This window comes from Pelobates fuscus, chromosome 1 (genome assembly GCF_036172605.1).
Source record: "Pelobates fuscus isolate aPelFus1 chromosome 1, aPelFus1.pri, whole genome shotgun sequence".
Taxonomy (NCBI): Eukaryota; Metazoa; Chordata; class Amphibia; order Anura; family Pelobatidae; genus Pelobates; species Pelobates fuscus.
The window spans coordinates 444,034,926-444,107,014 of record NC_086317.1 but is presented as its reverse complement, the minus strand read 5'-3'; the positions used below and the strand labels follow the sequence as shown (position 1 = coordinate 444,107,014).

The 72,089-nt window shown below is 39.6% G+C and overlaps 1 protein-coding gene across 1 annotated transcript; it reads left to right on the top strand.

The window, feature by feature from the left end:
• Positions 1-25,511: 25,511 nt before the first annotated feature.
• ZC3H12C (zinc finger CCCH-type containing 12C) lies at positions 25,512-66,136 on the top strand. Its single transcript, XM_063444907.1, has 6 exons — positions 25,512-25,600; positions 55,070-55,827; positions 59,994-60,133; positions 61,727-61,961; positions 63,434-63,540; positions 64,584-66,136. Exons 1-6 carry the CDS (start codon positions 25,577-25,579, stop codon positions 65,978-65,980), a joined length of 2,661 nt encoding a protein of 886 aa, XP_063300977.1. The 5' UTR covers positions 25,512-25,576; the 3' UTR covers positions 65,981-66,136.
• Positions 66,137-72,089: the final 5,953 nt, after the last annotated feature.

Below are 72,089 nucleotides of genomic sequence, written 5' to 3'. Positions count from 1 at the left end.
CCATGTGCTCACATAACAAAGAATCACACACTTTATTTGGTGTACCGTATGAGTTACTGGAATACAGTAGTCTAGATATTCCAAATATACATTTTGTAGTTCATATGACTCACCAAGTCCACCCTCCTATTTAAACATGCCATCTGGCATGGACCCGTAGTGCTGGTCAATCTTCAGGGGAACAGCTAAATTACAGGCTCTCAAACTGTCCTGATTTTGTCAGGACAGTCCTGATTTCAGGGTCCTGTTCTACTGTCCTGATTTAGTTCCTGGCTGTCCTTCATCAGTGGACACCAGGGAACAGTCCTCCCACATCTCTAAAACCTTGCAGAGAACATTTCAGCAGCATTCTCACGTGTCACGTCACTGGCATCACTCCGTTGCAGTCTTGCCCAATTATTCGATCTACAAATGTTGGGAGGTATCAAATTATGATCATACCCTGTATATCCCCAATACACATTGCTGTAAGAATGTGTTCCTGCTTCTGATTCTTGACGCCTATTGAATAATTATTTAAAATATATTTTACACTTCGCATTCAATAAAATATCATATTGATCAGCATATTGATGCAGAGTATGTGTGTAGCAGATGCAGAGTGTGTGTAGTGGATGCAGTGTATATGTTTGTAGGGTTAGATTAGGGCTCTGGGAGGGGGTGGCCAGTTTTTAAAATTAAAAAAAAAAATGTATGCCGCTCTCCCTGACTCTTACCTGTGCCATGCAAGGGGAGTCACTAGATTCCCTGGTTGTCCGGTGGCATAGCAGGTAGTATAGTGAAGAGGGGTCCAGGAGTCTCTCTCTTCCACCTCTGACAGCCAGGCAGCAGGTCCTTTCCCTTTCTCACATGTGTGCCTTGCAGAGCATTGCCATGGTAGCGCATGGCAACGCTCTGACAGTCAGGCTTGTGAGAGGTGAAACTTGGAATTTCCTAGGCCCCCTCTTCACTACAGAAGCCAGCAGTAGTGTGTGTGTGTGTGTGTGTGTGTGTGTGTGTGTGTGTGTATATATATATTGACCTCTCTGCTGCATTTGCTCTCCTTCTCCAAACTCTTCAATCACTCGGTCTCTGTGACTTTGTCCTCTAGTGGATTTCCTCTTATCTCACCCAACGCTCCTTCAGCATCTCCTTTTCTAATGATACCTCCTCCCCTTGTCCTGTCTCGGTTGGAGTCCCCCACGGCTCTGTCGTTGTTCCCCTTCTATTTTCTCTTTATACTGCCTCTCTTGGCAAACTTATTACCTCTTTTGGATTCCACTACTACCTGTACGCTGATGACACCCAGATATATCTTTCCTCCCCGGACCTCTCCCTGCTGTCCTGCAACGTGTCATTGCTTGCCTTTCTTCCATCTCTGACTGGATGTCCTCCTGCTTTCTGAAACTCAATCTCTCTAAAACTGAACTCCTTGTCTTTCCTCCTCCTAATACTAACCCTACTCTTTCGCTCTCCCTTCAAATTAGTGATATCCACATAAGTCCATCCTTGCAAGCGCGCTGTCTTGGCGTCATACTTGCTTCTGGCCTCACCTTTGAGCCTAACATCCAGTATGTTGCCAAATCCTGTAGATTCCATCTTAAAAACATAGCCCGCATCTGCCCGTTTCTTACGCAAGATGCTACCAAGGAGCTTGTCCATGCTCTAGTAATTTCCTGCATGGATTATTGTAACCCTCTCCTAATTGGTCTTTCCAAAAGCCGTAGTGCCCCACTACAGTCTGTAATGAATGCTGCTGCCAGACTGATTTTCCTCTCTAGTCGGTCCTCTCACACCTCACCCCTCTGTCAGTCCTTACATTGGCTTCCTGTATCCTATAGGAGTCATTTCAAAGTGCTAACCCATACCTATAAAGCACTGACCAATTCTAGCCCCTCTTATATCTCTTCACAGATCCATAGGTATGCCCCTTCTCGGTCTCTCCGCTCTGCCCGTGACCTTCTCCTGTCCGCTGCTCACACCCGTACGGCCAACTCATTCTTGCAGGACTTCTCATGTGCTGCTCCCTTCCTATGGAATAGCCTGCCTACCGCCATCAGACTCTCCCCTAGTCTTCAGTCATTTAAGAAGGGCCTTAAAACCCATCCCTTTAGGAAAGCATACGGCCTCCCAGAGTAACCTCTACCTTACATACCTGTCTCTTGCATCACTCTACTCCCTTCTCCAGCTCTGCTTCATGCCCACCTAATGTGTTGTATACCCCACTTCCTATAGACTGTAAGCTCGTTTGAGCAGGGCACTCAACCTATCGTTCCTGTGAGTTTTCTTGTAATTGTCCTATTTATAGTTAAATCCCCCCTCTCATAATATTGTAAAGCGCTACGGTATCTGTTGGCACTATATAAATGGCAATGATAATATATATATATATATAAAATACACAAGATCCAGCGCATTCACTTATCCACTAAACAACAACTTCAATGTTGACAGTAGTTTGCTAACTGCCACTGAGTGACTGGTTTCCAACTCTGGTCCAGCTTTTTGACGACCGCTGTTAATCCTGCTTCTAAAACTTAAGAGCATACTTTAACCTGGTGCAAATATGTTAAATGGATACTATAGTCACCCAAAAACTTTAGCTTAATGACGCAGTAATGGTGTAAAGATCATAACCCTGCTGCCTCGCTGCACAGCATAGGCGTGCGCACGGGGTGTGCCGGGTGTGCCTGGGCACACCCTAATCCCCGCGGCACGCGCTATGTATTGAGACCGGCAGGGGAGATCTCAGGATCTCCCCTGCCGGCTCATGCAGAGCCGGCGCTCGGATAGCGCCGGCTCTGCTCTCAGCCTCCCCTCCCCGGCTCACATGCAGGGAGGGAGGCAGGAGAGGACCGGCGGAGCTCTTGCCAGCAGCTCCGCCGGGTTCCTCTCGCGAGATCTGAGCGTTGCCGCGGCAACGCTCAGATCTCGCGTGAGTGAACTCTAGCCCTGCGGGGCTAGAGTTCACTCTCCACTGGACCACCAGGGATGGATGGCAGCCGCAGGATCCCCCCTCCCAGGCATAAGGTAAGAAGGGAGGGGGGATAACTGATCTGCCCCCACCTCCACTGGACCACCAGGGAAAGCAGCAAGGAAAGATCCCCCCTCCCTACATAAAGTAAGAAGGGAGGGGGGATATTAAGTAATGTACCCCCACCTCCACCCCCCACAATCACCCACACACACACATATACACAGCACCAACACACATACAGCACACACACACATACACAGCACCCACAGACATACACAGCACACACACACATACACAGCACCCATAGACATACACAGCACCCATAGACATACACAGCACCCATAGACATACACAGCACCCATAGACATACACAGCACCCATAGACATACACAGCACCCACAGACATACACAGCACCCACAGACATACACAGCACCCACAGACATACACAGCACCCACAGACATACACAGCACCCACAGACATACACAGCACCCACACACATACACAGCACACACACACATACACAGCACCCATAGACATACACAGCACCCATAGACATACACAGCACCCACAGACATACACAGCACCCACAGACATACACAGCACCCACAGACATACACAGCACCCACATACATACACAGCACTCAGACATACACAGCACCCACACACATACAGCACCCACACACATACAGCACCCACACACATACACAGCACCCACACACATACACAGCACCTACACACATACACAGCACCTACACACATACACAGCACCTACACACATACACAGCACCTACACACATACAGCACCCACACACATACACAGCACCCACACACATACACAGCACCCACACACATACAGCACCTACACACATACAGCACCCACACACATACACAGCACCAACACACATACACAGCACCAACACACACAGCAGCCTCACAAACACAAAGCACTCTCACACTCATTACACAAACAGCACCCTCACAAACACAAACAGGACCCTAACAAACACACACACAGCACACTACCAGTACCCTCACACACAAACAGCACCCTCACACACAGTACATTTACAGCACCCTCACAAGTGCACACACACACACAAACAGCACCCTGACACACAGTACATTCACAGCACCCTCACAAGCACGCACACACAAACACCCTCACCCACATAGTACACTACCAGCACCCTCACACACACATTGCACTAACAGCACCCTCACACAGCACACACACAGCTTTGTGTGTGTGTGTGTGTGTGTGTGTATGTGTGTATATATATATATATATATATATATATATATATATACATACACGCCGCGTGTGCTTGTGCTTTAGGGTGCACACCCTAATGCAATGGGCTGCGCACGCCTATGCTGCACAGTCCTCTACCACTTTGTTTTTGCAGCCCAGGAAGTTAAAGGGAAACTCCAGTGCCAGGAAAACGATCAGTTTTCCTGGCACTGGAGGGTCCCTCTCCCTCCCACCCCCCAATCCCCAGTTGCTGAAGGGGTGAAAACCCCTTCAGTGACTTACCAGAGGCAGCGGCAGGTCCCACGTCGCTGCTTCCTCCTCCCCCGCTCCTCCTTCTGCTTACGTCGGCCGGTGGGCGAGACTGATCTCGCCCGCCGGCCGAGGAGACCTAATGCGCATGCGAGGCAATGCCGCGCATGCGCATTAGCGCACCCCATAGGAAAGCATTGAAAATGAATTTCAATGCTTCCCTATGGGGAATAGAGCGACGCTGGAGGTCCTCACACAGCGTGAGGACGTCCAGCGATGCTCTAGCACAGAAAACCTGTGCTAGGGACCAGGAAGTTCCCTCTAGTGGCTGTCTAATAGACAGCCACTAGGGGAGGACTTAACCCTGCAAGGTAATTATTGCAGTTTAAAGAAAACTGCAATAATTAAACTTGCAGGGTTAAGGGTAGTGGGAGTTGGCACCCAGACCACTCCAATGAGCAGAAGTGGTCTGGGTGCCTGGAGTGTCCCTTTAATGTATTGTACCTTAGACACAATGTCCAAGCAGTTGATATGGAGCAATGCTTCTTCCATGGACCACGCAACCACTGTGGAACTGGCCACTTCCCGGCCCCAAAGGCTGGCATCTGATTATAATATAAAATCTAGGTTTGGTCCAGAGATGGCTTGACCTTTCCATGCTTGCATATCCAAAGGATTCTGACGTGGTGGGGAAATGAATATGATGATATAACCTTATGAACATGATTACTTTTATTAACACGATCATGTGTTCACACTGCACTACTGTGCTCACATTGCACTTTACATACATGGTTGATATGACCGTGCTCTGCACCTTCATGCACATCGTGTGTCCATATTTTGTACTTTATATGCCTATGATTTTTTGCACATGATTTATGTGTTTAATTTCTTATATTGCACGTTTTTTATGTGCTTACATTTTTGCACTTACCATATCTGCCTTTTTTGCACTTTATGTATGTGGTTTAAGTGCTTATATTTTGCACTTTATGCATGTGGCCTTGGGCTTACATTAAGCACTTTTATGTCACATGATTAAGAATTGGGTATTTATTTGGTCTACTCTAGATTGTTTACTGAATGGCAGTTGGTGCACTTATTTTTTACTTAGATGGGGGTATAAATTGTGTGTTGGATTTTTATACAGTGGCACTATTATAATGTCAAGGTATTCTTAGGATTGAAATTGGTAGCAATGTAGTAGGATTGTATTATTATGTTTCAGGAAATTGTGGTATCAAGTATTACTGTAAAGCTTACACTGGAAGTACATCTTTTTTAAAATAGTATTTTAAATTAATGCTGCATAATTGTTCAGAGGCCAACTGTGTTTCATTGCCCTTGTTTGTACATGGTACGATGACAATAAAGTTTAATCTGAATCTTCAATATCCAAACATCCTTGGAAATATCTGCCTAATTCTACTTAAAAAATTCAGAGACAACTTGAAGTTTTACATTGAGAAGAACTGTTTACTCAGCTCTGCCATGTCCACAGGATCCCCATCTATAGTCCATTCCACGTTGTGGTTTGAACATTTGCCTAGAAGGCACCTCTTGGTAAAAGGATCATGGTTGCTTGGTACTGTGGCCTGCTTGCCAAAACAAGTTAGTGGCCACACTCCCTTGTCGACCAGGCCTTCCAAAAACACTTCTAAAAGGACCTTGAACACCTTTATGAGAGATGTTTATGAAGGAATATGAAATAGTTAACTTTTCTTGTTCATATGTATTTTATGCTTTTATAAGGTTTATAATCATTATTGCTGACTGAAAGGATATGAAACAGTTAAACTCAATGTACAACATAATTCTGCTAATTGTGGCAAAGACTTAAACAATAGGGTCTTCCTTCTATAGGATGTGCGACATTGCCAATTATGCTGACTGTGGCAGACTTATACAATTTAAGGTATTCCTTCTATAGGATGTGCGAGATTGCTAAATCTCAGGATGTCTTGCCCATTCCGATTTCAGGATATTCTTCCCCAGACTTATTCAAATGCTTATCTTTCTATTGTCAGAATAATATGTACTATAAGGAAGCAATAAATCTTACAGTCTGTACTGTATGGCATACCTCACGGCTAGCTATAAATGCTAGCTTCAAAGTAATACAGATTGAGAACTTGTCAAGCACCTTTTTCGTGTCTGTCTTTTATTTGCTGAGCAAGTTTCTCCCGTCAATTGATGTGGTGAACAGAGGATCGAGAACCGAGGGGAGTTAAGTCCAGGACAGCATTAACCCTTTCAGTTTATGCTTTATTCAGTGAGGTGGATTCACTTTCGTGCATGTGATTAGGGCTCCACCAAACAGCCTTGAGCTTGTGGGTCTAGCTCTTTAGAGCCCATATCATCCATCTTCGCATGTTCGCTATGTTTGCAATGCAATCTGAGAAAAAACAATATTGTGCCCCTTGCTGTACAGAATGCAAATCTAATGTTACGGCCTTAGGAAGGGTTTCAACTGATAAAACAAGTAATTGGGCTTGAGGATCAGTAACATTCAATAGTTTGTCTTGTACTTTTGAGCCCCGTTCAATGCCTTTATGGGGATCAGTCACTCCCGGCCATAAATGTAAGCATCATATGGTCAAATTCAAGCATCTGAGTGACCTTAACTGGCAGAAAGTGTCTCAAGGAGTCTATTTTTCACCTCCTTCACTAGAGGTTTTTGGAGCCAGAAATGCATAAATTGTGCCAAATGATCTAGTGGTGATCACTGTACAAAGCAGCAATTAGTGATGTTACAAGTATCGAACATCTTCTTACCTGATTAAGCAAAAAAAACTCTGACTCAGCAGGTAAAGCAGAAGTCTTGGAACCATCTGCTTGCCCAATATAGGACTCTCCAACAAAGGTTTCACATACAAAAGTTGATTCCAACTTTATTCCACGATCCCAAGGCTCATACTCAGAATCCGAGTGTGTTCTTACCACTCATTGACAACTTCAAAAACTGAAGAAGATCCTGGTCCACTTCATACAAAGAAGGCAGCAGCAAGCTTGGAAGCTTAGGAACTTGAGAACCCTTTCAAATTGCTAGGGACTCTATCTTCACCTTTCCATTGTCTTTTGGAAGGTCGAGGTCAGTCTCTAGAGGATGAATCTAAATCAGCTGAGTCAGCTGACGATTTAATGGGTTGTTTAGCGGTAGGAGTAGGCTCAGCTGGCAGTTGGGAAAAAAAGAATAAGAATTTAGAATGCCTTCTCTGCTGTATCAGCCACCACTGCATTAATCATATATTGGAAATTCGAATTGAGAGGCTGGGAATTGTCCGTGATTCTGGATTAGAGTAAATGTGCTTAGTGAAGTCGAAGTCCTGAATAAAATGAGATTGGGACCGACCGAGGCAGTCTCCCAACAATTAAAAGGACACTCCTGACCCCAAACGTGCTATTTCTTGCTAAAATGCTTTGTGTGAAGAGTGTGTCCTCTTTTTTTAAATTAATTTTACAAGTGCAGATTTCAATTGACATTGACACTTCTATAAATGAATCTTGTTACACCCCTCTGGCGGCTGCCATTCAAACAACTGGCCTCATTACTTCCTGGTTGTGTAGCTCACTGGAGCTGAACTCTAGAGGCAGGTAATTGCTCAGAGCATCTGCCTTGCAAAGACTTCTCATTGAACTGCATTGGGAAGTCTGTGATTGGACAACCAAAGAAAGTCTGGCTGGTGAAGAAAGGGTGTGCTTGCAAGGGCTAGCGTGTTCCTTTAACAAGCTCACACCAAGAAGTAATGCAATATTGTGTAGGCTAAGAGGCAAAATTATGGGGAGGCTCTCTTTGCTCTTCATGCTAAAATGGTGCAGAACTTTACTGATAAGTGTAAACACTGCATTAGTAATATAGCTTTCAGATATGATAGATGACTCAGATGAGCATTACCATAAGTGTTTTTATTCACACCTACTATCTAAGAAATTCAAGTGTATCTTGTGTCAGTAGTTAAGGTACAGGATTTAACCAAGTGACTGCCAGCAGAGTTACTACATACCTCATTTTTACCTGGATTTTTCAGAGGACAGCACAAGCTCACTTATACACTACAACCGAAAAAATACATAGTTTTACAGTGGTATGGCAAAGGCTTGGTTATTAAAAGCGTACAACTAGTTCCTTATGGGATACATAGACAGCTTTTTAAGAAGTTCTTCATTTGCTGGGTCTCTTTATGTAAAGCGCTTCCCAAACCATCTTCCAAAGCTAATTGGTTCTGGAGCAAGATTAGCACAGTCATACCTCACAAGTGAGCCTATTTTGAGCCCAAATCCCTCTGTTCCTCGTTTTTATCCTAAGGTCCTTCTTTTAGAGAAGATTCATTTTGTTGGGGTATACCAGCAATAATATTCACAGTAATGTGTCTTCAAACTACAATAAATGTCTTTAGAACTCAGTCTATGTAAATAAAACTGTGTTCTTGTTCTAAATTACTAGATTTTAGTTGCATTTATTGTATTTGAAAGTCAACTAAAAGTTCTCAGAACAGCTCCATCCCTGGTCACATGCCCACTCACACCACTAAAATGAAAATGACCCTCTTTTGTCAATTTGAAATATTGAGAGATATGCACAGGGATATCTCACTCTCTGTAGAGCCTGCATGGCAGTCCCTGAACCTGATAATGATGTGATCATAGTCTTTAGCTTAACCAATCCAATTCTTTATCTTGGAGCCAAAAAATCTGTCCCCTGTCTGAAGTGAGCTCCAGGTATTAATGGGTATCTGGATTAAACCCTGCTCGCACCAAACCTCAAGGACATTCCATGCATCCCAAGATCTATAAAGCCTACTATTTGTAGAACGTCATGGAATTATTAATATTATTATTATTATTACTGGTATTTATATAGCGCCAGTATATTCCATAGCGCTTTACTATATTATTAAAGGGGGAGCTTTAACAATAAATGAGACAAATACAAAAACTTACAGGAACAATAGGTTGAAGAGGGCCCTGCTCAAGCGAGTTTACAGTCTGTAGGAGGTGGAGCATTAAACACAACAGGACAGGAAGTAGCATTCAAACAAGGTGGAGTGAAGCAGAGCTGAAGGAGAGAGTAGAGTGCTGCCCTTTAGGAGAGAGCAAGGGACAGGTATGTGAGGTAGAGGTTACTCTGTGAGGCCATAAGCTTGATGGTCTGGGAGAGCTTGATGGTCGTAGGCAAGCTATTCCAAAGGATGTGAGCCACCCGCAAGAAGTCCTGCAAGAGTGAGTTGGCCATACTAGTGCTAGCAGCAGACAGGAGAAGGTCATGGGCAGAGCGGAGAGACCAAGAAGGGGCATACCTGCGGATCAGTGAAGAGATATAGGAGGGGCTAGAATTGGTCAGTGCTTTATAGGTGTGGATTATTACCTTGAATTGACTCCTATAGGATACAGGAAGCCAATGTAAGGACTGACAGAGGGGAGAGGTGTGAGAGGAGCGACAGAAAAATCAGTCTAGCTGCAGCATTCATTACAGACTGTAGCAGGGCAATACGACTTGTGGGACGACCTATTTGGAGAGAGTTACACTATCCATGCAAGAGATTACTAGAGTATGGACAAGCTCCTTAGAAGCATCTTGCGTAAGAAAGGGGTGGAAGCGGGCTATGTTTTTAAGGTGGAATCTACAGGATTTGATAACAGACTGGATGTGATGCTCAAATGTGAGGCCAGAATCGAGGATAATGCCAAGACAGCATGCTTGCAAGGATGAATGTGGGTACCACTAACTTGAAGGGAGAGTGAAGGAGGAAGATCAGTATTAGGAGGAGGAAAGACAAGGAGTTCAGTTTTAGAGAGATTGAGCAGAGGACATCCAGTCAGAGATGGAAGAAAGGCAAGCAGTGACACGTTGCAGGACAGCAGGGGAGAGGTCCGGGGAGGAGAGATAAATCTGAGTGTCATCAGCATACAGGTGGTATTGGAATCTAAATTAGGTAATAAGTTTGCCGCTGTGGATTAAACAGGATTTCAACAGGTTACAGGCAGAGGGGGGGCATGTCGAGCGATGTGAGCACGCACCGTGAGGAGGGGCTCGTCGGGGCTTGCGAGGCTGGGAGAAAGGTCACCACGCGGGAATGGCGCCTGGTTAGAATAGCCGGACTCGATCTGATCTGAACGCTGAATCTGAACGCCGAATTTTTACAGAGCAACAGCGCTTCTAATTGGAAGTTCCTTGTACTCGCGGCTGGTTTTTCGCACTGCAAGCATTCATAAAAGTCTGTGTGAATTATACTGGGACTCATACTTAAAGCTGAACTACATTGCTTTGGATGTAAAGTTTCTATACATCTGGATGGTCCTCGAAATGCAAATATCAATAAAACCTTGTCTGAATTATATCGGGGTATAAACTGGGATTATAACCCCCCCACCCCTCCCTCCAGAAGGGAATGTTTAGTACTTATGAATATTTTAGCTACATCCGTGGGTAAAAAATAGCCTATACAGAAACTGCAAAATTAAATCCTAAATATTCAGAAAGTATCTAAGAATAAATATGACCATTCGAATCTGGTGAATTAAAGGGGACGAGGTTTTTTTTTTGTTTTGTTTTTTTTTGTTACCATGATCTTGTGTAATGAGATTCTTTATGGTTTATAACGGAATAAGAAATATAAAATAACTATAAGAATCAGATATAATAAATGGCTGAAACAGCAAAGAAATAAAGCTACAAGGGGAAACTCAGAAAAAGGAAAAGAGAAAGGGGAAAGGAGAAGAAAGGCAAGACAAAAGATAATAGCGATAAGAAATATAAGTTGCTCTATTCCTAAGGTCCATTATCCATATTGGAGAGAGGGAGGAGGAAGAAGGAAAAAGGAGGGGGGAAAAAAAAGAAAAGAGATAGAAAAGAAGAAGAATGGCTATGCCAAGGATACCAAAAAAAAACTAAGGAGACCAAAAAAGATAAAGCAAACGAAAAATATCCAATTAATTTTTTTTATCCTCAAAACAAACAAGGAGGAGAACTGTCCTTTTCAGACGAATCTCTACCTGAAGATAAAATAAGCTCTATAACCAATTTTCAAGATTTTATAAAAATGAGTCTTGATAGCCAAACTGAAATATTTAAAAAGGAGTTGGAAAATAGTACGACCCAAATGACAAAAAGTATGGAAGGATTAATAAAAGGATAATTAAAGTAGAAGAAATCCAAGAACAAGTAGCCAACTATTGTAAATCAATTACAGAGGAACAAAATAAGATGAAATTGGAAATGGAGAAACTGGAAGAACGACTAAATATGATGGAAGAAAAAACCAGAGTTAAAAATATTAGGATAAAGAATATCCCAGAAACAATTACCCAGGATAAAATAAAAGCCTACTTAAAGGACCTGTTCCTAACATTGAACTTACAAGATCAAGATATGGTCTAAAGTATGGAAAACATATATAGAATCAAAAAACCCCAAGCAATTCAGAATGCTGCTCCTAGAGACACGATTGTCTCTTTTCATTCACTGATCTTCAAGCAGCAACTAATTCAAGCCATGAGAAACAAAAAAAAATTCAGAAGATGATCAATTCAAGGACATTCAAATTTATCAAGATCTTTCTAAAGCTGTAAGAATGGAGAGAGAGAATTATTTTGATGCGTTGAAATCACTTAAAGAAAGTGCTTACAGATGGGGCCCAGGCAAAGCCATTACAATAAATTGGAATTATATGAAAAAAGTATTTTTAAATCCAAAAAAATTACAAGAATGGACGATTCATTCCCTGAGATAAGAGTATAAGAAAAATGTTAAAACGTTTTCTTTTTTTTTTTTTTTTTTTTTCCCTCTCTCTCTGATTAGCGGAGAGGAGTAGCAAATTCAAAATGATGGTTAAATTGAAGAGGTACACCTTTCTGGTGGGCATTTGATGAATTGACTTACTATATGGTAGAAAAAATATGTTGTAACAAGAAATGTGAGATGTACGCGATAATTTTGAACACGGTGTAGTGGGAAGATAAGGTAAAAAAAGGAGGTAACTTAGAATAATGATAAATGTTGGTTAAAAGTAAGAAACTAATTTAGTACAATATTTTGGGGATAGTAATTTTGCTTAAATGTGAACTAATTTAATATAAGGTGGAGAGAACACACTGATTTAAAATATGTAGGATAATTTAACTTAGCTGTAGTTAGAACAAAATGCTAAACAATAGAAATTGTTTAGAACATTGGTGAATATTTATTTTTATAAAATTGTTTGTATTTTTTGAAAGTATGAGGGGATTGGAAAATGTAAGGTTGATATTGCACACCATATTTAAGAGAGAACACTGTGATCTAAAATGGTGGATACACAAGATAACTTTACTAAAGAGTATTAGGGAAGAATAAGAAATATAATTAGGTAAAATAGATAATCGATGAATAAAACATTTCTTCACTAAAATTAGGTAATAATATATATTATAATGTTTTTTTTTTTTTTTTTCTCCCCTTCTCCTCTTCCTAAACTTTCTTTCTCTTTTCTCCCCTTTTGGCTAATATATAATATATCTGGGGGACAAGGGGAGATGAAGAGGAAGGGGGGGGAGATTGGAAGAGGATGGTAAAGGGGAGGGAAAAGATAAATATAAATCTCAGTTTCGCAAGCCCCCCTTACGAGCTTCCACTTTAAGGTCTGGATCTGACCTTAGCCCTAGATATCTCATGAGAGATTCTCTAGGTTTACAGACTGAAGAGACGTTTTTTTATATACTGTCATTTCAGCATGTAAGACTGAGTGTTTATGGGTTTCTCTGTATTAGGAGAACTCAGATGTGTGTGAATGATGTGGGAGGGATGACAGCAGAGAATGGAGTTACTTGACATGTTAAAATATATGAAGTGTATTTCACTTAATGTACAGGGGCTCAATACCCCATATAAAAGAATTATGATGAAGGAACTACTTAAGAAAAAACAAATAGATCTAGCGATGTTGCAAGAGACACATTGGAATAAAGTAGATAGGAGGTGGACATATGAAGGATATGAGATAATTTCACAAGCGTCCCTGAATAAGAAAAAGAAAAGAGGAGTGGCTATAATTCTATCGAAAAAAATAAACAAAGAAATAATATATGAGGAAATAGATAAAGAAGGAAGATTTAAAATATTAATATGTAAGTTAGAAGAGAAGATATACACCCTGGTTAATATATATCTCCCGAATATACTACCAACCAAATATTTTTAAATGATAATGGGAAAAGTAGATAAGATTAAAATGGGGCTGTTAGTAGTTTTGGGAGATTTTAACTGTGTAATGGATCCAGTCCTAGATAAAAAAAAAACAAACAGAAATAACAAACCAATAACCAAGCATCTGATAAACCAAGCCAGGACATTGAGAAATATACTATTAGAATATAATTTACTAGAAATATGGAGGGTATATAATCCAGAAGAAGGAGAATACACACATATATCAAATGTACATTCCTTTCTTGCTAGAATAGACTTCATTCTGGGAGAAGCAAATCTTGTAAAACAAATAGTAAACATTTGCATAGAAGATAATATATGGTCAGACCATAGCTACATTATTTTTAATATAAAAACAGAAATTAAAAAAAGATCTAATACGACCTGGCGGCTAGATGATAATATATTGAACAATAAAATTGACCTAGTACAAATAAGACAACTGATTTCAATGCATTTTAGAGAGAATTGCTCAGAAGAACTCTCTATAGCTACAATATGGTGCGCCTTAAGCGGTCGTACGGGTATACTTGATTAAACTAAAAAAAAGATCCAGAGAGAAAAAGGTCAGACCAGGGAAAGACTATATATTGAATATTATCAACTAGCAAGAAAAAATACAAGCTTATTAAATATAGAGTCATCTAAACAACTATCAGAGCTCAGAATGAAGATAGAAGAAATAGAAATAGAAAGAATAGAAAAAAAATTAGAACGGATGAAAGCAAATTTCTATTATGAAAACAACAAGATCAATAAATGGCTAACTAGAAAACTGAAAAAAAACTGATGGAAAAAATAGGATTAATAATATCAGGAAGGCTACAATACTATTAAAGAAACCAGAAGACATAGCGAGGCTTTTCAGTTATATTATGAAAAACTGTATAATATACCCAATCAACCAAAAGATCAAATAAGAAATGAATATCTGAGGGAAGTAAATTTCCCCAGGATATCAGAAGAGCAAAAAGGAAAGCTTAACGCTCCCCTGCAAGAAATGGAATTTCGAGTAGCTATAAAAAAACTAGTGAGATATAAAACTCCAGATCCGGATGGACTGACTAATAGATTTTATAAATTATATGGTGATATTTTGGTGGAACACATGGCTAAAACATATAATGAAATATCAACGAAAGGTACGGGTCCTAAAGAGCTTTTACAAGCAAACATAATCCCAATTTATAAGAAGGATAAAGATCCCCAAGAACTAAAATACTATCGTCCCATTTCTCTTATCAATGTGGACTCTAAGTTATTTTCTTCTATACTGGCAGAAAGGTTGAAAGGTATAGTTAAAGAACTAGTACACAGCGATCAGATAGGATTTGTCCCCACTAGACAGGCGAGTACCAATATAAGAAGAATGATTGATGTCTTGGACTGGAGTGATGGTTCTGGGATTCCCCTCCTGACCCTGTCATTGGATGCAGAAAAGGCCTTTGACAGGGTCGGTGGGGATTTATGTTGGGGGTCTTGAAGGCAATGGGAATAGACGGTTGGATGTTCTCAGCAATTGGCTCTATTTATCAAAATCCGATGGCAAGAGTGGTGGGAATAGATATGTGTTCAGAGTGGTTTTATTTAAAAAATGGCACTCGTCAAGGGTGCTCTCTGTCCCCCATTCTATACATACTAACCATGGAAGCCTTGGCTATTAGAATAAGAAATAATCCCAATATTTGGGGGGTACCTTCCCCTGATAGAGACTTGAAAATCAGTATGTATGCCGACGATATTATTTTGACCCTTACAGATCCAGCTGAGTCAATTAAGAACTTGATGAAAGAAATAGAACAATATAGTAGTGTCTCAAACTATAAGATAAATATAGAGAAAACCATAGTGATGTTTAAAAACTGCAACAAAAAATGGATAAATTAATTTATTAAAACATATGGATTTTTGGATGCTAACGGCAGTTTTGAATATTTAGGCATACTTATATTGGACGATATTGATAAAATAGTGGAGATCAACTATAAGATGCTGTTGAAGTCCACTGGAATAACATTAAAAAAATGGAATTGTTTGTTTTTTAGTTGGATGGGAAGGATAAATATAATTAATTCGTATATAATCCCAAGATGGACCTACTTTTTTAGAATGGTCCCTGGTGTTAAAAATCCCCTCACCTTGGCTAGAGATAGTACAAAGGTTAATTAAGAATTTCATCTGGAAGGGGAAAAGACCTCGGATCAGCGTAGATCAATTAACGAATACTATAGGGCACGGAGGCGTAAATTTCCCAAATATAATAAGCCACTATTATATATCATATCCAGCTATTGACAAAAAAAAGAGTCCGAAAAATTGGGTTGGTTTGGATTAGAGACCCAAATATTAAATGGGATAAGACTAATTAAGTCTATATGGCAACCAAATAAGTATGGGGAGGTAATTGGCAATAAAATTCTTTCCCATTTACTGAATGAATGGTTCTTGATAAAAAAAAAATTACAAATTTTGGGAAACCTATATGGGTTTATGGAGATAGACCTTCTAGAGGTATTCGTACCCGATTTAAAAATAGACTCCTGGAGGGAAAGAAATATTCAAATACTAGAAGATATACTACTTAGAGATAAAATGAAAGATGTCTTAACTTTGTCGGAAGGATTTGGCCTTCCTCAAACGGAGATTTTTCGATATCTAAGAATAAAGTCCTCCCTAGGGAAGTGTCTTGCAACTAGCAATATTAATAGTAATAGTCTCATATTACAGATTTTCGGAAAGGAAAACCCAAATAAAAATATGGCTAAATGTTATGCCTTGATTAGATCGTCTCCTAAAAATATAACATCTAAACAGATAAAGAGTTGGGAAAAAGAATGCAATTTAAAAATAGATCTCTCAGAATGGGGCAACATGTTGACACCGGTAAAAAAAATATCCACAACACGATTCTGTTTGAGACACACTATAAAATCTGCTATCGTTGGTACTTAGTGCCTAGTAGATTAAACAGAATTGATCAAAGTGAGTCCAACTTGTGTTGGAGATGTGGAACTGAAGTTGGTAGTCTTATTCATATATGGTGGAACTGTAAAATAATTAAGAAAATTTGGGAGGAAGTTTTTAGAAAACTATATATCTGGGACAAAATCTGGATAGAACAATCCCCAATTACGGCTCTATTACATCTACACTTGCCTGATCTTTGTTTATATCAACAATTCTTAGTAAACCATGCTTTTATAGCGGTAAAAATATTGATAGCCAGAAGATGGAAAAATCCTATGGCAATTGAGTATAAAAACTGGGAAAATCAACTGGCTTTACAGCTTAAGAATGAAATAGCGTTATTTAGAACCAAGGAGAATATCCGAAAATATGAAATGACTAAAAAATGCTTACAATTGTTAGAAATGAATTAGTAGTTCCTATAGGCCACTGTTTGGGGCTTTATCATAATGAATTGTTAAATACTTGATTTATAACAAAAGTAATATATCTATGCTGTATCCTCATCCCACTATGTTTTTGTCCATGTCTTTGTGTGATGATTGAAAGTAGGTATAATAGGATTATGTATGTTATGTCAAAAGAATTACATTTCTATTTTTATACGAGATAATTGTTTGTTATATGTTAAAAATCAAATAAAGATTTAATTGGGAAAAAAAAAAATAATAAGTTTGCCAAGAGAGACAGGACAAAGGGAGGGGGCATCATTAGAAAAAGAGACCCTGAATGAGCATTGGGAGAAATAGAAGGAAAACCAAGAGAGGACAGTGTCACAGAGACCGAGTGATTGAAGAGTTTGGAGAAGGAGAACATGTTTAACAGTGTCAAAGGCAGCAGAGAGGTCAAGAAGAATTAGTATGAAGTAGTGCCCTTGTATTTAGCTGTGATTAGGTCGTTAGTGACTTTAATAAGAGCATGATCCAGGTGTGCATGAGAAATAGAGGGGTACGGTGGTGAGAATTCCTTCCTTACTGGTTCAATCTTGTCGGCAAAGTAGCATGCAAAGCTTTCAGCTGTAAGGTTAGTTTGGGGGGTGGCCACAGCAGGGCAAAGAAGGGAGTTAAAGGTACTAAAAAGACGCCTAGAATTGCAGGAGTATGAGTTAACGAGAGAGGAAAAGTATGACTGTATGGCCAGTGGTGTATCCTGGTTTTGTGCTGGCGCCCCAGGCGCCCCTCTCCCCCCTCCCCCCCCCCACGACATCAACACCCCCCCCACCCCACGACACCCCCACCCAAAGCTTTCCCCCCCGTCCCACCTTCTAAATAAACACACACACACACAAATTCACTGACAGATACGCATACATTAGCTAACAGACACACACACACACAGTCAGACACACACACTCACTAGCAGACACACACACTCACTAGCAGACAGACACACACACACACTCACTAGCAGACACACACACACTCACTAGCAGACACACACACTCACTAACAGACACACACCCTCACTAACAGACACACACACTCTCTGTCAGACACAGACACTCTCATATATATAATATATAATATAATATATAACATATAATATAATATATAATATATAACATATAATATAATATAATATATAACATATAATATAATAATATATAATATATAATATAATATATAATACATAATATAATATAATAATATATATAATATATATAATATATATAATATATAATAGAATATAATATATATAATATAATATCTATAATATATAATATATAATATAATAATATATAATTAATTTAACCTACCCCCCAGCCTCCTTACCTTTGGGAATGCTGGGGGGAGGTCTCCCTGGTGGTCCAGTGGCTGCCGGGCGTGCAGGCTGCTGTGCGCTGGCAGGTAGGCGGCTGGCGAGGGAGCTCTTCCTCTGAGCTCTCTGCTCAGCTCCCTCGCGCGCCACAGAGTGAGGCTGGGAGCCGGAAGATGACGTCATATTCCGGCTCCCAGCCTCACTCTGCGGCGCGCGAGGGAGCTGAGCAGAGCGCTCAGAGGAAGAGCTCCCTCGCCAGCCGCCCGCCCAGCCCATCAGCCCAACCGGCAGCCCAGTTAGCCGCAAGGCTAACAAGGCATTTGCCCTAGGCATTTGGGGGCGGCGTTTTTTGCCGCCCCCTGGAAAATGCCACCCAAGGCAAATGCCTTGTTTGCCTTGCGGCTAAAACGCCCCTGTGTATGGCAAGGGCAAGGGCTGTGCTGTATGAATGCAACATGAATTTGTAGTGGAGGTAGTCCGACTGGGACAGGCTTTAAGAGTGTAACGGTCCTACCCCAGCACACAAACTGGAGGCAGTAGATAAAAAAAAATAATAACATGCGTATTAATGGACCTTAGTGTCACCAGGCTTTATGTAACGAGCATAGAATATAGTTTTAATATACCGGAGACAGGTCAAGGAGAGGAGAAGCCATAAAAATCAAGTTCACAAACCAAGGTCAGGGAATCCAGTGGTAAGAATTGTTGAAATAACAGAGCCAAGTAAAACCAGAAAGACAAACTGAATACTATATTAGCACTCCCGGGTTACTAAGTCCATGACACGACAAGGAAGTGATGTCAGAGAAGGACTTAGCTTGGCAGAAGTGTGAGGTGATTGGTTGGAGAACAATTAGGACATTTCCTTTTCCAATTCCTTCCTTGCCAAAAAAATATATCTAAGTTGCCAGGAGCCAGTCTAGGAGGCAGAAAAATAGAAAAATGAAAAAAATACTTGACTGCACTCACGGCCTTGGAATACGAAAACCACTTTATTAAGACTACATAACATCCAAACAAAAGATCAACGTTTCAGACCCTATGTAGGACTTTCTTCAGGATCAGGATGATTGGATCAGGATCGGATCAGAGGGATTGTCTCTTATAACATATTATAATACCACATGCAACTGTCTAGTTATACAAGTAAGTGCTAATTTAATGATTTTATTAATCCAAATCTTTTTTTTTTTTTTTTTTTTTTACACTAATTTAGACAGAGGATGTGGTTGATTAATATTGACTTGCTGCCCCTCCCCCCTCCACTGTATTATCCTCACAGACAGTATACCGGTAATACTCTTAACATTATCTGATTCAAGTAATGGGGGCTGAATGTCACAGTGGGCACTGATTAGCTTTTTAGGATCGCTTCCTTTTATTTGCTGCGTGCAAAGAAGTTTAATCCAGTGCTAGAAATCAGAACACCTGCTGTGCACTTTGGTACATTTCCACAGCTATTGCGAGCCATTACAAATTCTAGAACTTTGTTTCTTTCTTTAAATAGAGATGTACTTTTTTTTTTCTAGACAGACTATGAAGAACAATGATGCACAGGGTAGCGTGTTGCTGAATAAAATAGTAAAACGGCTCAACTTAATTTATTTAAATTTATTAATCTGTTGAAACTATGTAACATTTTTTGTTGATTTTTTTTTTATACTGTATTAGTTTTCTGTTTTGAGCATCTACTTTTTCCTAAAATAAAATGCTTTTTGCTTGCTTATTTAGAAAACATGTCAAGAAGAATATATTGAGCTTGCTTTTGCAATGAAATATTTCCTGGGACACTGAAAAATGCATTATACCTACCACGTTAAATATTTAAACCATCACTGCCACTTAGCAGTTTTTGTTCTTAAATGTTCTTGTCCCTCGTTTTCTCCTTTTGGTTTTATTTTTTTGGGATTTCACTTTAGTGTTTTCATTATATTTCAGAAAAAGTAAGGACTTGAAACCTTATAATATTACTATTATTATTATTTTAAATTGTGCTACAAACAGCTACCACAGGTATGAAGTCCTAGTAAACAAAAATATGTCCCTATTTAAAGGGCACTATGCTGGAAACTATGCAGTCAATGTAGAGAGGGTTCCCAATGGCTTCACTCCAGCTCTCTCTCAGGAAAAAGTAGAAAAATGGAGACGGTGTGAATAGTGGTGTATTTAGGATTTGTGTTGCCCTAGGCAGGACGGTGCTCGGGCACTCCCTCCTAATTTACATTTTCCTCACCCCTTCCTGTCAAGGCCGCACTTTGACTGACAGACGCTCACTCACTGACAGATGCACACACTCACTGATAGATGCATACACTCAATGACAGACACACACTCTCATATACACTGGCAAACAATGACATACACACACTCACTGATTTGACACACTGACAGACTCACACACACTGACAGACTCACACACACTGACAGACTCACACACACTGACAGACTCACACACACTGACAGACTCACACACTGACAGACTCACACACACTGACAGACTCACACACACTGACAGACTCACACACACTGACAGACTCACACACACTGACAGACTCACACTCACTGACAGACTCACACTCACTGACAGACTCACACTCACTGACAGACTCACTGACAGACGCACACTCTCACTGACAGACTCATGCACTCACTGATCGACACATACACTCACTGATCGACACATACACTCACTGACGACACACACACACTCACTGACAGACACACACACTCACTGACAGACACACACACTCACTGACAGACACACACACTCACTGACAGACACACACACACTCACTGACAGACGCACACTCTCACTGACCAACACACACACATTTACTCACAGACACACACACATTTACTCACAGACACACACACATTTACTCACAGACACACACACATTTACTCACAGACACACACATTCCCTCACAGAGACATACACGATTACAGACACACACACATACACACTTACAGACACACACACACATTCACTCACATACACACACACACACACACATTTCCACCAACACTCACAAATTATTTTTTTAGTTTTATTTTAAATCCGCCCAGCCTACCTGGGAGAGCTGGAGTGGATTACTTACCTGTGGTCCAGTGGGGCTGCTGGACGGGCAGGCAGGGGGCGGACAGGCTGAGTAGGCGGAGAGAGAGCTCTAATCTTCCTGCTCAGCTCTCTCGCATGCCGCTTAGTGATGCCGGGAGCCGCTCTGACGTCACATTCCGGCTCCCGGCTTCATTAAGTGGCTCGCAAGGGAGATGAGCAGGAAGAGCACAGGTGAGCATGCTCCCTCGCTGCCCGCCTCGGGGGGGGGCTCAAAAGTGGCCAGCCGGCCAGCTCTTGAGCCCCCCCAGGACACGAGGCAAACAAGAGATCTGCCTGGGCGTTTGGGGCCGGCTTTTTTTGCCGCCCCCCGCAAAGTGCCGCCCAAGGCAGATGCCTTGTTTGATTCGCGGAAGATACATCCCTGGGTGTGAACCTCATTGTAGTAGTAGGAAAGGGAATATAAGAAAACTATTTCTAAAGGGGTGTAATTAATTAAACTTATGACTTCCAAAAATATCTTGCACTCAGGAGTAACCAAGCCTTAGATCACCGCTGCCCAAGATCCCCAGGCATCCTAACAACTTAATTCAAGTTATTATGGTGCCTGGAGTTAATTTAATTTGTTGTAATTTATATTTATGTATTGATTTCTGTATGTTTAAATCTTTATAGTATATAAATCTTTATAGACTGCTGTACCAGTACCCTTTCTTCTTAGACCTTCTTTCTCATGTTAGAGAGACTTTCTTACCAGTGTATGTACACATCACCGCCCCTAACAGCTCCGAGTGAACTGCTTTTCTTTCACAACCTGGCTGCAGACAGTCAGAGAAACTACAGACAAACATGGTGATATCTTTACTGTATATCTCCCTGGGTGGCCTCTCCTTTTAATGCAGGTTGCTTTGTAGTTCAGATCATTCAGTGCTGTCAGTGGCTGAGAGGTGTACATACATATGGTAAGGAAGTATTTTTCTGTAGTGAGGGGGCGTGGCTAAGGAGGCAGGCTTGTGTTGCTGCATTTAGCAAAACATTCTTTTTTTGTGTGTGTGTGTGTGCAAACACTATAAAGATTTGAGCATGCAAAAAAATATTAATCAAAAACCCATCAAATGCCTTAAAGTTTTAGTGATTTGACTGTGCCCTTTTAATTGTATCCACTTCTTATCCACCCTTTCCACATCCAGAGATTTATTCTACTCTGATTACAAAATGTTTCCTCAAACTCAATGCATATTTCCAGGTGGTTTAAATATTTATATTTCTTTCCAAACAATGAAATTCACAATATCTACAGTGAGAGTCACTAAATTCTATGTAAATTGTTAGAAAGAAAGGCAGTTAATTCTCAGTAGTCACTTATATCCTTTAAACAGTCATGCTTATGATCTTAAATCACTGCACATAAATACAAAAATGCCCAAATATAATGGAAAATATGTAGTTGCTCAGCTTAGTTTTATTTCCAATATGACTGCTTTTTCATCTATATTTTTTTGAATAATATGCCAGAAAACTTCACCTCAACTTTCTTATTTGTTTGGGGTTTTTTTTGCGACCGGGCCTGTCATTCCAGTGGCCAGGGCATCCATCGAGGGGGGGGACAACCCTTTTACTTGTAAGGGGTCGAGGCCACCAAGGGCCCTGTGAGCCCGGGCCCCTTACATGCACACAGAACCGGTCAGGGAGATCTGGTAGGATACAGGGTGAGGGAAAGTAAACTAAATAAACATTTTTTTTTTAAATGACATTAACAAAATAAATATAAAGAGAAAAAGATGCTCCCTTCTCAGCCCACGCAAACCTCTATCCTACCTAGCAAACACTCTCTCACACATACAATACATCCCTACATACACATACACACACTGCATCCCTAAAAAACTACACACAATGCATCCCTACACACACACACACACACACACACTGCATCCCTACACACATACCTGTGCACACACACAGACACAGACATTACTAACTTTACAGGGGAGAGAATGACACACATGGACAGGCTGGGATGGAGAAAATGACACACATGAAGGAGCTGGGATGGAGGGAATGACACACATGGGGAGGGCTGCGACAGAGGGAATGATACACGTGGAGTGGCTGGGGGGATGAGAAGCATGGAGGGGCTGGGGGGATGAGAAGCATGGAGGGGCTGGGGGGAGCATGAGATGCATGCAGGGGCTGGGAGATGAGATGCATGGAGAGGTTGGGGGAAGTATGAGACGCATGGAGGGGCTGGTGGGGTATGAAACGCCTGGAGGGACTTGGAGGAGTATGAGACACATGGAGGGGCTGAGGGGGTACGAGTTGCATGGAGGGGTTGGTGGGTAAGAGACACATGGGGGAGGGACAGGGACATTATCGCACCGGGGCCATTGCTGCTTACATTTTGTTGTTAGGATTTTATTTCACTAGAGTTAAAGGGACTCTCCAGTGCCAGGAAAACATACCCTGCAGTGCCCATCTCCCTCCCACTCCCATCCCATGTTGCAGAAGGGGTTAAAACCCCTTCAGTGACTTGCCTGAATCCAGCGCCGATGTCACCAGAATCAGCCGGCGGGGGAGACTTAATGCGCATGCGCGGCAATGGCCACGCGCGTGTTAAACCTCCCCATAGGAAAGCATTATTCAATGCTTTCCTATGGGGATACCGGCGACACTGGAGGTCCTCGTGCATAACGTGAGGACGTCCAGCGTCGTTTAAAACACTTTTCCTGTTCTAGGAACACAGAAGTCCCTCTAGTGGCTGTCTGATAGACATACACTAGAGGAGGACTTAACCCTGCAAGGTAATTATTGCAGTTTATAAAAACTACAATAATTACACTTGCAGGGCTAAGGGTGGTGGGAGTTGGCACCCAGACCACTCCAATGGGCAGAAGTGGTCTGGGTGCCTGGAGTGTCCCTTTAAGAGGTGAATGACTAAAGCCTCTTACTAAACAACCCTGAAAGTGTGTGTTCTTGACAGGCCTTTCATTGTGTTTCGGAGTGCTTTGACATAAACAGGGAGTCTTTCTGTCACCCACAAACGACATCCCTCCTCCGCTGCATTGATAACACGGAATTAAGACTTTCTGCCTGCTCCAGCTCTCTCAGCCAATCAGCGCTGTCCTGTACGGCGCAAAACACCTTAGACAATACAAACACTACATAGAAGTATAGTGCTGCTAATTGTATCCTTTTCAAATGCTCTGTGCAAATCACATTGTCTAAACCGCTCGTCTCTCGTGTTTATGCACGATACACGCCTTTTATAGTATTTTTTGGTGTTTTAATAAAAATATTAACATTTTATCCATCACTGGTATCTGTAACAGACTGCTTTTTTGCATTGTTTGTGCTGTTGTATCTACAATCCTCCTAAAAAGTTATTCAGTGAGTGATTCCATCAGCGTGAATATGGATTTTCTCTCAATTTTTTTAGCTTTTCACAAAATCTGATCATTTTCTCCAGTTTAGTAGCATACATAATGTACTGGTTTTTTTTTTGGGGGGGTTTTTTTATTGTTGTTGGTGTTTTTTTTGTTGTTGTTGGTGTTTTTTCTTTTTGTTGGTTATTTTCTCTTATGCAAATCTAAAGAACTTTAATTTGTAGATGCAGCACCTTGCTCCTCCCTCTTATTAGTCTTTGGATAACCCAACACTTTTCCCTTCTCCATTCAGAAAAGAAAATGCCACAAAATAATTTGTTTCTTTGTTTTATGAATTTAGAAACAATAATTGAAAGCTGATTCTGCACAGGGCCAGGTGTTTTGTATTGGCAGCTTGCTCCCTAATGACTTAGACTCTCATTGAGCAGCTGCCTGCCTTGTCCCTTTGTATGAGCCATTGTTAATGCACACCCCTCCTTCATGCACATGCTGCCTGGGGCAGGCCCTGGGAATCAAATCAACTTGCTTATCTTAGTAGCCTACAAACCTGACAGAGTGGGGAGGCTGCCTTACATCTGCTTGAGCTCAGTAATTGTGAGCCTGCTGCTTTGCCATTGGCTGCCTCTCTGCCCAGTAATAGGTTAAGCAGAGACATTGTAACTCCATCTGTCCAACAATTCATTGTTCTGTGTGTGACTGCTTGCCTGGAAGCCTTGTACCTCAAATTGTATGAAGGACTTGCTGCTAAAACTGCTACTAAAAACCCAATGTCTCTCTGTTCCCCACCAAAAGTAAGTGCACGGATTTTCAATGATGTATTAAAATAGTGATTTTTTTTTTTTTTAATTGTGTTTGCTTTATTGTTTATATTTCATTCTTTCTATTTTTCATATGATAAAATTTTTTTTTTTTTTTAAAAAGATTGCACAGCATTTGGTTACAAAGGATGCATTATTTCCTGGAGACCCTTGTTTGTATGCATTATATTATGTCTGTAGTTCTTGTTTTTCACAAATCATAATCCTGGGTGCTGTGTGAAGGCAGGTGCAAGGTGCTTGGTTCTGTTTTGATTTTATCTATCTGGTGCTTTTCTGTTTAGTTGAAATAAATGTCTGTACAGAAATTGACCATCATCCTGGTTTTCAAAGCATTAAAAGGCTGTGGGAAATCTTTGTAGAACTAGAATGATTGCAGTTGATATTTATTACTATATGATAGAAATCTGCTTTCTGCCTACCACCAATAATAGTGATTTTAAAAAAGAAAAATGTTTTCACTGGATCTGAAAGGGTTAATGAGCTGAGCTATGTACTGAGTTTTTGCATTACCCACGAGTGACAGGTAGTTCATTATGTTCTGTGTGCAGATGTTGAGATTATTTTTTTTTTTTAACTCTCTCCATGTGATTTCACACTGATACCATAAAAGAAGCTGTGCGTGTATGCATTAATGATTATTAGCTCTTTGGGCGAAGAATGAACTTTCCTCACTCTGTATACTGATATATTCTATATATTTTTTTATATATATAAAGCATTATCCTGTCCTATTTCTGGAATTTTCTATGCATTCCTATTTAATATTATAATTATAATTTTATTATTATTTTTTTGGTGTGGGGCACTTACTGCTTGTCTGAGTGTTTATGTACAGATTATATTAAATAAAATCATTGCTATTTTCAGTTTAAAATGTGTATATAGAGAGTTTTATATATAAATATGTATGTATGTATGTATATGTGTTGGTGTACATGTGCATAGTGTGTGTGTGTGTGTGTGTGTGTGTGTGTGTGTGTCTCCATAATCTGTTCTGTGCACACTTCCAATGCACAGCACATGTACATGCCCCGTCTCCTTTCTGTGTGTGTATATGCAAATGACTTTGCATTCACAATGCACTCCTTCGGTTAAAGCTTCAGATTTGCTTTTAAAAGGCAACCAAAACCTCAAGGGTCCTTTGAGGCCTAACTTAGCAGATGAAGCCGCTGTACAAAGGGTTAAAAGAAAGGCTTCACTCGGACCACATGCCCCATTATTTGAACATATGCATTAGTCTATTGAAAGTTTTCTGGAGATGGCCAGGCCACCAGTTGCTGAACTCCTGCAGCTCCAAGAGACATCTGTTGCCCCAGAGTATTAACCAGTACGTTCAATGGGACATCTTTTCTTTGTTGGATGAAGGTTTTGCAGACAACAGCACTCGCTGGAATACAATGGTAATTAAATACACAGAACCAGTGCCAGGGGTATTTATTACATATTCATTATTCTAACCGCATTGTCCTTGAACATTGGATAAATGCATGTACCCAGAAAAGCTGTCATGCTGTAGATCTAAACTGAATTAAGAATCAGGAAAACACGATGATTGTAAAATTGTAAAGATTTGGGATTTTATATTCCTTTATATTTTTTATACCCCCCTACCCACCACTTATTTATTTTGATGCAATAAACCCTTTTTAAACAGGTGATAGAATAAACCAGGATTAAACATGTACTCTTTATTGTTGAAACTTTGTGCACCAATGTATGGGACATCCCTAGGAGGTACAGTGGGGGAAAGTGACTAAACATCGAAATGTGGGAAATTGATAATTGAATTGCTAGAATACCTGAACTGGGAAAAAAAAAATATCCAACCAATTCTGCCAATTCTGCTACTTTTGGTCAAAAAAGTTGTAATCCCGTTATAATCCTCTATGATTACTGGCTTAGTGAATTAACGGTTTCCTAGTTCTCATCTAAATTTCTAATCCAATACAATATTAAAATAAAAAAATATATAAATGCATTTAGTTATGTTGGGCCCAGCTGCAAACACAAAGTACAAACATTACGCAAAAATGTAACCCCTTAAAATGTGTTCGTGAAGCGTTAAGGAAGGATCCGTTATAACATTTTGATTGACATATGTAGCCCCTTTAATCTATAATGTATACAATATGTTCAACCAGGAAAGCTGTATTGATACATGCATGTAATTAATCCTTGCAATATTTTCTAAAAACGTAGCTTTCATTTGTTGCAGAACTGTTCTATGCAGCCAATGAGCATGCGCGTCCTTGTTGGTGCTGGGAATTGTCCAATTAAATGCTTCTCATGGAAAAAATGTGGATACATTTTAAAGTATTTTTTATGTGTCCATTACAATGGTGGCTTGGTATATAAAGCCATGTATATTAGGCACATCCATTGCATGAGGTCGATTGGACTTGTATTCCACTAAAGCTATGCAGCAAGTGGCTTCCTAATTGTCCCATCACATTCGATGTATTTATTAACTTTCACCAGGATTAGACAGATTCTAAACACAAGAGTCGTAGTTAAGCAGGGGCAGGAAACTTCTTATAACTAATTTGATGAAAAATAAATTGGCTTGAGTGGCACAAAGTTGCATTTTGGTGGTTGTTGTTTTTTTTTCCCTTGGCCTATGTACTTGGGAAAAGCAAAAGTAAATACCCAGAGCCGATTTGTGTTTTTCCTTTATAAGGAAGCCGGATAATTAAATTGCCTTGGAATGGAACCAGGTAATTCACCCTGCTATTGGTAGCCTATACAAGGCGCCAAGAGTTAGCATGCAAACATTGAATAAAAGTATATTGCCAGCCAGGAAGAGAGTGCTCCAGTAGGCTGATTGACATCTTATGAAGGCAGCCCTACTTATGTCCAGAATTAAAGGGATTGAAGGGACACTGTAGGCACCCAGACCACTTCAGCTCATTGAAGCAGTATGGGTGCAATGTCCCATATCCCTTAACCCTACAGTGCTAATTATTGCAGTTCTGAGAAACTGCAATAATTACCTCTGAGGGTTAACTCCTCCTCTAGTGACTGTCTACCAGACAGCCACTAGAGGGACTTCCTGGATTGAAACAGACCTTTGGTCCGGTATCTGGCGCTGGGCATCCTCACGTTCTGCTTGCGGACTTCCAGCGTCAGATTTTTCCCCATAGGAAAGCACTGAATAAGGCTTTCCTACAGGGAAATCCTAATGCGAGCGCAGTCATTGCCTCGCATGCGCATTAGGTCTCCCCCGCCTGCTGACATCGGTGGAGGAAGAGCGTGGGGAGATCCTGACCCTGCGCCGAGGGACATCTGCGCTGGATTCAGGTAAGTGACTGGAGGGGATTTAACCCATTCAGCGCCGCAGGAAGGAGGGCGCAAGCGAAGGGGGCCTTACTCTCACAGAGCATGTAGTAGCATATGGAGTTTTGTAAATGAATGTAAACACTGCTACCTGTATTCTTTACAGAGCCTGGAGGAATGCATTGTAGCAAATCAGCATTTGCCTCTCTAATCTGACACAAATTGAGACTAAATAGCTTAATATCCTCTGGCCACAAACTCGTTGAGATACCTTTTCATGTTCATCATACAACATTTATCATCAGAATCTTATTACTTAAATATATTGTGCAGCTCTCTTGATCTCTTCACTGCCAGAAGCATCTTCTCTCTCCATGCTGTCTGTAGACGTATCCTGCTAATATATCGCAGGGCGAACATATGGTAGTTTTCCGAGCCATGCTTTATGTCTGTAGATTTGCAGTGTTATCTGTTTTTTTTTTCTATTTCAGGAAGAAAATGCATGAGCTTGCCTAGTTATGTTTTACGTCTGTGGACTGTGTCCATGATATCCTGGTGATATATTACAAGAAGAACATATCGGAGTTTGCAAATATACAGATAGAGCACGGCTAGACAAACTCCCGTATGTTCTTCCTGCAATATAAACCCTGGATTCATCATGCAGGCCTGCGGAATCTGTTGGCGCTTTATAAATTATAATAATAATAATAACAATGCAAGTCTTCAGAGTTATCATGATTGCAGGTAGAGCATGCACAAGATGTATTTGATGATGTACTGTGGGGATTTTCTTAGCTGCATTGGTTTGAATCTTGTTGCATGCAATGGGCAAGCTGAGAACGAGAACACGCTGTTCTAAGAGCAGAAGAAATGAGTTGGTTCCAGTTAGTAGGAATGGAGATATGGAGGCCAATTGTTTTAATTACCACTTGAAGTGATCTAGCTGTCATCATGAAGCCATGTAGGTCTATGTCCTCCTGAATTCATCAGATTGGATTGAAGGGATTTCCAATCTCCTTGGCAGGTCAGAACTGTTGGCAAGTGTCCTGTCCATTGTACCCAATGTTATAATAGGCGATTCATTCTTACAGTTCGCGTTGGTAGGTCAACACTTCAGGTCTTGTAGTATATATAAGCATAGGTTACCCAGTCATAGTTTCTCTATGTTTTACCTAGATATTGGAAATCCATTTTCAATTCGCTGCAATAACAGTAAAGGCGTGATATATTCGGTTGAATCAAACTAAGTACCTTACTACATGGAACATTTAACTGGTTCTCTTGACAAAGTCTTTTGTTTTTGTTTGTTTGTTTTTTGTTTTAATACTTTAATATTCTTTATTGACGTTCATTAAGTAAATAATGTACCAAAGAGCAGTAGTAACATAAATTAGACAAATTAGAAATGTAAATCAATATGGTAAGAAACATAGAAAAGTAGGTTCTCTGGAGATGTGGACAATACGTATGTTTCTCAATAGAATAAAGAATCGTTTTTATAGACTTTTCCTATCTTCTTTTTCTCCATTACTGCTGCTTTTCTGCTCTGTATGTGGGAATATGACTCATAACGCTGCAAATAGAGAACTATTTAAGTATACCATCAAAATAAGCGAGCCATATACCATCAATAAAAATTGTCAAATTGAAAAAAAGTAAGCGAGCACACACACAGATATTCTACAGCATTAATGCAGCCACATGTGTGAAAAATGCAGGTCTGCTTAAGTTTTTGTGGATTGTTGTTTTTTTGTTTTTTTTTATTATTCAAGGGAAACAATCTTCGAAGTGATAGTTTATATAATAGTTTTTTTGCATGTATGTTAGCACTGGATATACCAATGCTCATTGGAAGTTTCATCATGACTAATTATGCAGAGATTTTAATGCTCATATTTGTTCATAATGAGCATAATTTATGTGTTTAGATTAAAGGGATCCTATTGTGCCAGGAAAACAACCCCGTATTCCTGGCACTATAGGCTCTTGGAGTGCCCCCCTTCCTCGGCGCTGAAAGAGTTAAATCCCCTTCAGCCACTTACCTTAATCCAGCGCCGGGCTCCCTCAGCACTGGTGACCTCTCCTCCCCCGCCGACGTCAGCTCCTGAATGGAGCCGAATGTGCATGCCCGGCCATGCGCGCGCGCGCACATTAAAAATCCTCTCATAGGAAGGCATTACTCAATGCTTAAAACGAACAAAAACCCTCAATGGGTCAGTGTGACCACCTTCCCACTGTAGGTAAGAGTGTAGCGCTAAATAGGTGTATATTTACAGTGCTCAGGAATACAAATGTACACTTACCACTCAGGGTAGTACCATAAATGTAGACATATACAGGAAAAAATAGAAAACATACATAGGGTAATAACGTAAAGCTTTGTATTGAAGTGACTTTAAATGTATGCAGATAAACTCACATTTATTAGAGCCTTTTATGTGGGTATAGGCTCTAAACACTTAAGTATCCGTGCCTTTAAGGTAGGCAGCGAGACCAAGTTGCTTCTGCTTGTTTTTTTCTCTCTCCCTCTTTTCAATCAGGATGACGACTCCAAGAGAAAAGAGAAACAAAACAGACTTCTGGGTGTAGACTGTTTAACTTTTAGCATGCAGTGCAATATCTCTTTAAGGTGAAAAGAAAAGTGCTCACCTTCTTCACCAAGACGCGTTTCGCCTTCTCCGCTGGCTTTTTCAATTGGTGTTTTGTTGATGTTCTATTTTCTGGTTTTAAAAGGTTATTGTTCCCGCCCTTCCTCTCTGCGTCCTATCGTTCATCTCCCATCAGGTGATCCTAGTTGCGGCTTCTGATTGCCGGGCGGGAACAATAACCTTTTAAAACCGGAAAATAGAACATCAACAAAACACCAATTGAAAAAGCCAGCGGAGAAGGCGAAACGCGTCTTGGTGAAGCAGGAGAGGAAGGACTTCGGCACATATTGTATTTATTCATTTTTTACTATTTGATATTTTAAATTATCTTTTATTTCTCTTTATACAATAAATTTTGTGTTTGAATATACTCACCTCTATCCTGAATTTCTGGATCCGGTTAAGGGTAGTGTCACCCTTTATATTAGACACACACACCATTTATACTTAGAGCCAGTTACTAAAAGGCTCTTAAGAAGGTGAGCACTTTTCTTTTCACCTTAAAGAGATATTGCACTGCATGCTAAAAGTTAAACAGTCTACACCCAGAAGTCTGTTTTGTTTCTCTTTTCTCTTGGAGTCTTCATCCTGATTGAAAAGAGGGAGAGAGAAAAAAACAAGCAGAAGCAACTTGGTCTCGCTGCCTACCTTAAAGGCACGGATACTTAAGTGTTTAGAGCCTATACCCACATAAAAGGCTCTAATAAATGTGAGTTTATCTGCATACATTTAAAGTCACTTCAATACAAAGCTTTACGTTATTACCCTATGTATGTTTTCTATTTTTTCCTGTATATGTCTACATTTATGGTACTACCCTGAGTGGTAAGTGTACATTTGTATTCCTGAGCACTGTAAATATACACCTATTTAGCACTACACTCTTACCTACAGTGGGAAGGTGGTCACACTGACCCATTGAGGGTTTTTGTTCGTTTTGTGCATGTGGAGAGTGGTTTTTTGGAGTACCCTCATGAGTGTCTAATAGCAGCTTTTTGAAATTTGTTCTATACTATATCCATAAGCGCCATCTATTCCCACACCTTTCTCTGTGTTGTTTCCATTACTCAATGCTTTCCTATGGGGAACTTTTTTGACGGTGGAGGTCCGTGAAGACGTCCATAATCAAATAAGTGCGATTTACTTAGTGTAAATCGCGGAAGCGCCTTTAGTGGCTGTCAGGGAGACAGCCACTAGAGCCTGGATTACCCCTGCAGTGTAAACATAGCAGTTTCTCTGAAACTGCAATGTTTACACCTGAGGGGTTAAAACTAGAGGGACCTGGCACCCAGATCACTTCATTGAGCTGTAGTGGTCTGGGTGCCTATAGTGGTCCTTTAAATCTTAGAGGGAATAAGATAACTATGTAACTACTTGCAAGAACAATGCAAATAGTTCTTTGGAGACCTGTTCAGTAACAAGTACCAAAGACAAAATGGTCATCACTTGAAAAAAGATAATTTCACAAACAGCTACACACATAATCCTCAATTAATAGAAGAAAATACCAGGACAAACCTTACCAAACACAATATACAAGTAAGAGTGCTTCATGAGAAGACATGTTCGGCAACCCAACTATTACCAGAGGAAAGATCAATGCAGGACTTTGATAGATAAATCCATAAAGCAGGTTATATGTTAAACAATATTTCTGTAGGTGATAACTAAATGTATTGTTCTTTACTCCATGGAAGGTGGAATTATCCGTTGACCGTGGTTGCAATTAGTGATACTTAATATGCTGATACTCTTTTTGGGGAGGTCATCTTCTTGGACAATTTAGTGGAAGGTAGTTTCACACATGTGGACTCAGAGATGAAATATTGACTTGACTTGGTGACTCTCTGTACACAAATTACCTGAAAGCAGTGTACCAACTGCATTTGAAATGATCAAACGATATCTGCAGAACAGCCAGGATGATCCACTGGAAGTAAATTTGTGTTTTTGTAACACAAAGCTCTGGAAAACCTTCCTATCCCACAGTACGTGTGCGGTCAGAATGCATTTTTTGCACTGTTTGTATTGTTAGTGACTACTAAACATTTTTTTTTTTATACATAAACCTGCAATAAAAGGACACTTCCACCTGGACATGACACATTTTTTTTTTTAAATCAAGCCAATAGGCTGATAATATGCAAACATATATAATTATACTAAAAGTTAAATATAAATATTTCTAAATTAATTTCTAAGTCAATCACAAAACAACAATACCCCTACCCACCTCACCAGACAACAGGGGTATTGTTATGGTCCCTGAGGAAGTCTATTTGTTTAACGAAATGCACAGGACCAGACTTATTTAAATGTAATTTTAAGATTTTGATAAATTACCACATCTTCATTTCCTGTGTACGAGTGGAGTGTGTTTTGGCTACAAACAAGGAGCTAGAAGCTGGAGACTAATAGCCCGTCATACATTGAAGGGAGGCACCAGTGAGCTCATATAATTCTATGTATTTTGTGAGTGCAAGATTTCTAAGCTGGTGCGATTTACAAGTAACAGTATTATGCTATGTGCATTTTTTTTCTTTTCATTTTTAAATGTGCAGCTGTAATCCTTAATATTGTCTTTGTACATATAATTAATTAAAACAGATATTTGACTAGTCACTAGAAGAATCTCTGTAGCACTCAAGAAAGGCTTCAGTAATGTTAAGAAGCTGGTGTGCCTTGGGAACTTCTCTCTTATTGAAGTATGAAAGGTCCAAAACAGGTTTGGTTCTGCTGAGCTGTTGTATGTTGCATTATTTATACAGTGCCCTTATTAAGTGAGGTGTAGAAAAAAATGCAATGTATATATTAACAATTAAACTCCTTATGTGGCCTTAAATGGGACAAGGCACTAAGGGTTTTTCTCAAAGATCTCTGTAACGTGTGAACTTCAAGACACATTCCATCAGCATTGACCACTCTTGGACTCCCTAGATCTCTACCATGATGCTTCCTTACTGTTATCATATGACTCTTTTGTATTGTATGAATGTACAGTCCACGTACTGTAAGTAGAGTAAGACAATTCAGCTAACACATTCGTTTCTGATCCATGCAATGATATATCTTACACGGAACATTCTCACTCCTGCTGCATCCAACTTTTGCACTCTGTTTTGATTCCTACAGACATTTATCCGCATTCTTCTAAGGGAAAAAGCCCAAGTGTGGTTAGTTGTTACAAATTCACAAATAATACATGTGATCTTGTTCAACAGCACTGAGGTGACGGCTGTTGGGATTGACTTAAACTCCGCCCTGAGTCTTAGAAAGTCAGGCGGATGAGAGTAGTCCCTATTTTGTCTCTGTATATCTTTTGATTTGGTTGGAATGTAACTCCAAATGAGTATTTTATAATGATTCTATCTTTATGAAAAATGTATTTTTCGGGGGTAGTGTGGGGTTAACAGTGTCGCTTTAACATGCCGTCCAATGGAACCTTTATTGTGTAGAATATTTCAAGTTACATGCAGAATATAACAAAGCTCTAGTCATGGACAGGAACTGAAGTCAGTTGACTGTGCAGAATCTTAATAACGGCACAAACAGATTGTGGTGTTGTAAAGCATTTACATGTAAGTAAAGACCCTGGAATTGCCCTAATGTGCACTGTGCAGCTAAACACAATTGTGAAAATTGGATGAGACACATGGGACAACTAGCATACAGGGGTTGTGGGCTGCGTTTTATGCCACTTCTTTTGTTGATTGCATTTGCTTTTCTATGTGCACAGTACTGCAGGAGTGAGACAGCAGGCAGGATGTCTGCTGGTCCTTTGATAGGCTGATGTTAAGGCTGGCCCACTGGGATATTTATCAGTGGACTGCAATATCTGAGGCTATAAAATCTAATGAAAAACACACAGTAAAGTAGAAAATATCCGCTGAGAATATCCGTTATGCTGCAACTCCAATAAAGATTTACAAGAAATAATAATAATTAAGTAAACAGTGGTTGTTTAAAATTCTATTTTCACCACAATTTCAAAAAAGAACCGCACTTGTTAATTAGCAAGCTCCACATCATCTCCACGAGGTAAAGTGTTAGGATAAACCCACTTTGGGTATTCCTAGCCCATCTCACAGATATTTGGATATGGGACTTTAAAACTGTTTTTGAATTTTTGAGGTATGTTTATGTTCATTTGTTTAGATCGCAAGATACTTATGAGGTCTGTGTGTGTTTTTTGTACAATGTTGCATATTATTCAATAAATGGACTACTATTAAGGATCCACCATGTGGAGATGATTTGGAGCTTACTGATTAATAAGTGTGATTCTTTTTTGGAATATCTGGGGCTAACTTGGTTTTCCCATTGCCCTTGATGGTGCTCTGGTTTATACTTCTGGAGACACCACAGGCAAGTCAAATCAAAGTATGTAGGCTCCAAAGTATGGGAACTCCAAAACATTCTAATAAGTGATGGCACTTAGTCATAGAATAATGGTGACATTTTAAACCACTAAAAGATCCTCAATTTCGTGTTCATACTGCGTTTACTTCATGTAGAGGCCAATGAATGTGGAGGCATGTAAGTCTGTTATGGTCCCGTGCCATAGAAGTGAAAGGACTGGAAATTATTTATCTCCAAAACATATCTCTGAAAGAACTGAAATGAAATCAAGCTGTATCATGTCATGTGCTGAAATTGAAGACGTGGATTACATTTAGTGACACTTATCGAGAACAAACAATATCTATTACCACAAAGTACAATATAGGTAACTGCTCAAGATTGAAAGCTAATTGGACTCCCCTCTACTGGTACCAGACCTGTCAAGGCCCACAGAACTGCCTTACGACACCTGATTATTATAAAAAAATGTTTTTACCCTTCTATCCTTTCGATCATTACAAGCAGCCTGTCATCATGGCCTGTATGTACACTCGAATGATATACTCCCTTTGTGGATGGGACTTCTCTGGTTTGCAGGCCCAGTCTGATCTACTAGTGATATACATTCTCTATGTAAAGGTGCAAATTAGCTAAAACAAGAGCTTTAATTTGTCTTATTGTCACCCAGTAACATTTGAGGAGCATGGTGAGTGAACTGGATGACTGGTTGAATACTCATTCCCAGTGAAATGGAACTGTAAAATATGATTTGAACAGAAAATGTACATTTGTAAACATGTAGTATGTGTACAGAGAAGGATTCAGATCCTACCAGGACCTAGGCAGGGTGTTAGTATTGGGGCCCACCTTTCATTCTTTACTAGGGATGGTAAACTGTGCCAAGCAAATTTATGATTCACTCTCAAGGGTGTCGTGCGTCTCCGGTTGACTTACGAGCATAACTGAGTTTAGCCAGTTGATCCTTTTCCCCAGTGTAAGTGCTAAGCACAACACTGGATAAATTGCAGGCATATGCCTCTAAATTATAGTTGTGAACAGCATCATTTCATTGATGTTTGAAAGTGTAAACAGCTGAAATATAAAACAAAACAAAATAAGACAAGGTCTGTGGAGCCACAACATTAAAACCACTTACAGGTGAAGTAAATAACATTGATTTTATTGTTACAATTGCACATCTCAAGTGGTGGGATATATTTGGAAGCTAGTGAACAGTCAGTTCTTGAATTTCACATGTTGGAAGAAGGAAAAATGGGAATGCAAAAAGACCTGATTTAATTTGACAAAGATCAACAGTTATGGCTAGACGACTGGGTCAGAGCATCCCCCAAATTACATAGTATACAGTGGCTAGTACCTACCAAAAGTTGTGCAAGGAAGGACAACCAATGAACCGGCGTCTGAGTCATAGCATCCCAATGCTCATTGATGCACGAGGTGAGCGAATGCTAGCCCATCTGGTGTAATCACACAGAAGAGCTACTGTAGCTCATATTGCTGAAGAACTTCATGCTAGCCATGATAGAAAGGTGTCAGAACACACACTCCAGTCAGAGTCCCCATGATGACTACTGTCCACCACAGAAAGCGCCTTCAATGGGAATGTCAGCATCCAAACTGGATCATGGAGCAATAGAAGAATAGAAGAAGGCCAATACAAACCATTGTGTGGAAATCTATTCACAAACAGGACTATACATAGAACACGAGGTCATGCATTTAGACTGGAAAAACATAATATTCAAGGATATATTTTTCTAACCGTAGGGTAATAGTTTCTTGATCCAAGGATAAATCCGACTGCCATTCTGGGGTCAATAAGGATTTTTTTTCCTAGTTTGTTGCAAAATTGGAAGTGCTTCAAACTGGTTTTTTTTTTTTGGTTTTTTTTGCATTCCTTTGGATCAACAGCAAAAAACAGATGTGAGGAAGGCTAATATTCTGGGACACCTTGGGTCCTGACCTATCTGTGGATGTTACATTGACACATACCACCTATCTAGAGGTTGTTTCAGACCATGTACACCACTTTATAGCAATGGTGTTCCCTGGTGGCAGTGGTCTTTTTCAGCAGGATAATGCACCCAGCATGTAAAAATTCCGGAATGAGTTGAGGAACATGACAAAGAATTCAAAGTGTTGCCTTGGCCTCCAAATTCCACAGATCTCAATCCGACTGGGCATCTGTGCGATGTGCTGGAACTGCAAATCCAATTCATGGAAGTTCCACCTCGCAACTTGCAGGACGTAAAGGATCTGCTGCTAATGTCTTGGTGCCAGATACCACAGGACATGTTTAGAGGTCTTGTGGAGTCCATACCTCGCTGCGTCAGAGTCCTTTTGGCAGCACGACAGTGATTTTCACTATATTAGGCAGGTGGATCTAATGTGGTCGCTTATCAGTGTAATATTATATTATATTATTGATGTTTAGCTGTCACTTTCAATGCCACAGGCAATAGCCGTTCCACACTGCTCTGAGATGCAGCACTAAAAAGAGTTAATATTATTAGCACGGCTTATTTGTAGCATGTGAGGCCATGGAACTTTAGAGAATACTAAATGGAGTTATGGTTTCCATGATTTGCTATGGAGCACTCGGACTCCAGACAGAACCCTTTTTTTTAAATAGTGTTGCAACAATGCTACTCTAATTAGTAAATAGGAATTGTGTTATAACTTTGCTGCAATGCCAGAAACAAAAAAGTCTGCCGATCTCTAGCAAATCGAGTTGTATGTAGCAGCCTAGGTTGTGATGTCATTATTTTATATACACTACAGTACGGAGAACATAAACACACAGTGATCTCACGTAAACATTTTAAAAAATCAACGTCCTCATCTTATGTAATTTTTTGAGACGTCAAAAAGATCTGCTCCACGCAGCTGTATGCAGGTCACAAACTCGGAGGATAACCTGCATAACATGCCAATTAAGGACTTGAATGATGGCTAGTTTTTACTACCATTACCAAAGAGGACAACATCAACAAACGTGTTGTGTGAAGAACATCCTGACTGGAGTTAAGAGCATAAAAAAAACATCTTTTTATGATACTGGTAAATATATATATATATATATATATATATATTTATATATATATATATATTGTGGATAATACAGATATATAAGAACAGCATAGAGATGTTCTCACAAAGCAAATAGCGGAGAGATGATATATTAATGTGCAGTAAAGGCTAGCTAGAGAAACCTAATACATGCAACTTTCTTTGGAAAGTTTGTCATTCTGAACAGCTAAAGTGATTGAACGCATGGGTTCTGTGTGTCTGCGTGGTTTTCCCTTTTATCCGTTTCTCATGGATATTGGCATAAACTGGTTAAATTTGTCCCTGGCATTATGCATATGTAGACTTATAAAGTACGCAGATCTATGAGACCACGCTTGCAACTGTTCGCGTTCTTTGATGTCACAGATCTAGGTACTGCTGAGGTGCTAATATAAATTTCACACACAAGAAGGGTTCCCATAGGAACCAACGTGATTATTTCATAGCTCTGGCCACATATAGACACTACTTACTGCTTTGACTCAACCTATTACAAGCATGTCCACAGCATGTGCACTTCTGGTTTTACATCACCGATATGGCGAGTCTACATAGACGTAGAAATTGACATATATTGATAACAAAAATTGCTAAAGAGACAACTAAAAGAAACATATTTTTTTCATTATATTTTGGCACTTTGTTCAACTGACGACGATGGCACAATAAGAATAGATGGACCTTTTGTATGGCTTGTTAATAGAAACATAGAATGTGACGGCAGATAAGAACCATTCGGCCCATCTAGTCTGCTCAATTTTCTACATACTTTCATTAGTCCCTGGCTTTATCTTATAGCTAGGATAGCATTATGCCTATCCCACGCATGCTTAAACTCTTCCCTGTATTAACCTCTACCACTTCAGCTGGAAAGCTATTCCATGCATCTACTACCCTCTCAGTAAAGTAATACTTCCTAATATTATTTTTAAGCCTTTGCCCCTCTAATTTAAGACTATGTCCTCTTGTTGTAGTAGTTTTTTTCTTTTAAATATAGTGTCCTCCTTTACTGTGTTGATTCCCTTTATGTATTTAAATGTTTCTATCATACCCCCCCCCCCCGTCTCATCTTTCCTCCAAGCTATACATATTAAGATCCTTTAACCTTTCCTTGTAAGTTTTATACTGCAATCCATGAACCAGTTTAGTAGCCCTTCTTTGAACTCTCTCTAAAGTATCAATATCCTTCTGGAGATACGGTCTCCAGTACTGTGTACAATACTCCAAGTGAGGTCTCACCAGTGTTCTGTACAATGGCATGAGCACTTCCCTCTTTCTACTGGTAATACCTCTCCCTATACAACCATGTATTCTGCTAGCATTTCCTGCTGCTTTATTACATTGTCTGCCTACCCTTAAGTCATCTGAAATAAGTACCCGTAAATCCCTTTCCTCAGATGTTGAGGTTAGGACTTTATCAAATATTCTGTACTCTGCCCTTGGGTTTTTACGTCCAAGATGCATTATCTTGCACTTATCCACATTAAATGTCAGTTGCCACAATTATGATAATTTTTCTAGTTTACCTAAATCATTTGCCATTTGTCTTATCCCTCCTGGAACATCAGCCCTGTTACATATCTTGGTATCATCAGCAAAAAGACATACCTTACTATCAAGACCTTCTGCAATATCACTAATAAAAATATTAAAGAGAATGGGTCCAAGTACAGATCCCTGAGGTACCCCACTGGTGACAAAACCATGCTTCGAATTCAGCAATATTGGAATCCAAACTTAAAGATTGCAGTTTATTGATAAGCCTTCTATGCGCAACAGTGTCAAAAGCCTTATTGAAATCTAGGTAAGCAATGTCTACTGCACCACACTGATCTATTATTGTAGTTACCCAATCAAAGAAATCAATAAGATTAGTTTGGCATGATCTCCCTGAAGTAAACCCATGTTGTCTCTGATCTTGAAATCCATGTGATTTTAGATGTTCAACAATTCCTAGATTTTACTAGTAACATGACGTAAAGTCATGATTTTATTAAAGACACGGAGGCGAGTATTATGCATAACTCTTTCTTTATTTCCTCAGCAGCAAAGATAGAGGAATATAAATATTGTCAAAATGAAAGAAAAAACTGTATAGGCATAACGGGTAGCCGATCACATGGTAGAGGAAGTAGCTATATAAGTCCTGTGTCTCCCACAATCCCCCTCTTTCTTGCGAAAACCGAAGACCAGGTAAGAAGAACGATGTCCTACTTGATCAACACAGGAGACAGGAACAATACGATAACTTCAAGCTAAAAAAGACGGAGAAATATGGTAATTTCCAGACTCAAAACTGCAGACTTACCAAACATCACTGTGAGGAGTCACAAACAACAAACTTGATTCTGAAATACAAAATATAAATAGTTAGTAAAAACATAATGAGACGTACAATATCATCCAATCATATAAATAAATATATATAAATAAATAAATACATATAAATAAATACATACCTAATAGAACAGCAAAAACCCTTAGAGTCTCAAGCATCTCGTATCCCAAGACCACACCGGGAGGGTGGGAGGGAATAATACTCGCCTCCGTGTCTTTAATAAAATCATGACTTTACGTCATGTTACTAGTAAAATCTAGGAATTTTATTAAAGACACGGAGGCTCATATTATGCAAGTTCAAAGCTGTGCAACCACTCGAGATGCGATGTGTTCAATAGGTCTGAAATAGAAGTCCCTAAAGGTCGATTCTCTGGACCAATCTGCCGCTCGCATAATATCCTCCAGACGACATCCGACTGAGGAGGCTTTTGAGGCCATCGCGCCTCGTACAGAATGAGGCGTAAAAACAGAGGTGTCTATACCTGCAGAAGATAGCAACCAACGCACCCAACGTGCTAGAGTAGGCGTCGAAACTGGCCGGTGAGGTGACTTAAAAGATAAGAACAAATCATGTAGACCAGCGGAGCGGAGGGAACGTGTAGCATCCAGATAAACTTTGACGCAATCCACTGGGCAAAGTGCCGGACAACCAGAAAACCTAGGGTATGTAAAGGACTTGGATGCAGATTTCGTCCTCCTGGATATGTCAAAAGTCACGCCTTCCGGGGTGAATGCCACGGCGTCCCAATCCAGGGCCCTGACATCAGAGATCCTCTTGCAAGAGACTAAACAGAGTAACATCACCAGTTTGGATGACAATTGCTTCAAAGTCAATTCTTGGTTAGGGTACCATGATGAGAGGAACTGCAACATCACGTTGACGTCCCAAAAGGCAGAGAAACGAGGCCGAGGGGGACGGGCGAGTCGAATACCCTTGAGAAGTCGACATACAAAAGGATGCCTGCCGATAGGGGAACCATCCAAACCCTTGTGGCCGGCCGAAATAGCCGAGCGGGATAGGTTGATCGTGCGGTAAGCCTTACCCGAATCAAACAGGGACGTGAGGAACTCCAGGATCAAATGTAGAGGGGCAGATACGGGATCCACTGCCCGTTCCATGCACCAACCAGACCACGATCTCCATGAAGTTCGATAAGCTGTTCGTGTGCCTGGGGCCCAGGCGTTATCGAGGAGTAGGAGAGTTGACTGCGGAACGTCTGAGACAACCCAAGGTCCCCTGAAAGGAACCACGCTATCAGGGGCAGCTGGTGTTGCAACACCAGGTCGTGCGAGTTCCCATCCGGATCCAGAAGGAGGTCCTGGAAGGTTGGGATCAACCGAGGGAAATCTATGGACAACTCCATCAAGCGAGGGAACCATGGCCGAGATCTCCAGAGAGGAGTGACCAGCGCCACACGACAGTCGTGGCGAACCAGTTTCGAGATCGTGCGTGCGATCATGTTGAACGGGGGAAAAGCGTACAGGCGACCCTGTGGCCAGTCTTGGAGGAAGGCATCCGTCGCCACCGCTGCCGGGTCCGGTCTCCAACTGTAGAACTTCGGCAGTTGTGTGTTTAGCCGTGATGCGAACAGATCCATCTGGAATTTTCCCCACAACATTTCCAGGCCCTGGAACACCGAAGCGTGCAAACGCCAATCGCCAGAGTCTCTTAAGTGTCTGGAATTCCAATCCGCTCCCGAATTGTCCAGACCCGGAATGTGTTCCGCTGTCACCGAGACGTTGTTGTATAGGCAGAACTGCCAGAAATCTTTTGCAAGCATCGCTAACATTTTGGACTTCGTACCTCCCAGGTGATTTATGTAACGGACCGCCGACACGTTGTCCATCTTGAGGAGAACGCAGCAATTCGCCCGCCCTGGGGTAAGGCTGCGGATCGCGAACGCCCCTGCCAGGAGCTCTAAGCAGTTGATGTGCAACGACTTCTCCATGTCTGACCATCTGCCTCCTGTGGAAACGTCTCCACAACGAGCACCCCAGCCGTGTAAGCTGGCATCGGACTCGATTACAACGTCCGGGATGGAGCCGAAAATGGCCCTCCCGTTCCACGCCTCCATGTGTGCCAACCACCACACCAATTCGTCTCTGGACTCCGCATCCAGGCGTATCCGAGATTCGTAGGAGTGACCTGACCGAAGGTGTGCCCCTTTGAGCCGCTGGAGGGCTCGGTAATGTAGTGGACCTGGGAAGATCGCTTGAATAGAGGCCGCGAGAAGGCCAATTATCCTCGCCAGTTGCCTGACGGACAAGTCTGGGACGCGAAGAGCCCTGCGAATTTCCTTCTGGATGGCTTTCACCTTGGGGCCCGGTAGAAACAGAAACTGTCGGACGGAGTCCACTTTGAAGCCCAGGAATTCTATGGACTGGGCGGGATCCAGGACCGACTTGTCCCAGTTGATCAGAAAACCTAACCTCTGTAACAGGTTGGTAGTCCACTCTAGGTGAAGAAGGAGATCCTCCTTTGATTGGGACAAAATCAGAATGTCGTCCAGGTAGATAATGAGACGAACCCCGCGGGTTCGAAGGAACGCCACTACCGGCTTCAGGAGCTTGGTGAAACACCAAGGAGCCGAGGAGAGACCGAAAGGCAGGCAGGTGAAGCGCCAGCGACGCCCATGCCATGTGAAGTGGAGATAGTCTCTGAACTCCGGAGCAATAGGGACCGTGAAGTAAGCGTCCTTCAGGTCCAGTTTGGCCAGCCAGTCCGACTGGCGTAGAAGGTCTCTGAGGCAGTGTATACCTTCCATCTGGAAGTGTTGGTAACGCAGGAAGGCGTTGAGGGGACGAAGATTTATCACAGGGCGGACTCCGCCCCCTTTCTTGGGCACCAGGAACAGATTGCTCGTAAAGCCCTTGGCGGTGAACGGCAGTTCCTCTATAGCGCCCTTGAACAACATTTCTGTGACCTCTGCGGAGATCATCTCGTCCTGATCTGGTGGAAGAGATAGTTCCCTGGGGGAATAAAACTGGACAGGCATGGAAACAAATTCTAGGCGATACCCCCTTACGCACTGCAGAACCCAAGCGTCCGAGGTGATATTTTCCCACTCTCGGTAAAATAGGGCCAACCTCCCCGCTACTTGAATGGCAGGGGAAGAAAGGGTACTTACCATAAGGACGTCTGCCGGGGTTACCACCGCGGGAGTACCTGGAGCCCCAGGCCCGACCTCTGGCCGGGAAGAAGGGAGGGGTTCTTTGGTCCTGAAATCCCCGGGAGGGAAAAAAGGAACCTCTGGTTGCGCGGAATGCGCCACGGAAACCACGGCCGGGTGGACGGTTCCTGCTACGCCCGGCCCCTCCGAAAACCTTAGGCGCGAACACGCGCTTCATATTCGCCTGTGCCTTGTCAATGGCAGTGAAGGTCTTGACAAAAGACCCCATGTCTTTAACAAAAGAGGTGCCAAACAGCAAACCCTCATCGGTCGGATCAGGCTCCGCCACGGTCATAGTGGCCAGTTTAGGGTCTATCTTCAGGAGGATCGCTTTACGCCTCTCAGTGGACATTGCCGTATTGGCGTTTCCCAGTAGGCATATCGCCCGTTGGACCCAACCTATGGCCACATCCACATCAACAACCGAGTCTCCCGCCCTAGCAGAGTCGAGGAGCTCATAGAGCTTTGATAGGGGTCCCAGCGTATCCAGGATCTTGTCCTGGCAACCCTTTAGGGAGTGGTCAAGGCCCTTCTTAGATTTCCACCCCGACTTATTCAAAAACTGGGCAATCTGCGGATCAATGTCAGGGGTCTTGCATGCAGAGCCCGGGAGGGAGGGTCGTGGGCATTCGGCGCGCAGCTTATTGCGGCCTTCTCTAGAAAGGGGCGTGCGGATGCGTTTAGCCACATATTGGGCAATATGATCCGGGGGGACCCATTCAGCGGACCGGGGGTGGCGCAAATCGTCAGGGTCGAACAGGGGGTTACCCTGTGGGTCAAGGATCGCCTTGGAGTCCCCAGAGGGGCCTAACAACTGGCCCCGGTCCATGGCGGAGGACCCCGAGGGGGTGACGCCCGTAGGGGGCAAATCCTCGCCAGAGTCATTATCATCAAAGGAGTCGTACTCCATAAGGTCGGATTCATCCTCCACACTCCGGTCGGTATCCGACCCATCATCAAGGGCTCTAGCCCGTTTCCATAATCTAGCCTTTTTAGCCCGGCCAGGGGCTCTTTTGCGCGTGGGGTGCGCGCTATCTGTGACCGCCTCCAGCGTGTCAGTCATGGCAGGAAGCACCTGCATAGAGGAGTGGGAGCCGACATTCTTAGACTTAGTCCTTGCCTTACGGGCACCAGGCACAGTCTGGGCAGGGGAAGGGGAACCCACACCTAGGGGGGTAGTAGGGACCAAATTAGGTAAAACCACAGAATGCAGGGACTGTGAGAATGAGGAGGAAACAGCCCCCATGGCTGAGGCAATAGCCTTCTGAATTGAAGAAGCCATAGTGGCCTCCAGCATGGCCTGAAACTCTTGAGAGGCCATATTACCCTCAGGATTATCGGAGTGAAAGTCCCCAGGGGGGCCTACAGGGCCATCCTCCCTATCCTGCATTTTGCAAAAACCACAGTGAGTTTAAGTTTAAGAAAAACTGACAAATTATACTAAGGAGAAAAAAGGGTTGAGTAACCCACAGAAATAACAGGGAGAAACAAAGAAGGACCAGACCGTCAGAGTGCCAGGGGACCCAGAGGACAAAAACGAGGCGACCGACCGCACGGCAGCACTGCAAACAGGACGGAGCCTGCCCAAAATGGCCGCCGCACGTGAGGGAGGCGCTCGCGACCGGGTGCCCGGCGGGGGAAGGGGCGCGTGCACCTGAGCCGCACGGGCAGCCGGTGAGAAGGGAGAGGAGAGCACTCAGCCGCGGCCGAGGGCAGGAGACGGCCGCTGCAACGAGGCAGAGCCGGGTCCCGCGCGGGAAAGCGGGAGAATAGGGGAGGGAAGGGAAGGAGGAAAAAACCTCCGGCTAGAAGGGTAGAACCCCCAAGGAGTCCGAGGCACTGACGGTACAGGTCAAGACAGAATAGAGTGCACAATAAGGCAAACAGAATAAATAAATACAAGATGAATACAATTACATGTAAAACACCAAATTGAATAATCAGAGTCAAGAGCAAACAAGTAACACTTATCTGTCTGAGGAAGCAGCAAAGAAAGAGGGGGATTGTGGGAGACACAGGACTTATATAGCTACTTCCTCTACCATGTGATCGGCTACCCGTTATGCCTATACAGTTTTTTCTTTCATTTTGACAATATTTATATTCCTCTATCTTTGCTGCTGAGGAAATAAAGAAAGAGTTATGCATAATATGAGCCTCCGTGTCTTTAATAAAATCCTATCCTTTAACCTGGTTTCCATGACTTTTCCCACTACTGAAGTAAGGCTTGCTGGCCTGTAGTTGCCCGACTCCTCCCTACTACCTTTCTTGTGAATGGGTACAACATTCGCTAACTTCCAGTCTTCTGGGACTACATAAATATGTTAATGGTTTTGCTAGTTTTGATGAATTTCCAAGCACCACATCATACGTTGGCCTTCTATGTATTATTATGATGCCAACTCCTTATATTTGCATTAACAGATGGTTATCATTTTGCTGGGTTTGCAATATTATGTTTACTTAGCTCTATGCTTAATATGTTTTTGTAAGGTGTTTAAAAATAAAACTTAAATGTAGAACTCTACATCTCGATGTTTTTTGTTTTTTTCCTGCAACTGCATCTTTGTCAACCATCCTGTCAATCATTGCTAAAAGCTTGGTCCTTTGCACCTGCCACTCACCATAGAGAAAGCACACAAAGAGGGGAAAAATGCAGTGATTCTATTTTTCCTTCTCATTTGCAATATTTGCCCTGGCTTTGCATTTTCAAAAGTGGATTATGGTGTAATTTGCTAAATATTAATTAAAACAAAAAAAAAAAACAACGTAAAAGAAAACTGAGCATGTCATGAAAATAAAAGGTTAACACAAGTTATATGTAATTTACATTTTTAATTCAATGGTGTAAATTCTAGAGAGTTCCCCTTTTAAATAGATTGTAATATTCAAAGTTTAATCTTACTAGCCCAACTCACATCTGCCTCTATTAACATTTATCTTAACAATGTGCAATTGTGAGTCCACAATTAGTGACTTTATGGAGCCCCTTCCAAGACCAGTGACCTTGTTTAACCAGTAGCTTCTCAATGCCACAGCGTAGCTAGTTCAGCTTTTTACTTTCTTTTTTTTCTTTCTTTCTTTATTTATTTATTAACCTGCTTCTGTTTTTGGTCCACACAAAATTTAACTTATGCAAAATAACTATCCACAAGTTAAACACATCTATCATCTGGGCATATTCTGTACCAACCTAATTAATTTCTCTATTTCTTGCAATTAAACAACCAATGTGCCAGCAGACTGGTAAATTAAAAAGTATTTTTAATTGAATTTAATTTAATACAATTTCAATACATTATTTTGCGACAATATACAATACATATATATTTTTGGTATAAACAAAAATGCTGGCATGATGCATTTAGTTTAAAATTTTGATTTATTTTAAAATATATATTTTATTTTTTTCCCCCTTTCCAATAAATATTATATATAGATTTAAAAAAATTTTTTTTAATTTTCTTTTCATTATTAATTATTTTTCTAAGAAATATAGTGATAATGACTAAACAGAAGGAGCAGCTGCAGACGGATCTTTGCACCCTGTACCGCAGGGAATAAATAAGGGACACAGATGCTGTTAAGTGTATAGTGTATGCAAGGCCACCGAATTTGCATGTTGACCACAGGCCTGAAAGCTCAATCCATTTGTCCTAGATTTAATAATAAGGTTTCAGATTTCACATGCTTTTCATACTGAAAATCCCCCAGCAGCAGTAGCAGCAGTTAAATCAAGTGGCTAATGGTGGGCGTAAGCAAGCACAGCATCAGCCTGCAAACTGCTTCAATTCTGGCTTGTCCTGTTCTCCTGATGGGTAAATCTTTTTGGAATAGCAATATTTTATAGATGTAGAAGGCACTGATTCACCGTGGATGAGGGCAGTATATGTAAAAAAAATATAAATAAATTCACCCAGACAAAGACAAGGTGGTCTTGTCATTCTGAGATAGCTTAATGGTTAGTCTTCCAACTGCACTAAATCTAATATTTGTTGCAGGTTCAGTTCCTGGACAGGTCCATCTCAGTCGTTCATACATCTAAGAACAATAAGACGAATACCCAAATGCTGGGTAGTAGACCTAAGGACATACATGGAAACCATTAAATGCTACATGTCCTTTATTTTATAATATATATATATATATATATATATATATATATATATATATATATATATATATATATATATATATATATTGGTAATTTATTAAGTCTTTTAATGTTTTTATATTTTTTTCTATTAATGTTTTTAGATTTTTTTTCTATTTATTTTTTAATTGTTTAAAATAATGTTCAGATAATTTTAGGCAAAGTACTCATAAAGCAAAATTACTAGAAATTATTTTTTTAATGCTTTTATTGCATTTAATTTTATTTAAAATGTTTTATAAAATATAGATGTATAATATTTTTTTAATGTAATTTTTTTTTTTTTTTTACTTCAATCTTAGTAGCATGTTAGTCGGCGTGTTGACCCGTAATCCCAGAGTATCGCACTATAGCAGAATAAGAGTTGTCACAAACTTTTCAGTCCAGATTAAAAATGTTCCCCATTAGATATACTTCCTTTTAGCCTAAGCACGCTGCGTGGCTTATAGAACAATGATGTCGGAGTTCCCAGATTGGTTTGGCAGTTCTATTGTTCTCGGAGGGTAAACCAGACGCACTTATGTCCCAGCCTTTTCCATGGTCCTTTTGTTCACACCAAATTAATCTTTCACTGTGATAGCATTCATGTTGGTATGTTATAGGAGTTGCATCCTAGCAACCCTGGTTGCTGGGCAACACAGTTCCTAGTAGATTTTTCTTCTTAATATACTTTTTTTTGTTGGAGGCACTCCGAAGGTTACACATATTAAAATAACACATTACTTAAGACGCAGTCATAATTGGTTTGAACCTTTAATAAAATGCACCTGCAGTATTAATCACAATTAACTGTTATTGTTGTACTTCCCTTTTGTAGGGCGATCTGGTTTGCAAGTCCTTTTTAAATGTGAAGTTGAGATGGGTTTGATTAATTTAAGAAACAAAGTATTCTTTCCATATCCTTGGATTCTTTCTTATATAGTGGCGTGTAAGAAAACCACACAAACAATTCCATCAAAGGTTGTTTTGTATATATGGTATATATACACACACTCCAGTCCAGGGTAATCTGTTATATGTTATAGATGTTTTATCCTAGACTGATTTCATTGTTCGACTATATATATACACTTGCATAATTTATCAGGAAACCTAGTCATAGTATGTACAGTGTTCCTGTAGCTTGCTCAGATATTGACATACTGTGCCCTGCAGAATTGTTTTACTTGCAAAAGTAGATGTTCATGAAATATATAATGCCCTATAAAATCTAGAATATAGCATTGTAATAGACGTATGCTACCTGTAATTTATATATACTCTATATATTAGTGCAAGTTTGTAACACTATTTACTGGGTGGCTTTTTACAGGGTGGGCCAAAATTCAGAATAGGGTTTGAGGAGTCAATAACGTTTTTTATTACTGAACCATTTATAATGATATCACATACAATGAATTCTTAAAGGAACACTATAGTCACCTAAGTTACTTTAGCTAAATAAAGCAGTTTTAGTGTATAGATCATTCCCCTGCAATTTCACTGCTCAATTCACTGTCATTTAGGAGTTAAATCACTTTGTTTCTGTTTATGCAGCCCTAGCCACACCTCCCCTGGCTATGATTGACAGAGCCTGCATGAAAAAAAAACTGGTTTCACTTTCAAACAGATGTAATTTACCTTAAATAATTGTATCTCAATCTCTAAATTGAACTTTAATCACATACAGGAGGAACTTGCAGGGTCTAGCAAGCTAGTAACATATCGGGGGATAAGAAAATCTTAATTAAACAGAACTTGCAATAAAGAAAGCCTAAATAGGGCTCTCTTTACAGGAAGTGTTTATGGAAGGCTGTGCAAGTCACATGCAGGGAGGTGTGACTAGGGTTCATAAACAAAGGGATTTAACTCCTAAATGGCAAAGGATTGAGCAGTGAGGCTGCAGGGGCATGTTCTATACACCAAAACTGCTTCATTAAGCTAAAGTTGTTCAGGTGACTATAGTGTCCCTTTAAGGTATGGAGGTTTGTTTGACTAGATAAAGATGATGACATCTTTTAAATGAGCTTCATTTGCCTCCTGGCAAAGATGGGATCTTTCGATTGCATTGTTCATAACATTAGTTTCAGGCTCGATTTTCTGCACGAATATTCTCGTTGAGCTGCTCAGGTGTACCATTTTTAGCACATACACCTGCTCCTTCAGAAATCCCCACAGGAAGTAATTGGGAGCGGAAAGGTCATGTGAACGTGGTGGCCAATTAATCTGGGAATTTCTTGAAATTATCCGCTCGCTGAACAGTTGTTTCAGTTTTTTTTTTTTTAAATGAAATGAAATTCCACTATATTTACTTTTTATTCCTTTGTGATATTGCTCATGATGAATCTCCCAAGACTCAGCTATAATATGTACTTCCAACAAAAAAATTTAACTACTAACAAATAAGTTATTTACCTGTCAAATCCTACTCTGGATTTTGGCCTATCCTTCTTTATGGCCGACTGTGACAACGTTGAGGACATACGCGTGTGACGTGGTGGTATGTAATGGTGTTAGAACCAGGAAGTAAGATTCCTGTCTCTCATACCCAGGGGGTGGCTAGAAGGCCCATTTCCAAGCCATTTAATTAGTGTACTATAGAGTTTTGGTGGGTAGGTGAATGGGGGTGGGGAGGCAAACTGCAGGCACTATGACGCCTTCAATAAAATTAAGTTGCTAAAGTGTCTAGTGTCCCTTTAACAATTCACATCACTTTATTTTTGCAAATATGTATCCAGTGTTCTCTCTGTTGAAGACCTTCATGATTTTTAATGTTGAAGTGCATTGCTTTAATGCTTTTTGCAGTCTTTTCATTTTCCAAGGTCAATGTGCCCAACTGTAAGCCGTGAAGAGCTATCACTGACAGACTAACAAATCTAAAAAACAGTACACTACTTCAGGGAAGGAATTACAAATCTTGCCAAAAAGATTGCAATTTAAACGGATTGATAGAGTAAATTCAATGTCTAAATTGTGAGTTTATAAAAAAATATATATATTTTTTTTAGGACTAAATTGTCTGTTCCTAAGAATATGCCTCTCAGTTCATTGTAATTATCACACTTCTTTCTGTCTTGTCCTTGATTAATCAGAACTTTCAAACAAAATTATGAGCATGTTTGTATGGATTCCATTAGAACTGAATTAGATCAGAGAAAAAAATGGACAAGTCATAGACAGAAAGTGAGTAGAATGTTAACCTGTATATAAGAAAATTCAGTTTCTATTAGAAATGGACTTGCACAGTGTGCTATTGCGTTAAAGGGATCAGAGTCAGCTGATCGCTCTCTGCCAATAAACCAAGCCATGCACAGACAGATTTCAGTGCAGAGAGCATATTGCACTGAATGAGGTGACTGATGCCTGGTGGACTCAAGTAGCAAACAGTTTGACTACTTATATTGGAGGGGTGAAGGCTCTCCTGGCACCATAACCACTACAGTGTGCAATAATGATGTTTGGAGTTTTCCTGTTAAGTACTGTTTATCAGATGCACACAGGTTTTTCTTGGTCTCTGATAAGAATTTCTGTCTTCTACATGTCCAGCTTTAACTATGTAGTAATATATCTACGAGTCTGTTTTCTATGTTTGATGGACCAAAGAAACACATATGGTTCGTATTCAGTTTTGTCTTTGACTTTTAGGATATTTAACTTTTATAGAATACTGTATGGACATGTTGTGTCTGGATGTGTTGCCACTCTACCCAGGCAATACTATTTGGCCGATAGCTCTGTTATTCGATTATTTATTAGGGGTGGGCTGTTCTCAAAAATTGCATGTGTGCATTGAATGACATAGTACAAGTATACTTAATTGGTGTTTTTCACTGCTGTTAGCCAAATAGCCAATACCCTCTGATAAGCCTTTTCCGATGAACCAATCAGAGGCCGGAATAGTGGAAGTGTAGGTTCACGTTTATGACAATGGAGGAGAAGCAGTCCGAGCTGGTTCTGAGAGCATACACATTAAAATCTTGACTATATACATTATATCAGTGAAAGAGAATTGACATAGCATTCACCATTCTTTCTCTATTCTCCAAACAGGATAGTAGACTCTTTTAAATTGGAGGAGTGTATCAACGCCTTACACACCTGCTGGCCTTGAAAACCTTAATTGTACTGCTAAACACACACTTTTGCGACTAACCTTTCAGCAACTTTAACCAATATATCTGTTATTATACTAGTTTACATTTTAGCATTGCATAACTATATATATATATATAATTAAGGCTCTTAACGTGATATTCACCACAATCCCTATTCTTTTGCTAACAAACAACTACATAGCCAGTTCCTCAAGCTCTGCTGAAATGTTCTTTCAGAATGTGACCTTGAGATAGAACACTGGTTTGATCAAGAATTTACAGCAGGCTAAGGAGAAATCATTGAAGGTAATTCACTACAAGCTGGGAAACCAGGACAATAGATGTTTAGCAGAAATACAAAATGAAGTCTTGGGTACACAATGGAATGCCTACTGTATAGGATTTTAATTCTATCAATACCTCATTTTATTCTCTCAGAATAATAACACTGTAAAGCACTTAATTAGTAAGGATGAGATGAGCGGGTTGATGAGTCCTACGATTACGACCGGTAAGGCTGGCCGCTAATAATGGGCATACCTATTAATAGCAGGTGCTGTCTGTGGCCTCATCCCATTGGCTGGCTCAAGACCAACTGTAGGACGTAGTGCAACCTGGTAGAAGATAGGCCAATGGAAATAGGTAAAATGGTATGGGAATGGTCTTAATATAAGATATATACGGTTAATGAAGCAAGCCTTCCACACAAAGAAAAGACACATTTTAGTCAAATAATAAGAAAGAAGAGAGTTGGAAAAAACAACTTTGTATGCTTGAAAAAATGCCAAGGAACTCTGCGGATAAAATGGGGATTAGTCATTAACTCATTATCCACTCTTCCCTAATGATCAGATGAACCTTCATTTTTCTTACAGTCTCCACTTTGGCATTAAATAAGCCCATACGAGGGTAGTGTCTTGAGATCCATATCGAAGAGAGTAGAAAGTCATACCAAACGGAGGCCATGCCGACAATGGCAGTGATATTAAGCCATATTGATGAACTGGACAGTAGGCAATCGTGAGATTATCGTGTCCACAATGTACTTTGGTATATATATAGGAGGTTTAGTATCTTCTTTGAGAGGTATTATACTGCTTCTTCAGCAAAAGTTAGAGACAGAACACTAGAAAACGTAGAAGAAATACCACCAATAACACCAAACATGAACCTATATACAGCCATCCTGTAAGGCTAAAGGTCAAATTAAAGAACTTAATGCAAATTATCAATATGCTCTTCTACCAGTCATGGATTATTGGTAGCATTCCCTACCTACTAACACGATACCCAAAATAATTCTATTTTATAGCACCATCATTAAAATTTAGACATATGCTTGTGATAGTAATTCTAATGCATTTTAAATTACAAAATGTTATATCATAGAACACTTTTTAAATATAAGAGAGAGGCACACATTCTACATGATAACTCTACAATGCACTTAATTAGGAGGGATAAGGCAAATGGTATTAGATATTTATAAACAGGGTCTAGATTATGTTCTAGATTCAGGATAAAAGGGATGAGTGTTCAGAGTACATTAAATGAACAATCTGTCTTGTGTATACATCTTTAAAAAAGCAAAGTAGCATTATGTATGCTATAGTAGCAATATAAAAATACTTCTTTTTTTACTGTTCTTGTGTTTCTTAGCAGTTGTGCTAATTAACAATGCAAACACCACTTTTTTTTACGTTCATTCCCTAAACTTGTGTGACTTTTTGTTAGGCTGTCCTAACAAACATTTAGAAAAAAATATTATATTTAGCAAATGGACTATGTTCGAAATCTTAAATAAAATATGAATGTGCTGGCTCAACGATATTGTCAAAGCCACAGGCGTTTTGTCTGGCACAAGCACATAAAAAGATTGTTACATAAACACATTCTGTTAGATGTTGTTACACTAATTTAACAATCATAATAAACATTTAAAAATGGAAGATAAAAATAGATGGAATGATTCCTAAAAATTCTGTCAGTATATCAGCACTTTATTCGCTATAATTGACCAATTAAGAATCCTATGTATCTGTTTAATGACGTTGCCTACAAAACGTCAACTCATAAGAGGTATTTGCCATGATGTTTATTCTGCTCATGTACAAAGCAGTTTTTCAGGGTGTTGATAAATCCTAGAAACTCTTTTCAATCAATTGACCAAGCACTGCTGTCTGTTGAATTTCATAAAGGGAAAATATTGTTTGTTAAAGGGACAACCCAAACACCAATGTTAATTAATGTTAATAAAAGGATTTTGTAGCTTTTTGACGCATTAAGCAATGCACCATTGTGACATGTATTTTACACCGTGAATGATTTATTATCTTTTTTCTTCTTCTCAGGAATTCAGGTCCTTATATCACAGCTTCAGAAACAGTAATAAAGTGTCGCGTGGTGTATGTAGCAACTTCATGGGCTTAAAAGATGATTTTGAGAACAGCCTCGGCCATCTTTACGTGGAAAGCAGTGAAACTCACATAAGTGCAATTGTACCGTGGTCCATTGTGCGGAAACCAACAATGGATAAAGTCAATTCCAGGAAAGAAGACTCTGACAAAGACACCTCAGAAGAGACGGGTAGTTCCAGTGGTGAATCGGAAGAAAGCACAAATTCTGACAATGAAGCTGAACTGTCCCAAAGACTTGCAGTGGAACCTTGTCGGATAACAAAGGCACATAGGCAACTATGCCGATCCCCTTGTATTGAGCCATACATTCTAAAAAGGAATGAGATTTTGCAAGACCTTAAAACGGAAGAGGATCTTACAGGGACTAAAGAGATAAAGAAACCACCAGATGTGGTGAAAGAATACCAAACCAAACTGGATTTTGCACTTAAATTAGGCTACTCTGAAGAACAGGTGCTGCTTGTTCTGAACAAGTTGGGTACGAAATCTTTAATTAATGACATTTTGGGAGAGCTAGTCAAGCTTGGTAGTAAGAGTGAGAGTGAACAGAATGGTGTTGCCAACAATCCAGTGACAAGGGAAGCTTCATCATTCGAATCTCAGCGACCGGAGTCCCCTTTTCACCAGGAGGTGATAGACGATACTGAAAACCTAAGACCAATTGTCATTGATGGCAGTAATGTCGCAATGAGGTGAGTACATTGATGACGGGACATAATGTGAAAAGAATAATGTATGTCTGCCACCATTTGGATTTAATGTAATGTATGATACTGTTTGAGTTTCTTAATAGTAAATACTTAGAAACTGTTATTTAAAACTCTACTTAACTGATGCTGTCCCTCGCAGGTGCTGCCAAATTTAATCTTCAGCTCCTGGTGCTTCAACTACCAGGAGCCCGCTTCAGTGCGGCACTGTCGAACATGTGCAAGAGTACAGTATTGATATTGATGTCTATTGATGATCCTGCAAAACTGCTGGATCCACCACTGATATTGTCTTGTGATGAACAAGATGATACCTTAATCCTACAGCCATCAATATCAACAACTGGGAAAGTGACAAAACGTGACGGTGGTAGCTCTGCTTTTTTTTTTTTTTTTTTATCAAGTTTTGTCAACGTGAGGATATCTTATGCCTACATAGTCATTTTTATGAACACTCCAACACAGTCTTTATGAGCATTACGTAAAGATTGTATTTTTACTTTTTAGGACTGAGTAGCTTTAACATATCAAGTTAAAAGAGAACACTATTTCCCAGGATATTTTTTTTATATTATGTTTACTATTCTCCTATATTTAGCAATTATATGATTGGGAGCTCTGAAAACAGAATTAAATGTAGAAACTCACTTCTCTTTATCTTTCAGTTTGCCTTTTGGCTCCCTGTCAGTTATCTTCACAAATGTCCTTTTCTGCGATTCATCATAGTTATTGGAAGAGCTGAAACAGAAACACGGTCTCACTGTTTCTCCTCATTTGCATTGTGTGCCTTTGCTGTGCCCTTGCAGTATGAGATCAATGGCTCAGTCTTTTAATTTGACTTTTAATGTTTTATTTAATGGTGTAATTTTCAGAGAAGTAACAGTTCCCCATTAATGAAAGGAACAGTCCTTGTTAGGAATGCTGATCAATAGGACTCTGTCTGTGAGGGTCTCAGAGGACCTTTTCATCAACAATTCAACCCATGATCATGTTAGAATGTAAAATAGCATTATATGGACTGACCACAGTTAAGAGTTTAGCAAGAACTGTCTGTGTAGAAATAGGGGAGAAGCGATTAGTTTTGCTGCTATTTATGAGATAGGGCATTTGAAAGTACTCCAGCGCCATTAAAGTGCAATTAAAATGAACTGATGATTAATATTGGAATAACATTCAGTTGTTTATTCGCTAAACAGTGACTTGTATAATCGTCTTCAGAGTTTGTTTATCTAGAAATATATATAACATCCTAATTATTTAGCATCAGCAGTTGTATAGAGTATACTGAATAAGTGGGGCATTCAATGTCTGAGTGTGTATAAGATGGCTCAATTAGGATGATATAGACTGAATATTGTCCATATATGGGATTAAATACGTGATCATATTCAGGCTCAGCTGATTAAAGCAGAATTTAATGTGTGTGTGTATATATGTGTGTATATATAAACGCTGTCCCGAGGAAAGTCCTGATCGGGGACTGAAACTTTGATTCTATTTAGCATCAAGTCTGTTGTTTTTTTAATGACATTTTTTTCAATGAAATATTGAAAGCCATGTTTTAGAAGACATTGAGTGTCTTTTTTACTTGGTATACAATTGTGACTACGGTCTGGCACCTATGATCATTTGTAGTCTGCCTGAGAGCAAGGATCCTTTAGATTTATACATATATATGTTATAAATGTGTGTGTGTGTGTGTGTGTGTATATATATACATATGACAGGACATATATATTGAGAGACAGAGTAGCCCTACTGTACTTCTTATGCATAAAGTAGACTTGATTAAAGGGCTAATGACATTTTTCTTCAAAAGCTGTTTGATGTTCCATATTGATAATTGCAGCAAGAGTGTTAGAGATGGGATATGATGTACGTTTTATAAGCCAGTCACGTTGATTTTTATATTAGCAAACCAAAATTCCCTTGTCTGAAGTTTAAGTTTTATTATTTATTTATTTTTACTGTAATGGCTCTTATTTTTCTTTGGACTCTAATTGCATGAAAATAAAGGAGATGCAGCAGCGGCAAGTGAACTTAGGCTGAGCTGTAGTGATTATGTTGCTCCATCAAAATACAATTATATTTTTTTTTCTTGTGTGTTTTGTTGCGTTCGGCTGGCCCACCTCATCGGCTCATTCATCAGAGAAGATCTTAGAGAGGCACTGTAAACGTATAAAAACTAACAGATAAAGCTCCAGTCAACATATTGAACCCTGTTGCTGAGAGGGTAGTGGACGCATGGAATAGCCTTTCAGCTAAAGTGGTAGAGGTTAACACAGTAAAGGAGTTTAAGCATGCGTGGGATAGGCATAAGGCTATCCTAACTATAAGATAAGGCCAGGGACTAATGAAAGTATTTAGAAAATTGGGCAGACTAGATGGGCCGAATGGTTCTTATCTGCCGTCACATTCTGTGTTGCACTAGCTGTGAAAAGTAAACAAATATTGGCATTGTATGCAAACCATGCAATTTTGGTAAGCAACAGCTCCTGTTCCGGCTCCCAGAGACACTATAGCGGTAAATAGAAATGTAGTGGTGAGAACTGCAATAATGGCCTGCTTAAGAGTTTTGGAGAACATAACATTTTAAAAGTTGTTCTATAGTGCTCTTTGGTGACCTCCCATTTACAGTTCTAACAGAGAGAAGAACTGGTCGCCACGATGCTGGGGAGTGGAGGGCGTTATGATAGTCCCCTATAGAGACACAGAACTCACCTTTCTTCCTTCGGGGACTAGAGAATATTCCTACAGAGACTGGCATTGCTGGCCATGCCACCATTGCCGCCCACAGGGAATTTTTACCGGAGACACAATTACCATGTCCCAGTTGATCCACTTAGGAATGCAGACCATAAGCAGTAAACCCCTGTTCTTGTTAGAATATAGGGGACACCTATGTCGCCAATCTACTATGATACCTGCCCACTTATAATATATTTACAGATTGGCTTTATGCAGTTACATGTGTTTTGTTTATTTTTCTTTGTTTGTTTTTGGTTTCTGGTGTTGCTGCTCCTTATCTATAATTTTCGTATAATTCTCATAACATTAAAATGATGTATACCTTATGTACAAACTCCAATAAAATGCACATTTTGTCAAATTCATATATAAAAAGAGCACAGTTTTACAGATGAGCCAAAAATGTGCTTAGGGCCGGGGAAAACATTCTGTGCCCATTTGTTTTCCATGCATGTCACGTGCAGATTTTGTACCTGTGTCATGCCATCCCGGACTGTTCCTAATACATAATAGGTCTTAGAGAGCTTTTGCTAATTTGCCATGCAAATTATTCCTTGTATAAAAACACCCACGACCATCGATGAGAGACGTTCTTAGCTGAGAATACTCAGTGAAAGGTTTAGTTATTTCACATTGTGTTAAATTAAACATTTCTTTTTGCCTCAATTATCCCTCTCTGCTCGGTACAGAAATGTGAGTGTTAAGTATTCACCGGTACAATTGGCCAAATTCTAATAGAATTTCTGTTGTAGATGAGAAATCATTAGCTACACATTGTGCTTGTAATTTCCTTTTCATCTACTGAAGTACTAAAGGTGGTATGATTACAAGAACTGGATGAAAGCTTTTGATTACCAGGCACAAGTTAGATATGCGGTGTCCTTCATGCCTCCACAATATAAACAAGCATGCTGGCAAAAGTTCTAAGTTCAATCAGCCAGCTCTACTCCTGTAAATTTCATTTCATGTAATCATGGAATGGAGCATTGATCAAAACTCTGTTCTAGAGTAGGGTACGAATAATGAAACTATTCCAGATTCTGTATATAATGGTACTCACACTAACCCTCCAATAGAGCGTTTTATTCTAGAACAAGGAAATCAGATGGTCTGTGTTTTTGACAAGAGCATCCCGCAAATTAATATGGCTGGGTTGTTGTTGTTGTTTTTTGTGTTTGTTTAGTTTACTTTTTTGTTTTTTCAGACCAAATTAATTTGATTTAAAATGGTGTCAGCTTGGTAAATATTTGACATCTCGACCAGATTACTATCAATTCTTCCAGAGATCGCTTACCTTTTCACCCTAGATAATTTCCTATGATGCTGAAATGTCCAATCTATATTGTATTGGAGGAATACTTTTTCATTTTCTTCAGCTAATCTTGTCAGTTCTTTTCCTACAGTCATGGTAATAAAGAAGTGTTTTCCTGCCGTGGGATCAAATTAGCTGTCAGCTGGTTCTTGGAAAGAGGCCATAAGGATGTTACAGTGTTTGTGCCTGCATGGAGGAAAGAGCAGTCCCGGCCAGATGCCCTCATTACAGGCGAGTTGCAGAGGAAATGTTAACATTGTTTTCTTGTTCAAACCCTTGTGTAAAAGTATTGACACAAGATGTTCCAAATGAATTAGTCTCTGTTGTGTGTCATTTAAACAACTTATCAACTCTGTTTAATACATTATTCCCCAAAAAATAAATATAGCTGTAATAGTCACTTAAAGACCTGACATTTATTTTACCATGGAGGTGGCCATTCTACAAAATGTTCAAAACATAAGAAACCCACCAAAAGTAGAGATTTGCTTCACTGTGGGAAATAATTAAACTTTAAAAAAAGGGGGGAAGAAACATATTATCCAGCTTTCTAAGAGGCTTTGCTAAGTATATCCATCACTGAACTGACTACGCTCATTAAACATGAACTTCTTCATAGTTACTCAGAAGAATTGTAGGGATTCCTTGTTTATCATCTGATGCTGAATAGTTTTGTAGTTTATTGGGTCCTAAAACAATTCTAACATGTTGTCCTCCTCCACCCTCTCTACCCCCAAGATCTTAAAATTCTGAAAGTATTAGTTATCTTTTAAAATGATGATGAGAGCATGGGAAGTTGAACTTGTCACAGTTATCCAGGATTGTAAAACCGGAAAGGGAGGGTCACGCAATAAACAACTAGCAATCAAAGTTGCTCTCTACTCCACTCTACTCCCCCTGTCTTCTTTCCTCCGTCACCCCACCATTTTTGTAAAAATGATTTTGCTTCCCTTATTCACTGCTATTGATCTTCTTTGTTTAGACCAGTGTACTGGTTATAGTTCCAGGAGTCCCATTGTGCCATTCTATCATTTGTATAGATGGTGTTGCACTTACCTCGGTCCTCCAGGCATGCAAGGTCCAACCTCTCTTCACAGATATTGTTAATTCAGTAGATCCAACACCTGCAAATTTGATTTGAATTTTGTCCTTCTTTGAACATTTGAACATAATTCAGCTGACCACAGCCAGTAAATTCCACCCAGACTTGGGCAAAATTGATATTGCCAAAGCAGAAGAGGAACTTCGACTTTCCACTTTAGTGACATCTCTGAAGAGAGGCCAGACCACAGGACGCCTGGGTAACCCAGGCTAGTTTAAATTGCAAGGGGATAACTGGGATGGCACAAGTGGCTAGCTTCACTAGCGTAAACAAGCATCTCAAAAGCATGTCATCCAGATGTTGCTGCGCTACAACTACCATAAATCTCTCTCTATCCACACTTGTAGGCCATAAAAATCTGGTGGGCTTGTTAGGTGCAGAATTTGAGATTTTGGAGCTTGAATCTGCACATTTTAATAGCATTGCTGATAAAATGACCAACTGGTGGGACAGCTATTGAATGCAAGTTTTAAATTTGTCAAGGCTACATTAAAACACCGCTATGAGATGAAAAATTAAATGAATGAAAGTATTTTGGTATACCACGTAGCGATATTGCGTTAAGAATACTTCTTGTGTATCTTGAACTGAGCGTTGGTATGTTAATAATCCCTTGTATGTATAGAAGGATATTTAATATATATATATTTTTTTTAATTGCTCTATAAACTATCAGAATTTCTTGTAACACTATACTTTGTTTTGTCACAATTTTGTTACAGATCAGGAAATCTTACGGAAGTTGGAGAAGGAAAAAATCCTGGTGTTTACCCCGTCTCGGCGTGTACAAGGTAGAAGGGTGGTGTGTTATGATGATCGTTTTATAGTGAAGCTGGCATTTGAATCAGAAGGAATCATTGTGTCAAATGACAACTATAGGGATTTGGCCAATGAGAAACCTGAATGGAAGAAATTCATTGATGAGAGGTTGCTAATGTATTCATTTGTCAACGACAAGTAAGTAATATATGTTCCATTAGGAATGAGGGGACAATATTTTTCTGTACTATACCATACATAAACACATTTCAGAAAAAAAGGCAAAAGCAATAATTTAAAATTGGAAGCTTGGTGCTTTTAATAAATATGGGTCAGTGTGGGAGGTCAGTGTATGTCAGGGGTAGGCAACCTTCGGCTCTCCAGATGTTGTGGACTACATCTCCCTTGATGCTTTGCCAGCAATATGGCTGTAAAAGCATTATGGGAGATGTAGTCCAAAACATCTGGAGAGCCGAAGGTTTCCTACCCCTGGTATATGTGATCCTACTGTGTTACTACTTGGATCAGAGAAAGTCTGTATTTGCAACAGAATTAATTTAATTGCACAGACTTATGAGGGAGCACTCAAAGAAGTCTTTGTTGATGGGATACAGACCTTTTGCTCCCTACATAAAAAACAAACAAACTTGGAAACATCCCCTAGCCCTGATGGAGAAGTTAATGTCATGAAGAGGTTGTGCAAAGGATACTGTTTGAGGGACAGAAATTATTTGATTAAAATATATGGAAATGAGAATCGATTGTGGAAGATTTGGTATATGTTAGGGGAGACAAAATAGTTTTGACAGGTGTGTAGAGAATAAAACAAAGGATGGGAAAAAGTATTGAGACTGTTGGTGTAGGAGAAACAGTGGAGAAAGTCTAGTAGAGAGAGTGAAATAAAGAAACTTGTGTACAGAAAGACAGGCTAGAAAAATAAGATAAAAGTAAAGGAGAGAATACAGTGTGAGCCGATAGATGGAGAAAAGAGGCGGTGAGAAATATGTGGCGCATCAAATTAGAATTTTCTCCCCAGGGAATAAAAAACTTGGATCCACTCTGCAATAGCTCCTTAGTTATTTTCTAGTTATATTGCCATGTGCTCAGTAAGGAGGAAGCTAACATTTTAATTGTCATGAAACAGCAGATACATTTCTCGAAAACTTACATGTGCCAAAAATGGCTAATATTGGCCAGCAGTCTGTTTAAATAATGGATTACTTTTAATGGACTCGTTAATCCAGTTTTAACATCAGGGACCTCAAATAAAGTTTTGATTTAATGTTCTACTAAGGACAAGATGAAGTACTCAGTAAAACTGTGAAGCCCTTGTTAGTATGTCTTTTCCAACAGGCACAAGCCCAGAATTCTATAATCATCATGGACGTCATGGTGATATTTTTTAATTTGAATTTATATTATCGACATCAGCTCTTGTTCCCACTTTTTACTCATGATTACAATTTCAAAAACAAATATTACAATCACAGATACAGTAATTGACTACATGGAGATTCATCCATAGTCATAAAAGCCGTCAGAGAAGACTTCACTAGGCTGTTTGTTTAGAATCTAGATCAGTTGCCCCATTGCTAGTTTGCTCTTCTGGAACTAGCAGTACTTATCTGAAATATATCTAGAGATCATGAGAAACTGTTTCTCTTTTGTAGGTTTATGCCACCAGATGATCCATTGGGGCGCCATGGACCAAGCTTGGACAACTTTTTAAGGAAGAAACCCATAGTTCCAGAATATAAGAAACAGCCTTGTCCATATGGTAAATTATATTTTGTTTTATTTTAAGATAATGGACAATTTTATTTTATGTCTTTGGATATTAAACGTGTTGTAAATATAATCTGGAATCATACTCCTTTAAAGACACCTTAAAATTTTAAGTTTGCGATACTATTTAATAATAAGTACTGGATACACTTTTGACATCATAACCCCAATCACAGTTTTGGCGCTATCTGCATTAGGAAGCATTAGTTTACTAGGGAACATGCTAGATTTTACCTTCAGCCATTGGGTTTAACCCCTTAAGGACACATGACGTGTCTGACACGTCATGATTCCCTTTTATTCCAGAAGTTTGGTCCTTAAGGGGTTAAAGTGACACTATTCTCGCCCAGGCCACTTCATCTCATTGAAGTGGTCTGGGTGCACTGTCCCTATCCCCCATAGTCCTGCAATGTAAACCATTGCAGTTTTAGCCCTTGCAGCTCTAAGACTGCCTCTTGTGACTGTCTATCAGGCAGCCACTAAAGGCACTTCCTGGGGTCTAGCAGACTCTGAGTCCCTTAAACAACACTGGACATCGTCACGCTCTGCATGAGGACATCCATCATTCGCGAAGTCCCTGTAGGAGAGCATTGAGATAATTGTTTTCTATAGGGAGGGCCTAATGTGCTTGTGGCGCATGTGTATTAGGTCCCCCTGTTGGAGGAGGCAAGAGGGGAGGACCAGAGGTCACTATAGTGTTAGGAATTAAGACTTGTATATAATACCTTTAATAGATGAGCTCTGGGTGAAGCAACAGTTAGTTGTCCTGCTGTACATCACTTGTTCAATGTATGCATTACCTATTGCCAAGGTAAAAGATAAGAAAAAATGAAGCATAAGATATGATCAGCTTTTGCATCACCAACCAATAAAAAGTGCACAACTGGAATTTAATATAGTACAAAGGCAGAAGGGGGCTTTGTCTAGATAATAAGATTAGTAAGTTGATTCTCCTTGCAAAGATAGAATAGAAATCTAGCATGCAGGCATGAATGTTTTGAAATGTAACTTATATTTTTTATTTTTTTATTACAGGAAAGAAATGCACATATGGGCACAAGTGCAAATATTATCACCCAGAAAGAGGTAACCAGCCACAGAGGTCTGTAGCTGATGAACTCCGTGCCATGTCTAGAAGCACGATAGCCAAAACTGCAGGCGAAATAGGACTTGTGAAAAGTAACAGTGTTCCTTCAAATACCAAGATTGACAGTAGTTTTGACATGAAGCGTTCAACTCCAAAGAGGCAATCTGATCCAAGTATACGGACTCAAACTTATGAGATAGAGGAAAAGCTTGCTACCAAAAATAAGTTTGAAAGCAGATCTGTGCCATCTTTAGTTAGTATGTCAAATGTGAAACCTCAGAGTACAACCTCTTCAAGCAATGGGCTTCTCTCTGTTGTTCATTTGCCAACACAGGATACAGCGCCCCCCGGACTTTACTCTCCAATGCTGATGTCAACAAAGAATCATGGGACCATCCCATGTGACCAATACCCCAAATGTGAGTCTCCTGTCGATGCAGGATACTACTCAATGATGAATGCTTATTCAAACCTCAGTATTGCTGGAACACGAAGTCCAGAAAGGCGTTTCTCTTTGGATACAGATTACAGGATTAGTTCTGTTGCCTCTGACTGCAGCAGCGAGGGGAGTGTGAGCTGTGGAAGCAGTGGCGATTCATATGCAGGTTATAATGATCGTTCCTATGTCAGTTCTCCCGATCCCCAACTAGAGGAAAATGTAAAATGTCAGCACATGCACCAGCACAATCGCTCCTGCTCTCAAGCCTTGTTTCAGGGCTATCACGATTCCTTAACACGGGTTCAAAGCTTTGGGCATGACCAGGAACCAAAGCATCACCACAAACCACACCCTCCATATATGTCAGGGCCTCTTTCTCTTCAACACCACACTGTTGCAGCTCGTTCAAGTTGCCCAAATGAGTATCATATTTCTCCAAATTCCCCTGTTTCCAAAAATGTGATTATGGGCCGTTCTTTAGTGTCCACGAGAATGGAGAGCATTTCTGATTCACGTCTGTATGAATGCCCTCCAATGCGACATCATAAGCTCTACGCTAGCCAGGAAAGCCCTGGAAGCTGGGATAGGCCTAATTACAGTGTCGACCCTTATGGATATCGTCAGACATACCCAGTACCTGGCACTTCATCACAACCATGCTATGAGCAGTTTGCTTTCCAAAGTCCACCAGAGCATCAAGACCAATCTTGGAGAATACCTTATTGTGGTGGAATCTCACCAGAGCCTCCAAGATATCAGGGCACTAGAGAAAAAGTTTTTATAAATTTATGTAACATCTTCCCTGCCGAACTTGTGCGAATCGTTATGAAAAGAAATCCGCACGTCATAGACGCCCAGCAGCTTGCGGCAGCCATCTTAGTGGAGAAATCCCAGTATGGATATTAAAATAAGATACACCTTTGCGGTGTGATGTACATTTCATTTGTTCAGCTCATGCTGAAGGAGGTTTGCTACAATAGCATTAGTAATCTCCTTCTCAGCAAGGGGGTTCTATAGTAATCCATGTATGTGAAATACTGAACCATGCATCTTTTATGTGTTACCCCGAGAAATCCAACACCCAACTAGCAATGAAGTGTTAGAGTTCTTACAGAACAAAGGGTGACTGATACAAAAACAAAAGTTTTGTTTTGAACTTCTTAGGTAATTGTATACCTGCAGCCATCACAGTTGAAACACGTGGCTGCCGCCAAGTTAATTTAATTTTTTAAACATAGATATTTATATTTTGATATGTATGTTGGTGCATCAGGGGTTGTCAGCGAAGCACTTTTTATTCCTCTGGTTGTTACTTTATACATGGGGTTAATCTCCCCTTTAAAATACATCAGAATAGAATGGTGTGAATAGATCCAAAATATATCCATCTACGTTGATGAGATATGCACAATTAGACTGTGAAATGCACTGCACTGTGATCATTAGGAGGGTTCCATTCTACTGGGAAACCTCAAAACCTCGTTTTGTTATTTCTTTTTTGTTGTTGTTGCTGTTTTCTTTTGTTTTTGTTTTTCCCATGTAGCCTAGTTTACTAATGTGTTCATATTTATTTTTTTTCAATTCTAGTTCTTACACTGTTGTATTTATAGAAATAGAGGTATTTTAATTCAGTGAAAAGTTGCCTGCATATATAATTGAAAAAGATCTTGTGCTTACCATATCGGGGAAAAGCGTGCCTATTCATCAAAAGTTACATCAAATGTGATTTTATGACAAATCAGTCAGTATATGTGCATTTGCAAGAAAATCCACAAGAATGCATGATGAAGAGTTTTGCCATTTTGTCGCTAATTGAAAAATAAAGCCCTGTACTATAGGGTGTTTCTGAAGTTAATTTTAGTATATAATACAAGTTAAAATGATAAATTCCACACTTTTTTAAGATGTCCCTTTTTGAGGCCAGTTGATTATGAATAACACCAACACTAAAACTATTTGCTATAGGCGATATAATATAGCAGCTGTTATCATAGACATTAGCTTTATCTAAAGCAGTGTGTTTTATAATTTAAAATATTTTACACAGTACAGTGTAATAATGTAATATACAGTAACCCAATGCTGTACAATGGTGTATTGCAGATAACATCTTTCTGATTTATGTTTCACAATGGAACATGAAGACATTTGGAACCAACTTGACACAGTGTCTCTCAACTTAAAGTGAAATTGTTTTGCATTTAAAATGCAAATTTGAACTCTGAAAACATTCTTTGACAAATTTGTTTACAGTGTGCACATGTGTATGTTTGCTGTGACACTAGTGTTTTTCTGTAAATCCTGCCTTGGTGTATTTGCAAGCAACAAATTTCAGGCAGGTATAGCAATGCACTCACAGGTGGTAGAAAAATGGCCAACTTTTATTTTACATGGACACCTCGCGGAATCATCTTAGATCGAGTGAGAACTAAAATGTTTTTTGCGTGTGTTATGTAAAATAAAAGCATGTAATTTTTGTACCATTGTGAATGGCACATGCATACCTATTCATTTGTGATTATAGACAAAAGGGACTTATGGCACTGTTGTAGTTAATTTATATTTACGATTTTGTTTTTAATGTTACCTAGAAAACAGGCAACAATATACTGTTTTGTATTTTTTATTTGTTTTTTTCATTTTTATTATGTCTTGTAGTATGATATTTCTGTAACTCACCACATTGGTTTTGATAGGTTTATAAACCCATCAAACCATGTTTTAATGTTTTCAGAGCACAAGAAGCATCATAAATATGCATTCCAAACTTTAGAGTTATCTGTTATCTTTCTGTGCTTGTTTATAATTTTCCCACAAGATGATTTCCTAATTATAAACTTTGATATTATTTTCTCTACCCAGTTCTTGTTCTCACAAGGGTTCCTTGAACCCTTCACAATCCAGTTCGCAATTTTGGCCTTAAATTTTAAATTCTCTTTCAATTGTCAACAATTCCCACTTTAGTTAATAACCCAGTTTATTGCAATTCAGACTTGTTGCTTTTCTTACACATGAATTGTGGCACCTGTGGTTTAACCCCACGTGATAGCAAGACACTGCGGATGGTAGGCAAGTAAAATAAATTCCCCCTCTAAACATTAAATTGATTTCTGTCTCTGAACTCGCTGGGTAAGAAAGACAAAATCTTGTTTAATAATTGAAACATTTAAAAAAACCTTACTACTTTATTTAAATCATGACCTCATAAGCCCATCTCCAGGGTGTACTCTAGAACTAGGGAATCCTCATCATAGTTTGTCTTTCTCTATATTTTCCCTTATATAGATCTGCATTTTGAGAGTTCTTTACCTAATTCTTGGAGATTTTATTTAAATTTATATTTAAAAAAAAAAAAAAGCAGAACATGATTTTCAGTTTATCTCCACATAACACATACATTAATGGTGTGGCATTATAGGCGTCCATACCTAAAAATACCTTACAGTCCCTTCCCCCTAATATGACAATGAATGCCATATGTTTTATCAGAAAAATTATCAAGGTTACGGTTTATAGAGGCATTACTATTGTATGCTGAGTGCCGCATTCACACCCAAAATGTATATATTTTTTCATGCAATAAACTATTTAATATTTCATATGAAAATTTAAAAAGTATTATCCTGAAAACCCGCTCTTTACTGACTAATGTTTTAGATTTTGATATCATAGATTTAAATATTTTTATACACGGGCTGAGCAGAAAGTTGGCATTTCATATGTAGTATCCACCACAAATTTAAATGGGGGGTCTGTGTACATGTAATATGTTGGACAATGGGTTACCTAGAATTCTTAATATTGTTTTACTATTACAGGTAAATTTAGAGGCCAAACAAGTTAGCTGATGACTTATAGCCACTAGTAATTAAAAAAAAAAAAAAAGTAAAAAAAAAAAAAAATTAGAAGATATCACTGTACACTGTGACTGTTTAATTTAGGTGTTTTGAAGATGATCAATTCTTTTTTTTTTTTTTTTTTACCTTTTTAAAAAATTAAGATTAAGTATTTGGAATGATGTGATTTTATGAGTTTTGCCTCACATTGCACAGTGACAATTAGCTGTAATACTCAGTCTAGTAGTACCTCTCCAGACCCTCTCAACAACTTTAATAGACATGTTTGTAATAGATGTATATGTGTGTCTGAATTTATCATTTAATTACCTCCTTCCGCTATCATTTTTTTCCCCTCTCTCATCTTAACTCTGAATACTTACAATCCCAATTTTAATAAACTCCCACCATTGTGTTATGCTCTTTCCTGAATACAGTAGTGGTGATAAGGAGATGTTGTTGTCTATCTGATGGAGGTTTATTAGACGAGTACCATGATTTTTTACTTTTTTTTTTGTTTTTTTTTATTCTTTAGCCCTAAATATTATCCTATTTTTATTCTGAAACCTATATTATGTATCAGGGGTCAGGTTTGACTTTAATTTTGCTAGACATTTTTGTACAAAATGGTTTAGAATTGCTAAACAAAGCAATTCCCAAAATCACGCTATTCCAGGGTAATTATCAACTCAATATAAAGTAATCTGAAATATTGCAATTCTCTATTATTTTTCATTTGAGCTACTGGAAAAAAGTTTAATTGTGTTTCTTAAGCAATTTGTTTTTCTTCTGCTCTGGGTTTGTTTAGAGGTTGTATTGAGATGCAAATTTTTACAGGGTTGACATCTTTACAGAATACAGAGACCCATACATTCTTACCTGTTTTGGTTAGTTGTATTCTGAAAAAGAGGATTTATTTTTGATAAAGAGTGTTGTAGAGCAGATTTTTTTGTGATTCATTTGTATCAAACATTGGACTCTGACAACTGCAAGAAACAATTTTATGTAAATATCTTGCTTTGTTTCTAGATTACATTTGTAATAAAAATGCAATTATTTTTACTTGCTAAACTAACTAAATGGTCTCCGATAGGAAGTGGATTTTGTTTTCTGGGGTTTTTGTGTTTTTTTTTATTTTTGTATGTAGTATGCCTTTAAACATTACTTTTAGATTTGTTTTCTCTTAACTGCATTTTGTCAAAGTGATTTTAAACCTATATTAAGAGTGAATTATTTCTAATACCCGAAGTTGGGGTTTTTAATAAAAAAATGTGAGGTCTGCTGGGTGCTACTTATGCACTCACATGTTGCACAGCTAAATGTCATCGGCATATCCTCATTTCCACTAACAGCTATTAATCAGAACTAATCTCCGTTGACTTTGATTTGAGCAACTCAACCTGCATTCGATTTGGCTGTTTTAAAGCTTTCTCACGGCATGTGTAGGTTTGACAACCAGGTAACTCAGAGCTGTGTTCGGTGTGATTTTTCTAATTTGGAAACCCATCTGTTACCACTTTGGGTGTTCACAAAACAATATGAGAATTAGTGCCACTTTAGGCTTTCTCAGCCCATCTTTGAGAAAAGCATCTTAACCCCAAATTTTGATTTGAATTCTAAAACATTTTTTTTTTAAATCATTCTAGGGAACTCTCCATGCACTGTAGTGGTTATGGTGCCATAAGGGCCCTGGTAACCCCTATTGTAATTAGTAAAAGCAATTTAGAATAATTTGACTTCTTGCCTTGGGTCTGCAGAGCACCACTCCTTGACTCCATTGATTCTAGCCGGGAGCCAGATGTTCCTCAGCTGGGGTAGCCCATTGATTGAGAGCGGTAGCTGATCAAATTTGGCCAATAGGCTGAGCCCTGTACCATTGGACTTAGTGTATATAGAGAGCTTATGGCCCTCTGTCCAATGTAGTGAAGGTGGGGAGTGGTGGGTTGCAAGGGCACTTACATTTGGCAGGGTGCCGGGGCACTTCTGGAACCATAACCACTACAGCACTTATAGTGGCCTAATAGGTTTTGTTCTGTGACTGTGTTAGTATATGAATCTTGAGTGCAAGAGGCATTGTTAGTTAAAGACTAAATGGTTTTGACAAATTTTGCCTTTAATGTTTAATCACAGGTGACTACAACATATGTTGCTTAATGTATATTTAAATAGAAATTATTTTTGTTTCCATTGAGTAACGGGCATGCTACTGATTTATTTATTATATTTTATACAGAGAATTTATTAATCGAAAATACCTGCTGATACAAATTGTATCATTTTAGGTGTAATATCTTCCCTTTCCTTTTTTCCGCGGGTTGTTATTTTCTATTGTATATCTTTTTTTAAAGGAAATGATCAATCTTGGGCTACATTTTCCCATTATTAAAACTAAAAATAAAAAATCCCTATTGTTGTGCACTATAGATTGACTTGCATTCATTAGATATGTTGATTGTAATGGCTTCAAATATGTCTTAAAACAGTGCTTCTTATTCCATAGTTCTGGATCCAAATGTGGGTCTTAACACAACTGACTTGGTTAAAACACACATAATATTCAATATCCACCTAGCAAATGCCCACAATCATTTGTCGGCATTAGTGGCTTTGCAGTCCCCACTTAACTGGCGACTTCATGGACCGTAGGAATTAAGTGGAAGAATTACTTATAGAAAATTACATGCAAAAATAAAACCTTACAAATAATCTATTGATTTATCAATTTAATAGCCTATTTAATTTGATACATCATTTTGTAATTCAGTACTGCCCGAGTACCCGACAAACAGAGAGGACAAATTGAAACATTGTTTCATTTCTTCTCTGTATGCTTTGTCTATACCAGGCATAGGTAACTTTCAGCACTCCGTATGTTTTGGACTACACCTCCCATGATGCATTGCCAGCATTGTGGGTGTAAGAGCATTATGGGGGATGTAGAATACAACATCTGGAGTGCCGAAGGTTGCCTATCCCTGGTCTATACTGACTGCTAGGTGGAAAGGACAGAGCTTTTAAAAATGATTGACAGGGAGCCAAGATGGAGGTGCAAAGTTACTTGATATAGGTATGGATTTTAACATTTTAAATGTATTTTTCTCATCAAAATACATATTTGTTAAATATAGGAGAAGAGTAAACATGATATTAAAAAATCATGGGCTCTTACAGTTCCACTT

Excerpts from the sequence above, each read along its gene's own strand:
- ZC3H12C (XM_063444907.1), top strand. The coding sequence starts at position 25,577 with ATGTCTCTCTGTTCCCCACCAAAA. Across the intron at positions 55,828-59,993 it reads GGCAGTAATGTCGCAATGAG|TCATGGTAATAAAGAAGTGT; the intron begins GTGAGTACATTG and ends CTTTTCCTACAG. Across the intron at positions 61,962-63,433 it reads TATTCATTTGTCAACGACAA|GTTTATGCCACCAGATGATC; the intron begins GTAAGTAATATA and ends TCTCTTTTGTAG.